A 72089-nucleotide genomic window follows, 5' to 3' on the forward strand; every position below is an offset into this window, starting at 1 on the left:
TCTAGTCATAGCGCCACCTAATGGCAACAGGAAGTGGCATGTCTAATACTGTTATGGACTCCTTACAAAATAATAAAAAGCAACAATAAGTATTTAATAGGCTGGCAACATTCTAGAAGCATACTAAAACATGCTAGCATCACTTAGCTAAGTGTTAAAGCATTCTACCAAGGCAGTGAAAAAGGAAGTTGCTGTAACTAAGGCAAGCAATGTCCGATCTTCCCCAAACTTCACACGTGTGATAGGTGTTCTGTTCTGAACAAACACCAATGACCAAATTCAGTTATAGTCATATCGCCACCTGCTGGTAACAGGAAGTGACAAGGTTAACACTGTTATGGACGCCTAGGAACAAATTAAAAAGTGTCAAATAGTGTTAAATAGTCTGGCAACATGCTAGAAACATAATAAAACATGTTAGCAACACTTAGCTAAGTGTTAAAGCATTCTACCAAGGCAGTGAAAAAGGAAGTTGCTGTAACTAAGGCAAGCAATGTCCGATCTACCCCAAACTCCACACGTGTGATAGGTGTTCTGTCCTGAACAAACACCCATGACCAAATTCAGTTATAGTCATAACGCCACCTGCTGGTAACAGGAAGTGACAAGGTTAACACTGTTATGGACTCCTAGGAACATATTAATAATCATCAACAAGTGTTAAATAGGCTGGCAACATACTAGATACATACTAATACATGCTAGCAACACTTAGCTAAGTGCTAAAGCATGCTACTAATGTAATGAAAAAGGAAGTTGCTGTAACTCAGGCAAGCAATGTCCGATCTTCCCCAAACTTAGCACGTGTGATAGGTGTTCTGTTCTGAACAAACACCCATGACCAAATTCAGTTATAGTCATAGCCCCACCTTCTGGTAACAGGAAGTGACAATGTTAACACTTTTATGGACTCTTAGGGACAAATTAAAACGTGTCAAAAAGAGTTAAATAGGCTGGCAAAATTCTAGAAACATAATAAAACATGCTATCAACATTTAGCTAAGTGTCAAAGAATGCAACTAATGCATTGAAAAAGGAAGTTGCTGTAACTCAGGCTAGCAACGTCCGATCTGCTGCAAATTTCAGACATTTGACTAGAGTCCTGTACTGAACACATCAACATGCCCGTACTCCGTTATAGTCATAGCACCATCTACTGGCAACAGGAAGTGTCATGTGTAACACTGTTACGGACTCCTAGCATGTGTAACAATGTTATGAAGTCCTAGCAACATATTAAAAAGTGCCAGCATGTGATAAATACACTGGCAGCATGCTAGAGGCATACTGAAACATGTTAGCAACACTTAGCTAAATGCTAAAGCATAATATTACTGCAGTTAATTAGGAAGTTATTGTAATTCAGGCATACAGTGTCCAATCTGCCCCAAATTGAACAAGTTTGATGAGAGTCCTGCCCTGAACACATAAATATGCCCGTATTCGATTCTAGTCATAGCGCCACCTAATGGCAACAGGAAGTGGCATGTCTAATACTGTTATGGACTCCTTACAAAATAATAAAAAGCAACAATAAGTATTTAATAGGCTGGCAACATTCTAGAAGCATACTAAAACATGCTAGCATCACTTAGCTAAGTGTTAAAGCATTCTACCAAGGCAGTGAAAAAGGAAGTTGCTGTAACTAAGGCAAGCAATGTCCGATCTTCCCCAAACTTCACACGTGTGATAGGTGTTCTGTTCTGAACAAACACCAATGACCAAATTCAGTTATAGTCATATCGCCACCTGCTGGTAACAGGAAGTGACAAGGTTAACACTGTTATGGACGCCTAGGAACAAATTAAAAAGTGTCAAATAGTGTTAAATAGTCTGGCAACATGCTAGAAACATAATAAAACATGTTAGCAACACTTAGCTAAGTGTTAAAGCATTCTACCAAGGCAGTGAAAAAGGAAGTTGCTGTAACTAAGGCAAGCAATGTCCGATCTACCCCAAACTCCACACGTGTGATAGGTGTTCTGTCCTGAACAAACACCCATGACCAAATTCAGTTATAGTCATAACGCCACCTGCTGGTAACAGGAAGTGACAAGGTTAACACTGTTATGGACTCCTAGGAACATATTAATAATCATCAACAAGTGTTAAATAGGCTGGCAACATACTAGATACATACTAATACATGCTAGCAACACTTAGCTAAGTGCTAAAGCATGCTACTAATGTAATGAAAAAGGAAGGTGCTGTAACTCAGGCAAGCAATGTCCGATCTTCCCCAAACTTAGCACCTGTGATAGGTGTTCTGTTCTGAACAAACACCCATGACCAAATTCAGTTATAGTCATAGCCCCACCTTCTGGTAACAGGAAGTGACAATGTTAACACTTTTATGGACTCTTAGGGACAAATTAAAACGTGTCAAAAAGAGTTAAATAGGCTGGCAAAATTCTAGAAACATAATAAAACATGCTATCAACATTTAACTAAGTGTCAAAGCATGCAACTAATGCATTGAATAAGGAAGTTGCTGTAACTCAGGCTAGCAATGTCCGATCTGCCCCAAACTCAGGACATTTGACAAGAGTCCTGAACTGAACACATCAACATGCCCGTACTCCGTTATAGTCATAGCACCATCTACTGGCAACAGGAAGTGTCATGTGTAACACTGTTATGGACTCCTAGCATGTGTAACAATGTTATGGAGTCCTAGCAACATATTAAAAAGTGCCAGCATTTGATAAATACACTGGCAGCATGCTAGAAACATACTGAAACATGTTAGCAACACTTAGCTAAATGCTAAAGCATCATATTACTGCAGTTAATTAGGAAGTTAGTGTAATTCATTCATACAGTGTCCAATATGCCCCCAAATTGAACAAGTTTGATAAGAGTCCTGTCCTGAACACATCAACATGCCCGTGTTCGATGATAGTGCCACCTGTTGGCAACAGGAAGTGGCATTTTTAAAACTGTTATGGACTCCTTGCAAAATAATAAAAAGCATCAAGAAGTGTTAAATAGGCTGGCAACCTTCTAGAAGCATACTAAAACATGCTAACAACACTTAGCTAAGTGCTAAAGCAAGCTACTAATGCAGTGAAAAAGGAAGATGCTGTGACTCAGGCAAGCAATGTCCGATCTGCCCCAAACTTCACACGTTTGACAAGGGTCCTGTCCTAAATGAATCAACATGCCCATATTCGGTTATAGTCATAGTGCCACCTGCTGGCAACAAGAAGTTTCAGTTTTAACACTTTTATGCACTATTTGCAACACAGTAAAATATGCCATTGTGTGCTAATCATGCTATAAATATTTTCAAACATTCTAGCAACACTTAGTATGTGCAAAATGATGCTAATAATACTATAAAACAGGAAGTGTTTGTAACTCATGCAAACAACCCAATCTGACCCAAACATCACATGTTTTATAGTGTACTTGAGTACATGGTATTGAGTACTCAGTATTGAGTACTGGCCTGAACACAACTAAAGGCCAATATTCAATTATATGTATAGCGCCGCCTGCTGGCAACAGGAAATTACTTATTTTATACTAACTTAAACATGACTTGTCTGATCTGCCAGACACTTTGCATGTTTGGTAAGAGTCCTGGCCTGAAGACATTTACATGTCGATATTCAGTTATAATCATAGCGCCACCTGTTGGCAGCAAGAAATGTGGCACAAATATTTACTATTTTATATGTATATGGCCCAACGTTAACTGCTCCTCCTATGGGCACCGGGTGGTGTTGAGCCCGAGTGCAAGGGCCCTTTCATCGCTGCTTGCAGCTTAAATTATGAATTGTAATTATGTATGCATATAATGGTTTTGTTCTGTACCCCAGGTGGGTTTGTCTTGCTGCCCTTCCCGCTCTGTCCAAGCATGGCTGCATGGACCGGCGTGTGGAGTTTTGCCCAGAACATAACCATTATGCCAACAATAACTATGCAATATATCTGTCATAAATATACTTGACGGAAGAGGTCCTGATTGAACTAAAGATATGACGAGTTAATAATATTGAGGAGCGGTTCTTCTGCTACAGGTAACAACTCTTTCAGTAATTTAGTGGGTACAGTATCTAATAAACATGTTGTTGGTTTAGATAAGTTTATTTAGCTCTTCCTGTCCTATAGTTGTAAAACACTGCAGTTTATCTTTGGGTGCGATGCTAAATAAAAACCTTGGATTGTTTTGGATATTTTCAAAGAGTTTGTGGATATGCTCACCACTGGCAGTTTTTAGAGCCCGTCTATAGCTGGACATACTGTTTTTCCATGCAATTCTAAAAACTACCAAGTTAGTTTTTCTCCATTTGCGCTCAATATGACAAGTTTCTTTTTTGAGAGAGTGGGTATAACTGTTATACCATGAAACAGTACGTTGTTTTCTAACATTTTTCTACCAACAGATTCTAATGTATTAGATAAGATAGTGCCCATGTTGCCAGTCATTTCGTCTAGTTCATGTGTATTTTTGGGTACACAGAGCAGTTGAGATAAGATTTTCTCCGTATTGTTTAAATTATTACAGGGGGTTGCGAGGACTGAAACTGAGAACCGCTGATGTAGTGCATAAATTTACCTGAATGTGTGTGTATGTGCGTGTATTAGCTTTGTGATGGATGACCCATATGTCTAATGTGGTCTAATTTAGATGCAAAGTCAGAAATGTTTAAGCTGACTTGATCATCTCACTTCTAATTAAATTATGTTGATCTGTGGCTTTTTTAAAGTTTAAAATACCTTTTTAAAATATATGTATGTGAGTTCTTATTTAACTCAGGGATATCAGCTGAAATCATCATGATTTAGGCAAAATTATGTACTTCATATGATGTAATTCATCCTCATATGGCCTAATTTGACTTTGATAATCATGGTCATTGAAGGTCGTTAATTATGTTTCCACTCTCAAATATTTCTCTACCCCTTATACCCTAAAGGCTTCTCTGTCCAGAGCTGCTCTCAGAGGGATCACTGAACAGATAATTATCTTGTAATGACAACACATTAATTAAACCCCACTGACCATACAGTTACAGATGCAATCTTTCTGATCATAGCTTTAATTGACCTCTTAAAATAAAAAAAACAGTTTAATCTATGATGAAATTTGTTTACCACTTAAGACAAAGCAAATACTCTATTCTAGACTACATTATCATAAACCTAATTCAAACGTTTCTTTGTAATGGCTCACAAAGATATGAAACATCCCAAGCACATATTATACAGTGTGTTTATTAAAAACTATATGACCTCAAAATCTTTCTATTTTAGTTTTTATTAGTGTAACCTCTTTAAGTTTAGAATTTTACAATATACTGTAATACAGTAGTAATAAAGGTAGGTTAAACTGCAGACTTGAATCAAGAGTGAAATTTCACTAATAACCTTTATTGCCTGCACAAGGTTTCATACTTCCTGTCATATACTTTCCAGCCAATACGGCTTACATAAAATTTACCCACAATTAACTTTTGTAAATGTCTTTAACCCTTTAAAATGATTTAAATGTCTTTAACCCTTTAAAACCGAATGTGTCGGCACCGACACAATTTACCATGCTGTATTAATGTTATCATAACTCAGCAACCGTTTGCACTATGAAAAAAAAATCAAATTGTGTGTGATAGCAGCTTAATACGGTAAATGCATGCTTTCCAGCAACAAATCACAAACTGTATGCAAATTGGAATTTGATAAAATAAATAATAAAAATTCATAAATACACAAGCCAACAAAAAAAAAAACCACCAGCAACTTAAGAAAAAAAAAACTTAATCCGTTTGGCAACACGTGCTGCAAATACTAACAACATAACCAAATATAAAAATGCGCTGCAATTACTCACAACACAACCAAATACAGAAATGCGCTGCAAATACACAGACTGTGCGTAGATTGTGAGTATCTTCAGTATATATATGTTGTCAGACTGATGAAGATGTTTTTGTAATTTGCTGGTGTTTTTTTTTTTCTTTTTTTTTTCTTATGTCACTCTACCAGCAGATGCCAACAAATGGCATAAGATACGTTCATCAGGTTTTTCTGATCAGTTTGTAACCCCTGTTGGCACTGGCTTTAGTCAACAGTTGTTTTCATGGACTGAACATGTTGAAACATCATTAGTTGGATTTTGGAATGTCTGAGAAGTGACATACTGTACTCGGTCAGCTGTTGGTGTTGTTTTGTGCCTGTCAGTGTGAAGTGAACTGGCCTTTCACTATAATATTCTAATTTAAAATGTTGGCTTAGTTGGCTAACAATTGGTTTGACCTTCATAACAATCCACGTTTCGTATATTTACATCATGTTTTTAAAGGAAATAGTCATAAATAATAATTTAATTTACTCCTGATTTGTATAAAAACTGCTTAATAACTATATTACTTGTATTTACTTTTTAATTTATTTAGAGTATTTGCTACAGGTGTAAACAGCATTCATTAGTATGGTAGAAAATGCTAATCTTTTTTAATTCACTACCAAATGATGTAAGTCAAAACATGTTTTGAATAGTTTTCACTCCTGATATTCTGGTTTAAATAACCATTATAACTATTAGTGGTTATAGAGATTGACTCCCAACTCTAAGGTTGTGAGATTGAATCTCGGGCCTGCAATATCACGACTGAGGTGCCCCTGAGCAAGGCACCGAACCCCCTACTGCACCCCGGGCAGTGCAGCATAAATGGCTGCCCGATGCTCCTTGTGTGTGTTCACAGTGTGTTTGCTGGTGTGTGTGCACTTTGGATCGGTTAAATGCAGACCACAAATACTGAGTATGGGCCACCGTACTTGGCTGTATGTCACGTCACTCACTTTTATAACCATGACCCTCTGGTCAAAATACCAGTCCCAGTTAGGCTTATGACTGATGATTGACATGAACAATACTGCATCATTACAAAGATGATGACACTGACACAGACATGGGAACCACTGTGTATAATGTAATGTAATGTTATTTATTTATTTATTTTGTATTTATTTATTACCAGTTGTCTATAAATTAAAATTATTGTTTAATTATAAAATTATCCTCATCTATGTGACGAGTGGGGCGGGGCCGTGGGAATGGGGCGAGGCCGGTGGAGTGATTGGAAATGAGCGACACCTGCCCACCGGTCTCGAGTCCCACGGAGGAGATGGAAGGATATAAAACAGGAGCGACAACAGTGAAGGACGAGAGAGGACCAGGCCTGGATTAATTTTTGTGTTTTGATTTTGTTTGTGCGAGGCAGTCGTCCGTGAGGGGCTGCCGCACTGTTTTGGATTTATTTTGTAATTAAAGTTTCATTTTAATTGTCTGGCGGTTCCCGCCTCCTTCTTGCAGTGATCATGGAGTTTTTATTGTTACAAGGCGTGATCATAGAATAATCGCTCAGTATGGCAAAATCACAGACAGTAACCTTTTGAAAGACAACAAGGAATCAGATCACCTTGAAAAGGTAATAGACAAACTTTAAGCAGCATTTAAATCTCTCTAGAAAATAATACTTGCATGGGGTCTCTTTGTGACTCGCAAGACGAGCGTGCGTGTGTCGTTCTTTTGGAGCTGGGTGTGTTCTCTCGTGTCTTCTGGGGCGAGCAGACTCGCGCAAGGTTTCAAAGGTTCACCGAATGAAATGATTCAGAGTTCTTCTCCATCGTGTAGGAAGAGGCGAATATGAGAATAAACTTAGTACAGAAAAGAAAAGAAAAACAGAGATGAGAGTTCCATGAGGAGCCCTCGAGAAAGGCGTTTTCTCAGATGAAGTGTTCGGACAAAAATCTACTTGAACTTCCTGGGTCAGTCCTCTTATGGATTTACTGGTACACACCTCTGTTTGCGCAAACAACCAATGAACGTCCATGATCTGAAGCGGGAAAAAGTTCCTTTGTTCCTGGGGAAACACCCACTCGCGTGAGTTATGGCGTTATCAGAATTCAGCAGTTATATTCCAGTAAACTAATAATTCCAAAATAAATACATTTTACAAAACTTTTATATAGGTGGATTGTCCAGTCACAACAAGACGATTACACAGATGCCAAGAATGACATGTTAAAGTAGAAGAAACATAGAGTTTCATTTATATGCAGCATTAAACACATTTAAAGTTGGATTAACACGCAAAAAAATTGCAGATACTCCAATTTGATATGGGAAGACATCTAAGCACAAAAAGGCAATACAGTCAATACATTTAGAATACATTGAGAAAAGGTACTTTTCTCTTTTCTTACAAGAATTCCAGCTTTCCTGTCTGTTTTTCCCAGTAGGGTCATAACGTTTTATGACCTGGTCAGGGGTAGGGTTACAAGCTCATGACTCTATTTGAGAACATTAATTCCAAAGACATTTCCAAGTTCCACTTCAGAAAATCATAACTATCACATAACTGGCTAGTCAACCTATCAAACACATCTTAGTAAGGACTTACATAAAGATTATAAAGAAAAGTTTTTTTGTGTGTGTGTCTGTTGAGAGAGAGTTCTTAATTTCTCTGAGGCTGCACACGTGACTCATGTGGAATGTGTCGTGTCATTCCAGGGTGTCGTAAGCAATTTAAATCCAGCCATGCTGGCACCAGACATTCAGCTTACAGAGTTTGGTTTATATGCCTGAATTCAAAAGCTAAAAGCTTTGGTTTTTAGTCAAGGAAGGTGTATTGTTTTAGATTCAATCGAACCATGATTCATTAGTTCAGAACCAATGAATCAATGAACTGCGCATACGTTACATTCCCCCTCTCCGTCGGATGAATTCCCTGTGTGGACATCATCGGACGGCAATCATCACGATGGGCAGTTGACAAGTGAATCATGATGGACGTGTAACAGGTGGATCATGATGGCAGGTGGTTCCTGGAGCTGCGGATTCAGCTTGATGAGGTTCGTTGTGGTCTTTGACTTGGCACCCCCTTTCCGGGGATTCCATCGGAGACCTCCAGCCACGGCTATCGTGAGTTTGGCTGTAGAAGTTCGCATCTCATTGAGTTTCCTGTATAGGATGAAGGCCACGCCAAGGGTCAGAGTGTGACCGATGACAGTGGAGATACACAGTACAATGTCGGCAGCGGTCCAGACTCGGACCACAGATGACGGGTTCAGAACGGGCCATCGAGACAATGCTTGGAGGGCTGTGTCGACGGTAGCAATGTCAATGTGTCAGGACCCCCTTTACTCAATCCAGAGTCCCAGTTCTGGATCTAAGGTGAAGTGGTAATTCTTGAGGGATGGGAGTTCCGGTGCTGTCTGGTACTCTTTGCTCGGAAGATGGTACACTGCCAGATCATCAATGTGTAGGGTGGCACCTTTCGGTATTTGAATCCACATGCTCTGGTCAAGCAGGTTGACACGGGTGGCAGTGTCATGCTGGTCGTAGGTCAGTGTAGCTGTACACACAGGAGTGTTGATGAGCCATCTGTCACCTACAATCTCTGCTTGCGTCTCTGTGACTTGTGTACGAGGCTTGGCTTCGGCAGGGCAGCGTGTGTTGATGACCAGGGGTTGCTACTCGAAGATTCCTTCAGCGTTGTCTCTGAGGAAGGGCTTGCTAAGGCAGAGATAATGAATGTCTTTGGTCAAAGTACAGATGTGCAGGTTTGGGACCAGGTACAGCTGTGTGTCGCTGTCGTGGTGGTCCACCACATCTGGAATGTGTGTCTTGGTGTGGGTGTTGCTTTTCCAAAACCTGACATTGACAATGTCTTTAAGTCTGTAGACTTGGCTTGACTCGCTGATGGGTTGGTTCAGGATCACCTCCACTTCCCTCTGTTTGGGATTGGCATGCAGTAGGATGGCGCTATCCAGAGAGAAGGCCAGGTGTATTTGTAGCGGGTCAGCTGGCGTGGTGATGGCGGAAGCCATCACAGTTAGCACAAGGCTTAAGGGTATCATATACGGTGGGGTTCTACCCATGGCTAGGCTGTCATTAGAGGAGCTAACCTCCCACAGCATGTCTGTCGTTAGGGCTGTAACCAGCCGAGTCTGGGCAAAGTCATTCTGGAAGACAGTAAACAGCTGTGTCATAGAGTTCACGGCCTGGTTCGCTGCATTGACACTGGACATACCGAGGTTAAACAGAGTTCTGGCGGCAGCGGCGGCTCTGTGCAAAGCTCCCGGGAACCGTTTGGAGCGGTGGTTGTGTCCACCTAATTCCACTTGTATAACAGTCACTTTCTCACGTTGGCTGAACATGTGTTTGACATCGGCCTCAGTGTGAGTGAGGGAGTCCTCTGTCCATCGGGCACCTGTCCAGCTGTATTGGGCTACGGTGCTGGGGTAGTGTGCTCTGTAGTCTGTGATCATGAGTCTCAGTTGTTCTCTCGGTGGCAGCTGTCCTCTGGTTGGCTGACAGCACAGCATGGCGCACCACAGCAGTATCCTGGTACAGACAACAGGGAGAGAGAGAAAGAAAGGGGAGGAAGAAAGCGAGGGTTGTCTTTGGTTGGACAGGGCAGTCTCTTTACTTTGTGGGCGGCGACTGGGTTTAGCTCGCCTTGGCCCATGTTTTGCCACATCTTGCTGCTGGCATGATGTTTGCTTCAGTGTCTCGTCAGTGGCTCTGGTGATGATGCGTCATTGACATATATTGGCATTTTCCCCCTTTTGCGCCGTGGCATTACAATCCTTGGCATTGTGACAAAACAATAGAGTTCTTAATTTCTCTGAGGCTGCTCACGTGACTCATGTGGAATGTATCGCGTCATTCCAGGGTGTCGTAAACAATTTAAATCCAGCCATGCTGGTGCCAGGCGTTCAGCTTGCAGAGTTTGGTTTATATGCCTGAATTCAAAAGCTAAAAGCTTTGGTTTTTAGCCAAGGAAGGTGTATTGTTTTAGATTCAATCGAACCATGATTCATTAGTTCAGAACCAATGAATCAATGAACTGCGCATACGTTACAGTGTTCCAAGTTAGCCTTCACATCACGCTCTTGGTGGGTCAAGCGAGAGAGTGGGGAACATCCATGTGGAATAAAGAGCAGAATTGCTGCTCCTCTTTTGAGAGTTTCTCAGAGGAATAATGCAAGGTGTTTGATCACAGGACTCAAGCTACTGAAGGGGCATGAGCCTTGTCGCTGTTATGGCAGAGAGAACAGTCAGTATCCAGTTACTCGTTCTAGTTTTGCATGGTAATGGCATCCTGTGGCTGAAACGACAATTCTCTATGTGATCACATTCTCCATGGTCTGGCCAAGCATATTAAGGCTAAAATCTAGTCCCTCAAATTACACTCCAGCCTGGGTGGACTCATCGACCTCACCATCTGGGTGGATAACTGGATTTCCCTCCGTTCTTGACATTGGAAGAGTGTGTTTACCACTGAGTCAGTCACTAGAGCTGCGTCAGGAGTGGCGAGTGGCACACCTCCCAGCATCCAGTTATTCCCAAGGGGTAGCCTATGCCAGTTGAGAGAGCATGGTTCATCGTAAGAGATAGGCATTATAACCTGAACAAACAACTATGTCTTTACTGCAGGGAAGCAGGTCACATGGCGAAGGATGAGCTTCACAAGTATGCAACTGCCTTCTGATGGTTGTTGTGAATTCCAAGCCTTGTTACTGTTCAATGGGGCTGCTTGTCAGGTTTGGCATTGATTGACTCAGGAGCGGGGGACGATTTCTTGGATTCCAGACTGGCTACATGCTTGGGAATTTCGCATGTTGCCCTGACAGAGCCTATATCGGCTAGAACACTTTATGACATCCTTCTCACAAGTATTAGCCATGCCACTAAATTTGTCAGACTCTTTCCGGCAATCATGCTGAGGATATTTGTTTCCTCCTTAACCATTCACCCACCACTCTAATGGTTTTGGGAGACACCTGACTGGATTCACTGGGCTCTTCATTCCATGTTGGCTTGGAGCCCTTACTGTTTATCTCAATGTTTGTGTGCTGCATTTTCCCCTGTAATGTCTTGTTTTGTGTTGTATGAGGAGATGGTGAATCTGGCTGATGTACCAAAGGCTTAACATAACTTGAGAGCGGTTTTCAGTAAGTCCCAAACATCATCTTTGCCTACGCACTGCCCATACAACTGTGCGATAGACCTGTTGCCTGGCATTTCTCCACCTAATGGGAACCTTTACTCTCTGTCCAGACCTAAGAAGGAGGCCATGGGCAGATTTATTCATGATTCTCAGCTAGCAGGTATCTTACTCTCCGGCTGAAGTGGGATTCTTCTTCGTGGAGAAGGGTGGTTTGCTGTGCCCCTGCATATACTATCGGGGTTGAATGATATAATGGTGAAGAATCCTTATCCTTTACCGTTCATGTCATCTGTCTTCAGGCTCTCAGGGGGCCACCATCTCTACAAAGTTGGACCTCCATGATGCTTATCACTTAGTTCAGATTAGAAAGGGGGAGTTATGTAAGACTGCATCTGTTGTTTGTAGTTTATTTTGGATTAATATAACTATTACATAAAATAACTTGACATTTACTTGTGAGTGCAGTTAAACAGATTATCAGGAACAAACAACAACACGAGTCAAGACATCATGGGTGCAATATCCAAAACAGTGACAGTAAGCTTGAGCATTCTGAAGAGACTCATTGAATTTGAAGCATTTTGAATTGACTCATCTTAGCTATGGTCCAGGTTTTTGTGCAGGAATCTCAGAGTCTGTAGAACAACTTCAGTCCCTGTTTTTCGTGACCAAGTGGGCTACTTTGCTTAGGATCTCTTTGCAACAGCTTCTTTTACATTGTTATTCTTACATCTAAAATCAAAAAGCATGCTGTTTACACAAATTACATTATTAAAATCATTGTGATGTTCAGTAATACCAGTAAACATTTTTCGAAACAAAGAATAGAATTATTAACATATTTTGCCATACAGTAAATAAATCACATCAAAGTAAAATTGTAAAATAGTGAATGCCCACTTATTTTAAGATTCTATATGGAGTTGAAAAATTAATGAGTGTGCCCTTCCTGTGTGTGATGCAGGTGAAGGCAAGAGAGGTGTATTCAGTCCTAAAATAATTAAAAAAACATTTACCCACAGTACCTATTGGCCATCAGCGTCAGCTACTGCTGACGAGCAATCAGATCAGCGACAGGTGCGTCTTGTTTCTGTGGGCCTACTTATAGTCCTGTGTTTGTCTTGTCTAGTGTGGGATTGTTTGTTACTGTTCACTGTCATTCTCGCTCCTTGCAGTGCCGTCTAGTCCAGTTTGTTGGAGTTTCCTGCCGTAGTGCTAGTGCTTGGATTTACAGTTCGAGTTGGTGTGTCGACTTCGCTGTTTCCTGTTTCGGTTCCTGTCTTCAAATTTATGCCCACTGCAGTCCCTGCGCTGCAAAGAAGTGACTGCCGACCGAGAGACTTGTTCCTACCATCTGGCCTCTTTGCTCTCTTGAACATTCAAATAAAGACTTTGTTCATTCGCAACTGGATCCAGTGATTGTTTGCCCTGACAACCTAGGTACAGTATGATTACTTAAGAAAAGAATGGCAATAACAAATAAACAAAATTTTAACACCATCAAACACGAATAATATAACCATATAGTCCAGGCATAATAAAAGTACAACTACTATACACTATACTGTGCACTTACTCCATATGATTTTCCAGTGAACTCAGAACGTCTTGGTTACGTATGTAACCCTCGTTCCCTGAAGGAGGGAATGGAGACGTTACGAATGGGATTTTGCCCGAGAGCCCAATCACCTTCGAGTGGTACAAAATGAGCCAATGGTACACAAAGTACCTTGGTCTGCGGGATTTGCATCGCGAGCTCCGCCCCGCAGATATAAGGAGTAACGCGAGCAACTCGCATTCAAGTCTTCAGTGAGGAGCCGAGCCAGTGACCCGGCCATTCAGCGGAACAGCAATGTGGCAAGGGGACATAACAAGAGACTTACCTTCAACAGGGTCATGGGGAGCCGAAATGGCAGCCACATAGACCTTGAGGGTGGAAAGAGACAGCCTTCGTTCCAACCCTTCCTGAAGAAAGGAAAGCACTGACCCAATCGGACATTTCCAGGGGTCCTCACACCGTGAAGAACACCAAGTGATGAAGAGGTTCCACTTCAAAGCATAGGCGTGTCTGGTGGACATGGCTCTAGCTGAAGTGATGGTAGCTACCACCTGTGGTGACAAGGTACCTAAACCTTCCGTGACCCGTCCAGAACCCACACATGTAGGTTCCACAGATCGGGACGTGGGTGCCAGAGGGTGCCCCGTCTCTGAGAAAGAAGGTCCTTCCTCAGAAGAATTGGCCAGGGAGGGGCTGTCGCGAGGAGTAAAAGTTCGGGGAACCAGTTCCGGCTGGGCCAGAAAGGCGCAACCATGAGGACCTCCTCCTTGTCCGCCCTGATCTTGCACAATGTCTGTGCAAGAAGGCTCACTCGGGGAAACGCATACTTGCGCAAGCCCAGCGGCCAGCTGCGTGCAAGGGCACCTGTGCCAAGAGTGCCCTCGGTCAGGGAGTAAAACAACTGGCAGTGGGAATTTTCTGGAGAGGCAAACAGGTCTACCTGACCGTCTCCGTAGCGTTCCCGAATCAGCTGAACCGACTGGGGGGTGGAGTCTCCATTCCCCGAGACTGTTGCTGTGAGAGCTCGTTGGCTGCACGATTGAGCCTGCCCGGCATGTGAATGGCATGAAGTGACCTCAGATGCTTGTGACTCCACGAGAGGAGATGGCGAGCGAGTTGCGACATGCGGCGGGAGCGTAGACCACCCTGACGGTTGATGTACGCTTCGGTCACAGTCTTGTCCGTACGGACCAGAACGTGCTTGTCCTTCAGCAGGGCCCTGAAGTGGTGCAGAGCAAGCCATACTGCTAGCAACTCGAGGCAATTGACATGCCACTGAAGTCGGGGTCCTGTCCAGGAGCCCGACGCAGCATGCCTGTTGCACATGGCACCCCAGCCCGTGGCAGAGGCATCTGTTGACACAACAACATGTCTGGACACCGGTTCTAGGGGCACGCTGGCCCGTAGAAATGAGGGGTCCAACCACAGGCTGAAGTTTTGGCGGCAGGCTGGAGTGATGATCACTCAGAGCGTGCCCTGTTGCCATGCCCATCTCGGGACTCGGTCGTGAAGCCAGTGCTGAAGGACATTCCTGTGTATCTTAATATTTAAGACTACAGTATAATGCACATATGCACATTGTACATCCCTGTGTATCTTAATATTTAAGACTACAGTTTACTTTCATGCACATTATTTTGCGTTCTATATTTAATTCTACAATATACATCTTTTTTTATATTTTATTCTTATATTTTTATTGTTTACTTTTATTTCATTCTTACATAGCTATATTTATGAAATGTTATGTTCATAACGTAGCATATAAAATAATAATAATAATAATAATAATAATAAATAACAGGAGAGTTTCAAAGTGGCTTAAGCTATTTTGTGTAAACATTTTTCCCTATATCACATGCCAAACTAATAACATTGTAAGCATTACATCTTTAATTGCTGCTTTCTGCTGTGAAAATTTTGTTTGTGAGGAAAATAACAGATACATTTAATTTAGTCATACATTTTTGTCAGTTATTTTATCTAAACAGATCGATTAACTTCTTCAAGATTTCAAAATCAGATAGCATGCTGATAATGTAGTAGCACTGTAAGATTACATTTGTTTGAATGCATTATTGCGAAAGCGATTGTGTGTGAATCTGTTTAAATCATGCTTTAACCCGAAAATAATCAGTAAAAGAAACAGCCAAACTCAGACTTAACATCCCGCTCGACTCTTGCAGTCATTGTAACCTTCTGATCAAGCTATAGCTAAATATGTTTAACATGAATTATTGCTGAATATGCAAAAAATATTAATGTGCATTAATGACAGGGAGGCGCCGTCTCATCACTTTAATTTTTTCCTTATAATGAATTTATAATTTTTTAATTAACATAATATCGTGGTGTCTCACATATACATTAAAAATATATCTACAGAAAGCTTGAAATGTTTTTTAAACAAAAACAAAATGTGTAATCTGTGAATGTTGCATTTCTCTTGTCGGAGAGAGCCAGCACTGTGAATTTTATCCTGCAGCTGACAAGAAAACATTTGTTTATTAATAAATAATTAAAATATCTAATTTTTTCACAATAATTAGGCTACTTCTGCATGTGCTTTGTTGCAAATTTAATGCATGTGCTTGAGCGTGGGATATATTAAGATTTGATTATGTAAATTTAATATAAACCTCTAATTAGTTGAATATAACAAACTAGAATTAGAAGAATCTTACGTAGAGGCGGCCATTTTTTAGTCTATAACCAAAACAACAGTCCTGTATAAACCAGTTCAGCAAGTGAAAGCCTCATAAGACACTGGCCACAAGTCATACATAACTACCCCCAAAAACCCAACCCCCTCCAACTGAACTGAATTCGGTCTGTTTTTTGGCTGTGAAGAACGGTGTGTTACTGGGCTGAAACATGCCTGCACTCAGCAGCACTACTCTTTGTATTCATTATTTTCTTACAGCCCATATTATTATTTTCACAAGACCATAATGATAATAACAATTCATCAATTAATAATTAATCATTATTTTATGAAAATCATTGTTATTTGTTATCGTGGGTGTTTGCGGAAGGCTTTAAGACCAAGCGGAGTCCTCTGTTCCTGCCTCACAGAGCGCGGGACTTGCACTCAGTGATGCAGCTTCACTGTCTGTGGTTTGACTTTACTGAATCAGATTTAGGCGAATACAACTTATTTATCACGAGCCCAACATTTAGCAAGGCAGGAAAACATTCATTCTAACGGAAGGAAGACGTATTTCATTGAGCTAATGCTGTTAAATAGAGAGAGAGAGAGAGAGAGAGAGAGAGAGAAACTAGTCTAGGACTATTCTTAAACTTGGAGCTCATTATATTGAAGTACAAATCCAAACACCAGAAACGTTATGCATTTTATGAATAATGAAATGTTATGAAAAGTATGCATTTTATTTATTCACATGCTGTATGGTTGAAATAATATTTTAGTTCACAACTTTAAGTTCCGTTGTTTAAAAAATGCTTTATTGGCTAATGTTTCATACACCTTTAGTTGTTATATGCTCTAAAATCCATGCCCTTAGTAATTTCAAAGTATTTTCACCTCCTAAATCACTAACCTTTAAAGTCACAATTCTATAATGGTCAAAATTACTATGGCCAATGGTATATTTTAATGTCAATGTCAATGTCAATGTCACCTTTATTTATATAGCGCTTTAAACAAAATACATTGCGTCAAAGCAACTGAACAACATTCATTAGGAAAACAGTGTCAATAATGCAAAGATGATAGTTAAAGGCAGTTCATCATTGGATTCAGTTATGTCATCTCTGTTCAGTTAAATAGTGTCTGTCCATTTATTTGCAATCAAGTCAACGATATCGCTGTAGATGAAGTGTCCCCAACTAAGCAAGCCAGAGGCGACAGCGGCAAGGAACCGAAACTCCATCGGTGACAGAATGGAGAAAAAAACCTTGGGAGAAACCAGGCTCAGTTGGGGGGCCAGTTCTCCTCTGACCAGACGAAACCAGTAGTTCAATTCCAGGCTGCAGCAAAGTCAGATTGTGCAGAAGAATCATCTGTTTCCTGTGGTCTTGTCCTGGTGCTCCTCTGAGACAAGGTCTTTACAGGGGATCTGTATCTGGGGCTCTAGTTGTCCTGGTCTCCGCTGTCTTTCAGGGATGTAGAGGTCCTTTCTAGGTGCTGATCCAGCATCTGGTCTGGATACGTACTGGATCCGGGTGACTGCAGTGACCCTCTGATCTGGACACAGACTGGATCTGGTGGCCACGGTGACCTCGGAACAAGAGAGAAACAGACAAATATTAGCGTAGATGCCATTCTTCTAATGATGTAGCAAGTACATGGGTTGTTATGGGAAGTGTTTCCGGTTCCGGTTTACCTAATTAATGCAGCCTAAAAATCCTTTAACGGATTTGGATAATAAAAGCATATTAGTATGTTATGTGTATGCCAGGTTAAAGAGATGGGTCTTTAATCTAGATTTAAACTGCAAGAGTGTGTCTGCCTCCCGAACAATGTTAGGTAGGTTATTCCAGAGTTTGGGCGCCAAATAGGAAAAGGATCTGCCGCCTGCAGTTGATTTTGATATTCTAGGTATTATCAAATTGCCTGAGTTTTGAGAACGTAGCGGACGTAGAGGATTATAATGTAAAAGGAGCTCATTCAAATACTGAGGTGCTAAACCATTCAGGGCTTTATAAGTAATAAGCAATATTTTAAAATCTATGCGATGCTTGATAGGGAGCCAGTGCAGTGTTGACAGGACCGGGCTAATATGGTCATACTTCCTGGTTCTAGTAAGAACTCTTGCTGCTGCATTTTGGACTAGCTGTAGTTTGTTTACTAAGCGTGCAGAACAACCACCCAATAAAGCATTACAATAATCTAACCTTGAGGTCATAAATGCATGGATTAACATTTCTGCATTTGACGTTGAGAGCATAGGCCGTAATTTAGATATATTTTTGAGATGGAAAAATGCAGTTTTACAAATGCTAGAAACGTGGCTTTCTAAGGAAAGATTGCGATCAAGTAGCACACCTAGGTTCCTAACTGATGACGAAGAATTGACAGAGCAACCATCAAGTCTTAGACAGTGTTCTAGGTTATTACAAGCAGAGTTTTTAGGTCCTATAATTAACACCTCTGTTTTTTCAGAATTTAGCAGTAAGAAATTACTCGTCATCCAGTTTTTTATATCGACTATGCAATCCATTAGTTTTTCAAATTGGTGTGTTTCACCGGGCTGCGAAGAAATATAGAGCTGAGTATCATCAGCATAACAGTGAAAGCTAACACCATGTTTCCTGATGATATCTCCCAAGGGTAACATATAAAGCGTGAAGAGTAGCGGCCCTAGTACTGAGCCTTGAGGTACTCCATACTGCACTTGTGATCGATAGGATACATCTTCATTCACTGCTACGAACTGATGGCGGTCATATAAGTACGATTTAAACCATGCTAATGCACTTCCACTGATGCCAACAAAGTATTCAAGTCTATGCAAAAGAATGTTGTGGTCAATTGTGTCAAACGCAGCACTAAGATCCAATAAAACTAATAGAGAGATACACCCACGATCAGATGATAAGAGCAGATCATTTGTAACTCTAAGAAGAGCAGTCTCAGTACTATGATACGGTCTAAATCCTGACTGGAAATCCTCACATATACCATTTTTCTCTAAGAAGGAATATAATTGTGTGGATACCACCTTTTCTAGTATCTTGGACAGAAAAGGGAGATTCGAGATTGGTCTATAATTAACTAGTTCTTTGGGGTCAAGTTGTGGTTTTTTGATGAGAGGCTTAATAACAGCCAGTTTGAAGGTTTTGGGGACATGTCCTAATGACAATGAGGAATTAATAATAGTCAGAAGAGGATCTATGACTTCTGGAAGCACCTCTTTCAGGAGCTTAGATGGTATAGGGTCTAACATACATGTTGTTGGTTTAGATGATTTAACAAGTTTATACAATTCTTCCTCTCCTATGGTAGAGAATGAGTGGAACTGTTCCTCAGGGGGTCTATAGTGCACTGTCTGATGTGATACTGTAGCTGACGGCTGAATGGTTGCAATTTTTTCTCTAATAGTATCGATTTTAGAAGTAAAGTAGTTCATAAACTCATTACTGCTGTGGTGTTGGGAAATGTCAACACTTGTTGAGGCTTTATTTTTCGTTAATTTAGCCACTGTATTGAATAAATACCTGGGGTTATGTTTGTTTTCTTCTAAAAGAGAAGAAAAGTAATCGGATCTAGCAGTTTTTAATGCTTTTCTGTAGGATATGTTACTTTCCCGCCAAGCAATACGAAATACCTCTAGTTTTGTTTTCCTCCAGCTGCGCTCCATTTTTCGGGCTGCTCTCTTTAGGGTGCGAGTATGCTCATTATACCATGGTGTCAAACTGTTTTCCTTAACCTTCCTTAAGCGTAAAGGAGCAACTTTATTTAAAGTGCTAGAAAAGAGAGAGTCCATAGTTTCTGTTACATCATCAAGTTGTTCTGAGGTTTTGGATATGCTAAGGAATTTGGATACATCAGGAAGATAACTTAAAAAGCAGTCTTTTGTGTTAGAAATGATGGTTCTTCCATACTTGTAACAAGAAGTAGAATTTACAATTTTGGCTATATGAATTTTGCAAAGAACTAAATAATGATCTGAGATATCATCACTTGGCTGAATAATTTCAACACCATCAACATCAATTCCATGTGACAGTATTAAATCTAGAGTATGATTTCGACAATGAGTAGGTCCTGAAACGTGTTGTCTAACACCAATAGAGTTCAGAATGTCTATAAATGCTGATCCCAATGCATCGTTTTCATTATCAACATGGATATTAAAATCACCAACTATTAAAACTTTATCTGCAGCCAGAACTAACTCAGATGTAAAATCACCAAACTCTTTAATAAAGTCTGTATGGTGCCCTGGTGGCCTGTATACAGTAGCCAGTACAAACATAACAGGGGATTTATCATTAACATTTGTTTCTTTGGATAATGTTATATGAAGTACCATTACTTCAAACGAGTTATACTTGTAGCCTGCCCTCTGAGAAATCCTGAAAACGTTGTTATAAATTGAAGCAACACCTCCACCTTTGCCTTTTAGACGTGGCTCATGTTTATAACAGTAATCTTGGGGGGTGGACTCATTTAAAATAATGTAATCATCAGGTTTTAGCCAGGTTTCTGTCAAACAGAGTACATCTATATTATGATCAGTGATCATATTATTTACAAAAAGTGTTTTCGTAGAAAGGGATCTGATATTCAATAAGCCAAGCTTTATCATTTGTTTATTCATATTGCTTCTGTTTTTTATTTGTTGAACCTCAATTAAATTGTTAATCTTAACCTGGTTTGGACGTTTTTTGTTTTTTCTAGTCCGGGGAACAGACACAGTCTCTATAGTGTGATATCTAGGTGAAAGAGTCTCTATGTGCTGAGAATTAACTGACCTCTGTGACCTCTTAATGACATTATTTTATTATTTTTTATTTTATTTTTTTGAATAATTGTAGCCTACATAAATAGGTATAGCAAAACAAATATTTGGATCGTCCCTCATTTTTTTCTTAAAGAATAAACACATATTTTCTACAAGAATAAACATGATAACATATTATTAATTAATACAAATAATTTAAGCAATTAAAACCTTTTTTTAACCTTGAATTTAAATACTATTAAACTAACTTTAAATTCTCAAGGAGTTTATAAGTAAAAAATGGTAAAATGTCACAGTGCATGTTAAATAGCCTAAATGAATTTGTGTTAACAATATAATTTGAACTAAAAATATAATTAGATTTTTTAAATGAACAATTCTTGTATAAAATGGGACAGCAACTTTTATATCAAACATTTTTAAATCGTCCACAGCTGAGCATCGCGGGAGGCTGATCTGCGCCAAAGAGCGTGAAGTGTATGTAACGAAGTCTTTTTCAGAATGAACGAAGTCATTTTCAGATGCAAAAAAAAAAATATATATATATATATATATAAAAACCCTGGATAGCCTAGATTAGGCCGAGGCTCTTTTCTGAAGTATAAAATAATTATAATTACTGTTAACCCAGAGTTACAAATTTTAACGGATTAATCGCATATTTTCATTTGAAGGATGTTTTCTTTATTTTTTATTTTTTAAACACGCTAAAAAATAAATTAAGTTTTTAAAAAAAATATACGAGTCGTGTATAGGTTTCATTTGAACAGATTAATCACCTATTTTCGTTTGCTGCATGTTTAGTTTTTTTAAACACACTAAAAAATAAAGTTTGTGAGAGGAAAAAATATAAGTCAGGTATAAGTTGCATTATATTACATTTAGAAATAATAAAGGCTGGCCTAATAATGTTATAATGTACCAACAGGATATTTTTAGTTCCCTTCACTTTACAACAAATCATTTAAATTTAACAAATTTATCAGAACAAAACATATGGAAGTAAATTAATGCCAAATGTTTTTGAATTAAAAAAGCTTGTTGAATTACAATAATTGAAAAAATATGCATTGCATTTACCGTACCTGCATTTAAATGCGTTGAATTTTTAAGTCTTGCATTATTACGGGCTGAAATTCAACATGGTTGTATATTTAAGACATGAATATTTCAATTAAAAACATTTCAAACAGATTTTCATAATAAAAAATTCAAGAATTCATATTCACCTTTCAGATTTCACTTCCAAAATATTTGATCTGTTTAAAAATACAACCTATAATATTCAACAGGCAAGTTTCAGTCCATTTTATTTCGCTTTACAAATTCGCTTCCACAAATTCAGTGGTTCAAATTCGACAGTAAATTCAACGTTTCACATCCGGGAACAACAGGAAAATCAGTCGATTACCGATCATAATCTCATCTGCTGTAAATCGTCTTCACCAGCAGGAGGTGCAAGCGCATCTTTTTCTTGACAAGCATCAAAGCAACAGACACGAGAGGCATTCATAAAACATCATTTGACGAAATGGACCGAGCGGTGAGTTGATTAGGCCTATATTAAGTGTTTAAAGTAATAATTTTTTAAAAGTGTGTTTTAGAGAAGTGTTTGTTCATTGTAGGATGCAATTTGTATTTCATTTATCTGGCCAGCAATACTGAGGTTTTTAACATGCTATTATTATTTCCCTTTAGCAATTGCTTTTGGATTATGTTTTGGAAAGACTTTGGAAAATGCTGTTGGACGCCTACCCCTTGACATGGACTACCTGGAGTTTATCTGCTCTCAAGAATTAGTCTTTTTAAGCGCTGTGTCCAATTTAGTTACCATCCCACCTGATATTTTCGAGGGCATCACAGAACTGCTCAGACTAGTTCGACTAAACCTGTCAGATGGGGAGACGCGCACTTCGACTATTATGCAGGAGTCAGGGTCGATGGGACGACCACGTCTTCTAATCTCACCAGACTACATCACCAATCTCCTGGACATGAACTTTTCTGTTCCAACCATTGCTTGCATGATTGGAGTAAGTACACGCACAGTTTTCAGACGAATGGCTGAATGTAACCTCTCCATTCGGGCACGATATAGCACTCTCACCGACGAAGAGTTAGATGATTGTGTGACAGATGTAAAGCAACACATGCCTCAGTGTGGATACAGAATGATGAGAGCAGCTTTAAAGGCGCGAGGACACCAAGTGCAGTTCGACCGGGTCAGGGCAGCAATGCACCGAGTAGATACAGTGGGAGATGTGTCCCGAATGGCACAGTTGGGCTGCGTGGTACGAAGGACCTATTCAGTGTCAGGTCCTAGGTCAATAATGCGAATTGACACCAACCATAAACTGATTCGGTAAGTTTGTCAGGCTTGTTTACTCCGTTATTGCATGTTGCAGTCCTTTCCAGAGCTCTGAGTGCATTTTTAAAACATTTGCATGATATTTTTGTTTCAGCTACAATATAGTCATCTTCGGGGGTGTGGATGGCTTTTCACGCAAGGTAGTGCCCACTATTAACTAATTTTTGACTTATCTATATTCTATTCACTAACCATCCGGCAAATAATTTCCTCTGTTTAATAGATAATGTACCTTGGAGCTGCATCTAATAACCTTGCTAAAACCACCTTGGATTTTTTTCAAGAAGCAGTGGAAACATTTGGCTTCCCTCTCAGGTAGGCCTGATCTAGAGTAAGATCTCGTCATAATATTCAGTTCAGTTCAATAAATGAAATGATCGACACTCTTAATCAGCCTTTTAAACAACTTTTCTACATTAAGGCACGAAAGCAACGTTTATATATATTTTATTTATTTATTATTATTTTAGCTGATACTCTTTACACGTGTACATGTAAAGAACTTTAAATTTTCTATCGCAAACAGCGAAATTTGCTGCAGTGTTTGTTTCCTTAACGTTCAGTGTCTAGTAGCCTATAACTTGTTGCCATACTGGGGTTGACCTCTCTTACGTCATACTCCGGGATTTCTCTGGTTTACTTATAGCACACGCACTCATCAAAATCTATTATAACGCATTGTAGTCTGTGTGTTTACCTGGACACAGATTCTGTATAATAATATATATATTAATACATTTCAGACAAAGTATACATATGATTTTATTTATTTGCAAAACTCTACATTTAGGCTTGATTTAACATATTAGGCCAGAATTAGGCATTAATTCAATTTAGGCAGCTATTATGAACGTGATTTAAAAAGATTAAACATTACTGTTGTGAATCTTAAGACCAAACAGTGGCGCTGACATATGTTAAGATATTCCAGTGCAAGTTGCTTTCAGTTTTAACAGCTTTTTTATTTTAGTCTAGCACTAGATTCAGCTGTAAAACCGGAGCTTATGTCTATGAATTTTGCATTGAGTAATTTAACATTTCTGAGAAATGTTTCAATCTCTGTGCTTAAACATCCATGTTCTTAGGGTACGAGGAGATCAGGGTGTCGAAAATGTGGACGTGGCCCGCCTGATGTTCACAGTTCGTGGGACAGAACGAGGAAGCTTTATTTCAGGAAAGAGCGTCCACAATCAGCGGTGAGTTAAAATAATTTTTTGTTGAAAATCAATTTTATTATTATTACCCCCTTTTATGATTTATCAACCAGTACATAACATCTGCCTAAAAATGTTAGATTTAACTGACATATTTCTTTTCAGTATAGAGAGGTTGTGGAGAGACGTCTGGTCATCAGTGACAAATGTCTACTATGATGTTCTGCATGCTTTGGAAGAAGGTGGCCACCTTGATATTTCTGACCTTACTCATCTGTTCTGTTGCCACTATGTATTTCTCCCACGGCTTCAAGATGATCTCAACCTATTCCGAAACACCTGGGACAATCACCCAATACGCACAGAGGGTAATATGTCTCCTAACCAGCTGTGGGTGATGGGAAGTGTCCGCAATGCTGTACCTGAGCCTGACATAGAGGTATGTTTGTGGATTTTGACAGTAAAAACTTTGAGTAATCACACTGTATTCAATACAAGACATTTAATTTTTATACTGTATTGATGCAACTTTATTCTCTGTTCAGAACAGTAATTGGTATCGTATTTGTAACATTAAATGCTCTGTTATTGTTTGAAGGGATTAAGCATACCACAAATAGACTGGGAGAGTAGTGGACTGAGTGTGGATGCCCATTCCAGTATTGTCGTGCCTCAAACCGAAAGTCCCCTGACTGATGAGCAAATAGAAGCACTCAGAGAAAATGTAGACCCAAAAGGACCTTCACAGACTTTTGGCTGGGACATCTATCTAGCTTCACTTCGTTTTTGCCAATCGATTATGGAATAAATGTGATTGTCATCTGCTTTAAAGAGGCAGGCTTCTAGCAGAAACAATTAAGAAATAATTAATATTTGTACTCAACAATACGTTAAAATATCTGAATAAAAAAACCTGTATGCAAGAATTGTTGTTTTTGTTTAATTTGTACTTGTTTGATTTGACACTTCCATCAGTTAGTAATAAGCACAGTGTATTATGGATTTATTCAAGAATAGACTTATTTTTAATATTTGTACTTCCATTGAACATGTTTAAATATACATTTTGCATAAATTCTAATACTTTAAAAGAATAAAGTACTTGACGATATTTAGCAAATTCTGACAAGCTATGGAACAACTAACATTCAACATTTCTATATCACTGCATGAGCCCATGCATGAAAAAAGCCATTGTGGAACGATACAAGTTTATAGTGTAAGTGACTGCATGTACATAACATTAACCCATTACTTAATGTACTATATCTTATAGCATAGTATCAAAAAATAACAACATGATCAACAAGCATCATGTACAAAGCAATCCAAAAAAATAAAAATAAAAAAACTTGTAAGCTGGATTTGAACAAAGAATTGGTCCTAAGTGCAGTAACAGCATTTAATAAAAGTGTATATCACTGTGTAACAAATGTAACATGTACATGTGTCTAAAAATTACACATGGCCAAAACCATACTTGCAAGTGCCAATGCACATCATCAAGTCCTTGGTGAAGGACTGGAAACTGTTGTAGTGCCCTGGTAGCCGGAGAACACAGAAGCAGGTAGAGGATTTTGGGAGATCACTTTTCACAATTTCCACAGCCATATTTGCCTCCATCTGCTCCCATCCGACCCAGAACTTCATAAGGTTTTTTAAATCCTTGCTGGATGCTGAAATAACAGAAGTTATAGAATTTCACACTAAAATTATAATTCTCTTATTGTTTACTCCTTCAGAAAATCAAACTGTTGTCTTTCCCTTTGATATTTGTGATTAGATTTATATAATGGAATTTCAGAGGGTTTAAAGATGGGGTAACACTTTATAATAACTTTAATAAATCCTTAATAAGCATTATATAATGATTAAATCATGACAACATACATAGCTATAAATATGAGATGTGCTTGTTAAAGGGATCGTTCACCCCTAAATTCAAACTGTTCTTATAAGCCTGTGAACTAAACTGCTTTATTCCTATGGATTAGTTTTACGATCGCTATAAACTTTTTGAAGCATCTAATTGATAGTTGCATAGATGTCGACAGAAATCTTTCAGATTTCATCAAAAAGATATTCATTTGTGTTTCGAATATGAACTGCAGTTTTATGGGTGTGGAACGACATGAGGGTGAGTAATGACAGAATTTTACACTAAAATTCTTGAAAATCTACAAATGTCATTAAACTCCAGTTCATATATTAAGTAATGCACTTTTTTACATTTACAAATGCACAAATGCAAAAAGAGTGATCTGGATATTCAAGAGAAAATTGAATATAAGAATGAACAGTCACACTTTATATTAGGTGTCTTAAACTTCTTGCGTCAAAAAATATTACGTACAATGTACTTAGTGTTTGTTGGTATGGTTTGTTGGTACTTATATAGGTTTGTTGGTATGGGTAGTTTTAAGGGTTGGTAAAGGAGTCTAATCTTAACACTAACCACCCTTTACACAAGTATTGTTACATTAGCGTTAAGTCCAACACACACAAAGGTAGTAAATGATTAATAATAAACATTTACAAATTATGAATATTTTCAACTTTGTATTGGGCACAGCAAAAACAATAATTTCATGATTGGTAAAAAAAAAACAATACACACCACAACAAAAGATGAGCAAACATATTAAATTAATGACCTTATAGGCTGTGATTATGAATTAATGTTATTTAAATTGCATAATCATATAAATTCAAAGTTTAATGACATTTGTAAGCACTTCGATTTACAGTAAATAATCGGTTAATCTTCATGTAACTAGTTCATAAGAAATCATTAACAAGCACATTATCTCACATAGCTATGTGAATATACTGTACAGCAGTGGTTCTCAACCCCGGGCTGCCCGCGGGCCACATGCCAGTCACAAATTCAAATGCGCCCAGCAACACATGCTGTATTAAAAAAAACTTTCAGTTTTACAATTATTTTTATTTTTTTTCACATCAATTAAAAAAATTATGTTACTAATGAAATATAAGCTGTATCCTAATGTTTTTATGTGAATTTGTTTTCTTAATATATTATTTTCAGACATGAGCAGACCTAACTTACTCACATAACGTTACGCATTTAACGAACACATACAAGCGCGCACTTTGACAGAATTCAATTCAAATAGTCATCAACAGCCATTAGTTAAGGTAAAATTGCGCATCAGAATGGACAAATTTGTCTTTTAAGGGAGAAAAAAAGAAATTCGAAAAATGCTAGCTTGTGAATAGTCGCAGTATCAGTAGTGAAGGAGAAGTGCTGGATTGTCGGTTTCCCCCGCAACTCACTTGAAGAAGTTCAGGCAAATAGAAAAACCATATACTACGTAGCAATCCTTAATTGAAAATATGTGGCAAAACATCTCTGGAGAGAACCTCATTATTAAATTCAAAAGAGCTTTCCATATTTGGATCAAAATAGGCTACATTTGTCAACGCACATTTTCTGAAATGTTGCGCGTCAAGTCATGCTCCTGTGCGCGTCTTACAGACGGCATCTTAAAGCCTCTCAAACTTTCTGCGTCCGTGAGTCCGCTATGGACCGTTAGGTAGGCGTGACGTAAAAAATCATCCTCGGAGAGTGTGTGCCGAGGCTCTGAACAGACGACCGTGCGGACAGGTGCGCGTAGTCAGTAGGCTTTAAAAGCACAATTGCACATGTGCAGGTAGTGTGAAGAAGCTCATTGCTACTCGAACCTGTGCAATCCGTCAATAAAACAATATAAAGACAGTCAGATGTGCAATGGGCAATTGCAGAGCGGACCATCAGCGTACGCTTTCGGAAGTATAAATTGATGAAGTCTGTGTCCACGCTGGCCGTGTCTGCGTACAGATTGCTCATGCGGAAAGTATAACACAGGCTTTACAATCGCAACTTCTATGTGCTGTTACTCTTTTCGAGCTGAATCTCACAAAATTGGTTAGCTCCCGACAGCATCAGGTGTTTTATTTATAGGGAGTAGAATTATTTATTTCAATGAATGTAATAGATTAGATATCATAATATTTAGGCTATAATATTATGAATCAGGTTGGTTTGTATTGCTGACGTAATATGTAAATTATATGCGTGTGGCCCGCGACTTGCACTTGGACCATATGCGGCCCGCTGCAAAAAAGGTTGAGAACCACAGTATATTAAAGGGGTCCTATTATGGTTTTCCACTTTTTCAACTTTAGTTAGTGTGTAATGTTGCTGTTTGAGCATAAAAAAAGCCTTGCCTCCGCTCACCTGCTAGCCATTATTAGCATTGAGAAAAAATGAGACATGGAAGAATAGCTTCTTACATTAGGCTTTTTACACTTGTACTTCAACTGCTGTTTAAAAAAAACTCTGTAAAACAATGTTGACAATGCATATACCTGTCTCAATGAACTGCTTTAAATACCCTGTGATCCGTTCCTTTATATCAGCTGAGTATTCATCATCTTCATCATCACTCTCTCTAGGCCAGGAGATATGTGAAAGCAGCATCTAAACCAGAAACAGTATGAGAGTCTATAATCAGTCATGTATTCATGTTTGCCAAAAAATGGCTATTGATATCCTGTTTGAGGGAAAAACCATTTGTTGTCCTCTTATGGAGAAGAAAGCCTTACCTCAGGAGTGCATGAGTCCTCCGATTCCTTGGGGAAGAATACCACATCCTTCCTCTCAGTTAGAAGAGGCCAAACAAAAGTGTCTTTCAGTCCTCGTTTGAGTTGCTTGATTTGGCGTACTCTTCTCCCGAGAACCTACAAAATACAAAGAAATGGAAAAAAATTAATTAGATTAAAATTTCAACGCCGACAGAACATACTGAAAGGTTTTTGATTAAAAAAATAATAATAATTCCACAACAGAGCATGTTGCTCTTGATGTCCTGCTGTTATAATAATGACATTTTTACATTCTTACACAAATAAAAATTCACACAGTGGAAGAAAAATGTAATAAACAATTACATAATGGCAAAGCTGGGCACAGCATCAATTATGAGCTGCTGCATCAAAGAAGTTTACATTCATAAATGAAAAGAGTCAGGATACTACATAACATACATTATATAGCTCTGTGGAAAAGATCATATATACACAATCTAAACAGTAAACGAGTAAAACACTATTATTATACCTGTGTAACAGTGCCATTAGAAGCATAATAAAATATGCATTACCATGTATTCAAGTAAAATTAGTTGCAAAATATAATTGAAATGTATAGAAATAAGGGCACTTTCCATCGTTACATATACTATCCACAAATGTTAATTACCGCATGTGACCGCAGACGTTCGTAAAGCCACCTTCTATTTTCCACTGTTGGACCAGGAAGATCCCAAGACAAACAAAGTTCCAGGACTTTACTAGACTGGTCCTCATTCAATGGAGACTGTCCACTGAGCTAAAAATAAAAATATTTGTAACACATACACACACACATACATACATAGCAGCAATAACATTACATTCCAAATAGGTAAAACCATTTTCCAAACCATTTTCAAATATATATATTATATATATATATATATATATATATATATATATATATATATATATATATATATATATATATATATATATATATATATATACACACACACACACACACACACACACACCAAGTTGATGGTCTCTCGTATGTCAACATCTGGGCAGTCCTCCAATTGCAAAGTGGCAGTATCTTGAGAACCTTGAAGTAGAACATGAACAAAAGCTCTGCTGAGGGCACCAAGTGGTCTGGCTGTCCCTCAAAGAGGCAAGTAACTCCTGTGTTTCCTGTTAATTCAATTGCAAATCAGCTTTAGTAAAACCCATCAAAATAATTAATACAAAACATTTTTCAATGCAACTAATAAACTGCATACCCAAGTTCAAACTGAAACCATACTTCAGTTTTTCAAGAACTGTAGAAAAAAAGTGTCTGGTGACTCCATCACCAACTGCAGCATCCCCTAAAATCAATGAACATACAGTAATTAAAGCTGACATCATGGATACACTATATGAGCTGCATATTTTATAGCATACACAGTTTCATTTTCTCTATGCTGTACCTTGAAGTTGACATTTGACAGGACAGGCCCACTCTACGTTTCTTTGCTTGTAGAAGTTGATCAGTTGCCTTTCCTGTTCTTCAGCACATGTTCTCAAGTCCATACACATTAAAAGAGGTTTCCCTGTCTCATGCAGTCTGAGAATTTCCCTTCTGTACAAAGCCATAGCTACTTTTGGATCCGGATGGGTTTTCCAATCTGTTAAATCAAAAATCATGCAAAATCAAGAGAGCTTTGTTGCACATCAACAGAAGTGTATATATTTTTTCCATCTCTACTTGTTTACCATAAATTCAAGATGGACTATAAAAATAAAGACTTATTTAGAATGTCAGCAATAGAACAATGTCAAAAACAATCATCATCATCCTCTTTTGCACTGTACAAAAAAAAAGCCAAAATGAGAAGCAATTTATTACCATTATCCACGTATAAAAACTCAGCGGTGTCGCTCACTTCATTATCCATACATGACAACTCAGTTGTGTTGTTATTTTCATCATCCATAGATCTAAAATTTAGGAAAGTTGGAAAAAAAAACAATTAAAATTCTGCTTCTAATATGAGGTAAAGAGTACTGTACTTTTATAAATCTTTTTCTGTTTATGCCAAAAGTAATACTGTTTGGCATGCACACCTTTCCCCACATTCACTGGCATGAACTTCCAAGATGTCAAGGGGCATTTCTTCTTGACAAATAGGACAGCAAGCCTATAATATAGTATAACCAATGATTTCTTAAAAACTTTTTTTGCCTCAACTACAGGATATATATATATTTATTTATTTATATATATATGGCATGCACCAATATGAAAAATCTCGGGGCGATACCGATAATTCTTTGTATCTGAAAGCTGCTAACCAATGCATTGGCCATAAAATCTAAATTTTTATATAATTTTTGAGAGCCAAACAAATGTCTCACCATTAATTAATTTAATCTAGCCTATTTGCCAGACTTGCGCTGTACATGTTGCATTAACAGTATTTTCCTTTTCTGAAGTGATTTCAAATAATATATCAAGACATTCAAAACCATCATTGTGAACAGTGCACATCTGAAGTGTCTATGCTGAGGGAAATAATCAATCACTTATCGGCTTTAATACAACCAAGCCATATGTTCTATATAATAATAATATTAGGATATATATATAGCCTACAACAACGCTTATTAGACCACCACACAATGTAAGGTTAGTGCCACAGCTGCCCAAAACTAACAGTATTGGTCATTACCAAAATAATTTATGTTTTTGTAATGTTAATACATCAGCTTGTGTAAACTGAGCTATTTAGTCACAGTTGGCCACGTCAAAGTATAGACTGCATTCTATTGAATAAATTAGGGATTTAATGGATTGAAAGATACAGTAAATTGAACAAAAGTTTGATCAAAAGCAAGTCTTTAGGAACAACTAGAAATCATTTGGAAGTCATCGGAGACTGTGGAAAAGTACTGTACATAAAACAATGAATGCCAGCTTTTATCAAGGTCAAAGGACTGCATACCAAATATTACGTTTTCAGTTTGTTATTTGCCTAATAAATGACACTATTATTGTCAAGATAGTTTTAAACAAGTTTTGATAGATTCCTAAAATATTAGTTTTCTCTATGGCAGGTGGTCTAATAAGTTTGTTAAGCACTATGTAGGGGTGTAACGGTACATTTAATTGGCCTGAACCATCACGGTATGGACGTCACGGTTCAGTTCATAGTCAGATGATGAATACAGTCTGTCACAGGTGATCCACACTCTAATTCAGAAGGCACAGCACATGATAATGCAACGCTGTTTACGAACCAGTAGCCACCACAACAGGACAAATAGCAGAAGAAAAATAACAGACAATCTATGTTTACATGTAATCTTGCAGCCAGTGCTTCAATCGTGGAAAAATATCAATAAAGGCATGATACTTGCAAAAAAATCAAGAAAATTTGAATTAAAACAAAAGGACTAAACGTGTTGAGCTATATAACAATGATTAGTATTCTGACTATAAATGTATCAAAACCTGCCTTAAGTGCAATTTACATGTTTCTTTATAGTATTTATTTGAGTGTTGATTATTAAATCTAAAAATTAAAAAGGCAACTGAATTTAATAGTTTGGGTTCTGTTAAAGGGATAGTTCACCCAAAAATGAAAGTTCATACAGGTTTGGAACAACTTGAGGGTGAGTAAATGATGAAGGAATTTTCATTTTTGGGTGAACTATCCCTTTCATATTATAGTAATGTGCAGGAAAGTGCTCTCTGTGTATACTTTACTGCACAGCTGACTGTAACTTCGTAACTTCGATACCAAGGTTAATACTGAACAGTCATGTTTGTGTACCGTTACACCCCTTATATATATATATATATATATATATATATATATATATATATATGGATAAATAGATAGATCTTACATTTCCTAATAGCACACTAAAGCAGATTTCTCTTATAAAACATCAAATGTGCATAACGCTTCAGCACAGTACTGTTCTCTCTGTGTGTATGCATGTATGTATGTGTGTGTAATTAATTAATGTAATAATTAGTAATTAATGTAACTAATTATTTAAACAGCTAGGCCAACCAATTACTGAAGGCAGTAAATATTACCTGCTGCCTTATAAAGAAGCCAACCACCAGTTACCTCACCAAGTTTTGGATACAATTCCATGAGTTTATCACATAACTGTTAAAAAAAAGAAAAACAAAAGAAACATAACTGTTAAAGATAACAGGATTAATTAATGTAGCTTCTATCGCTAATCTATATGACCATTCACATAGATAGATAAATAGATAAAGTGAACAGGTTCTTTTTGACAGGAAGTGTAATGGCACATTACCTCCTGATGAGTCAGACTCTCATCTAGAGTGGCAGTTCTGCGTCCCAGTCCTGCCTGTGTATGGAGCAGTTGATCTGGACCACTAGGGGACCGCTCACATTGGGCTGGCAACAGATGGAACATAACCTGAAATGGTTTGGGTTTAATGGGCACAGGACATGGTCCAGTGAAACGTCGTTTTCCTCTACGATTTGAGAACAATCCAGGAAAGGACCTGTTTTAAAAATTGTAACATGGAGGTCAGAACAGACCTATGATTCATAATAGGCGAGGATTGTTATATACAGTTTCTATATTGTTATATATTGTTATATACAGTTTCTGACCTGGTCATTTCTGTTTGGACAGAAGATGGCCCCGGAGTTTGTCCTCTAACATGAGATGATCTGACAAACCAAACAACAACAAAAATCTAAATTTTGATCACAATGTATGTGTTGCCATTTAATAATAAAAAAAAGCAATACCTGTTTATACCCTGACTAGTAGAAGACCCATCAGCTCTCTCTTGTGTCAAAAGTGACAAAAGGTGCCTTGCTGATCTCAGCACTTCATTGTCTCCCTTGTGAAACAAACATGGCATGGATTGAAGATGGAAAGTATCTAAAAAATATTACTTCAACATAGACATCAAATTATTAATGTAGATACAGAACTGTCTTTCTGAAAAGCATCGAGTGGTCGGGTTTCCGGCCACTTTTGATATCAAAACTGACCGCCACAAATGGATTTTCCAAAAGGCTTTGACTTCATTAAATAAACATGGCCACTGCACGTTTCAAAATCAAAAACCAGAGCCGGTGTTTTTCATCACTGCATTTCAGAGGGAAACCGACTGCACTTAGAAAATGTTTAATTTATTTCATTTTGCATGTAATGCTTGATAAGGCCGTGTTTGTGAGCTCAGAGCTGCCGTTACCGGAGAAACCTCTTTCTCTCCCGCTATTAAAGCGGACCCTTTAGGCAGAATATGAATTCGCGGGGTGCCGCCATGAATAGAGTGTAAGGCGCGGGAAACACTGTGACATTGGTTCTACCATCTACTTAAGACCTACGATGCTTTTGAGAAATGAAGCCCTTGCCTGGACATAGCAGTGACAAGTCCTATTTAATTAAAAGACGGAGATTAACCGATATACTACAAGAAATGTAACTTAATTTACAAGTGGTAGATTTATTTTATAGTTGTGATTGGGTTGTATTTAATGGTGCTATATATAAAAATGGTGCGATTTAGTATATTGTCATTAACCAAACATAGCATAACCAAACAAGACTCTCAAATTCAGCGTATTAAAGTGGTTTTACTTGAAAAAATATGTAAACACCAAAGGCAAGAGAATTCTGGATTTATATTGATCACATTATATCACCTTTGTAGTAAAAAAAAACACAGCTTGTGTACTCGGGGTAACAAGAGGAATCACTTAAGACTCTTGAGTAAACAATGATTTGGGTCTTAATCTTAATTTTCCGCATATAAATACAGCATACTGACCTATAAAATCATAACTTGTACTCACCGCTCGGTCCATTTCGTCAAATGATGTTTTATGAATGCCTCTCGTGACTGCTGCTTTGATGCTTGTCAAGAAAAAGATGCGCTTGCACCTCCTGCTGATGAAGACGATTTACAGCAGATGAGATTATGACCGATAATCGACTGATTTTCCTGTTGTTCCCGGATGTGAAACGTTGAATTTACTGTCGAATTTGAACCACTGAATTTGTGGAAGCGAATTTGTAAAGCGAAATAAAATGGACTGAAACTTGCCTGTTGAATATTATAGGTTGTATTTTTAAACAGATCAAATATTTTGGAAGTGAAATCTGAAAGGTGAATAGGAATTCTTGAATTTTTGATTATGAAAATCTGTTTGAAATGTTTTTAATTTAAATATTCATGTCTTAAATATACAACCATGTTGAATTTCAGCCCGTAATAATGCAAGACTTAAAAATTCAACGCATTTAAATGCAGGTACGGTTAATGCAATGCATATTTTTTCAGTTATTGTAATTCAACAAGCTTTTTTAATTCACAAACATTTGGCATTAATAAACTTCCATAAAAACAAGAATTAAAAATATATAATTCTAATGGATAAATATAATTGCAGTATATAATAATATAGGCTTAGTAATAAAAAAATAAATAAAAAAATACAAATAATTTAAAGCTTAAAGCTAAGGTAAGGTTGGGCTTTCTCATTCGGGAGAAATCCAAACGTTTCCATATTCGTGATGTTGCCCATTTGAAGCTTAACTATTATTCATGAGGTAAACAGGCTGTGTAGTTCACGCGTGTTTCACTATCAATGAAAAAAAAAATGATAGCAATATGTCAAAGTGCTAACGCTGAATGGCTGGTGAAAGACTGCTGTTTCCAGTGAATATGTGCGCAAGGCACCAGCGCGATCAAACAGCTGAAACAAATAATACTTAATTTTTGGTCACACATAAGGCATAATTTAAAAATGCAAAGTGTTGGTAGTTTGAAAAATCAAGAATAATAACAGAGTTAATACTAATAATTGCTAAATGCTGGAACGTTCCCATTTCGCTCTGCATATGGAGCCTGAAGATTTTTTTTTAACCAAAAATGAACCGAAATGAAAATACAAACGATATACAAACGATATGTCGCATCTAGGGTAGCCTACACCAGCGGGAATACAAAAAAAAAAAAAAAAAACACCAGCGGGAATACTTGAAACATGTCAACTCATTTACGCCGACATCACCTTAGCGTGTCAGTATCTGGGAAAAAACGGAAAAAAGGAGAAACATACATGCATGAAAATCCCCGCAGCATTTAGACAGACATTTCCAACGGATTCAAACAGGGCAAAAGACATCACCACGGCGTTTGGTAGGCTACATTTACATTATAGCCGCGGATATGAGACCTTACTATTTACCATTCATTCTATCATCACCATTATAGCTTACAGGGAATCCAAAGTGCTCCCAAACACCAGACCTGTTGGTAATTGGAGGATCTTCTATTTCTGGTCAGCGCGTACCTACTGAGTGAGCGAGCGCCTTACTCTGTAGTGGAAAACGTAGGTTTTAAGAACATACTTAATGTAATTGAGCCCCGTTACAATATTCCTTCACGAGCCCATTTCAGACAGACCGTAATTCCTGCTTTGTTCCAAAAAACATAAGCCCTATAGAGAACCAATTGAGTAAAAACACACTCAATATAAAGAGTTATAGAGTTCCATATAAAAAGTTACATCTTTGTATTTGTTCATAACTAATATAACATTTTCATTTTTTTTTTATAAGGAGCTGTTTTTGTTTTATACAGTATGCTGCTAAGAAAACACCATAGAAGATGGGTAAAGAATAGCTCCATCATTTTTCAATGTAAAAAAAAAAAAAACATACTTGGTTAGTTTTAATAAATAAAACATTTTTTAAAAATCAAGGAAATTTATCTGCCAATTTTTTCTTTTTGCTGTATCTAAAACGTACTGAACCGTACCGAACCGAACCGTGACACCAGTGTATTGTATCGAACCGAACCGTGAATTTTGTGAACCGTTACACCCCTAATATATATATATATATATATATATATATATATATATATATATATATATATATATATATATATATATATATATATACATACATACATACATATATTTATGTATGTATGTATGTATATATATATATATATATATATATATATATATATATATATATATATATATACACATAGGCCTTATATTTATTTACTGTTTAATAAAATAGCATGCATATGATCATTTGTGTAAAGGTCTTCTTTTAATTTTTGTTTAGTAGACTGTAGCCTAAGACTATCCTACATTTTGAAATTAACAAATTGTAAATTTTTTAATGTTTTTTTTTTTAAATGTTGCAATGTTATATCAATGTTATTGTTGTTTTACTTCCTTCTTTTATCTCATTTTACAATTACCGTATTTTCGGACTATAAGTCGCACCTGAGTATAAGTCGCATCAGTCCAAAAATACGTCATGATGAGGAAAAAAACATATATAAGTCGCACTGGACTATAAGTCGCATTTATTTAGAACCAAGAGAAAACATTACCATCTCCAGCCAGGAGAGGGTGCTCTATGTCTTCAGTGTAGACTACAGGAGCACTGGGCAGCATAGAGCGCCCTTTCGCAGCTGTAGACGGTAATGTTTTCTATTGGTTCATTTCTCTTGGTTCATGTCAAATTAATTTTGATAAATAAGTCGCACCTGACTATAAGTCGCAGGACCAGCCAAACTATGAAAAAAAAGTGCGACTTATAGTCCGGAAAATATGGTACATTCATTTCGCAATCCGTACCTTTGCGCCACCTGGCTGTAGTTTTGCGAATGATTTTAACATGCGAATTAATTACAGTTACCGCCGCGGCATCTTAAATATATTAAATCTTAAATAATTCCCTTAGAGCTAAATTGACCTGTTGCCCTTACACAGTGCTCTACTTTGCACTGTATTTACATCTGCATTTAACTGTACTTGAGGACGTGAAGAGAGAAAAATTGCCACTCTCCGTTTACACTGGAATGCAACCCCAGTATTTTCAAACTAAAATGGGGTCTGCAGCGTTTTCAGAAGTCTCCATTTTCGAGGGTCGAAAATGCCTGAGTAATATAAATGACATACAGAATTTTTTATGTTGATCAGTACCTTGTGAACTATACACTTGAATCATTAGTAAACCCTGCATTTATAATATATATATATTAAATAAATAACATGTGCTCAGGGTTAGAGTTACGATTAGGGTTTGGTTTCAAGAAAGTTGCATGTAATTATGCTTAATTTACCGTTACATGTAACATGTAAGAAGGACACTGTAAAATATAGTGTTACAAAATATTCCAGTTAAATCCTAGTTGGGTGTTAATTTACAGGATAGAATGTGAATGAGAGTCTAGTGATAGTTCTGTAAATCCTTCATAAAATAAATAAAGTGTGAACATGTTGTCCCAAAGTCAGGGGTAATATTTGTAGATGAAATAAAGAAAAAAAAGGGAAGAGGTCTATGGTGTAACCCTACAGACTACAAGAGAAAACAATTTGTAACTCACTATAACTTCCCTGAATTATGTTGATTCCCACTTATGCTAGTCAGGCCTGACAGGGTTGTGTGGTCATAGCCAGGACTTTGTAGGTTCCCCTTTGTATCGCTGTTTGATTTGATGGTTCCATGAAATAAAATGAACTAATACTGCATGTCCACATGTACAATGCATAAACACAGAATATTCAAATAAGATTTTTTTTTTTGGGGGGGGGGGGGGGTTTAACTGTATATTTGTTATTATAAAGTTGAAATATTAAACTTTCACATTTAAACTGCATATTGTTACAGCTGGACTTATAGCAAAAAAAGAAAGAAAGAAAGAAAGACATGTTTAAACAGTTAAGTACTAAGGCCATAAGTCTTTTATTGAATATTAGAGTTGAAATTGTTACAGAACATCAAGGAGATCATTAATTTTCTGAAGACATCAGAAGTATGGTGTTTGTACCTCATTGTTTAGGACTAAATAAATAATTTCAGAAAATGATACTTAACAACACTGTAAAACCAGTAAGTAGCTTTTTAACCAGTAAATAGATTTAAGTACTCATTCTAGAAAATTGCCAACTTTTGACCGCCAAAACAAGCATGCAATGTTTTTGCGAATTTCTGGTAAATTTAAGCCATAAATAAGGGGATTTAGAACAGGAGGGATAACCAAAAATTCCACTGAAAAAATGATAGCCACAATCTTAAATTTTTCTGAATCATACCGACTTAAAGCAATATCACAAAATGAAGCTATAGAGTAGTTGACAAAGCTTATAATATGAGGAAGACATGTTTGTAATGCTTTGCCTCTAAATTCTTTGGAGCTTTTTTGACAAATGATCAAAATTCTGACATAAGTATAGAAGATAAATAAGGCAGGGAGAAAAACTATTGTTGTTGTGGAAAAAAATCCAATTATGTTGTTACTCAAGGTGGAAGTCCCACAAGACAGTCGGACCACAGACCAGTTGGAGCAGTACAGTCGTGCTATGTCAGTCCCACACAAAGGCAACCTGGATGAGAAGAAAATAACCAGACCTACAGAAAGCACTGCATAAAGTGATGCTAGTGCCATGTACAGTGTTGTCAATTTTAAGGTCATAATTTTATGATATTTTAAAGGATTGCATATGGCAACATATCTGTCATATGCCATCAGAGTTAATATGGTATATTCAGACATTCCATAAGTATAAATCGTAAAAATCTGAACGAAACACGCTGGCCTAGAAATCGTATTTGTATCAAACAGGAGATCAACCATTAGCCTAGGGAAGAAACCGGCTGAGCCACAGAGATCATTGACAGATAAACAAGATATCAGTATGTACATTGGCTCATGAAGAGATCTCTCTTTAAAGACCACAAACAAAATTATGCCATTAAATAATATGATTGCTAAATAAACTGTAAGTGTCAATATTAGGATAAGATATCTCATGTGAACAAAGTCCTTGAACAAAGTGAAATAAAAATATGAAGGCATGGTTCCATTTTCCATTTGGTGATAAAAAATATCAAGAAGTGAAAGTGCCAATAAAAATAAATATCTGGATTCAGTTTCTGTCTGTTATTTGAAGAGTAAAGCATCCAAGTGGTTGTTGATGACCCTTGTTCAGTCTAAAATGTTTAATTTGCCTCAGTTAATTTTTAAAGTAACAATCAAGGTGATAACAACTGAATGTTGCCTCTGATCTGAGGCAACTGCTAAATTTGCTGTAGGCAGATTATATAACAAGAGCTGACGCCATCTGTGTCTTTACAAACTGTACACAAGAGAATTGGCCACATTCATTTTTGCTGTTCATTAGGTTCATCAACTAAAATTTAAACTTTTATGTTTTACAGGATGGTAGTTGGTTTTTATTTGATAGCATAAGTTTGGGGTAAGAACAAGTGTAATACATGTGTAACTTGAATGAGCAATAAATTATGCAAGTAGAGAGGAAAATGGCACAGATAACTTTAAACTACACAATATGTCAGACTGAATCTAGCTATACAGTCATAGCCATAAGTTTTGTCAGTGACATAAATTTTTCTACTTAAGCTGTCATGGTGTTCATTCACATTGCTTCTAGATTATTGTGTAGAGTGATCAAATGCATTTTAAATAATTGCTAAAAGCTTCATTGAGTAAAAAATTAATAAATTAACTTTTCACTAAATAAATAAATAAAAATCACAGTTTTTTTTAATCCTTACATAAAATGACCAACAGCACAACTGAAAGTGTAAATGAGTACTAGTCAGGTACAGTGGTGTATAAAGTACCTGAAAGCCATACACGAGTAAAATCCGACATTCAGATGGGTCCTTTGAAGTGGCCAGTTGTGAGAACTTTGGTTTGGAACAACCCTTCAATATGGTGGCCATGATTTCTTTCACTCAGAAGTGCCCTTCGTAGAGCGATATATACGTTTTGGAACGCACTGATCATTAATGAGTGAAACACTAAATAATTTTTAGCAACCAATTCGTTCAAAAACTGAATCATTAAATAAGTAAACTCTGTCCATTGCTCAGAGACACAAAACAGTTCAGTGTGATCTTTGTTTGTAATTATTTGCATTAGCAATATTACCTCTAAAGTGTAAAGGCCAATTTATACTTCTGCGTCGAGGGTACGCCATAGTGTACGTCGTAGGCTACGCACGTAGGTGACGCCGTCGTGAGCATTTATACTTCTGCGTTATGTCTGCGTTGCTCTGCAGTTGCACTGCCGAAACGCTAGTTGGCGGGGGCGGGTTTTAATGTTCCACTGTGTTTAGATTCCTCGCGGGTGTTTTGAGTTTAGGCTACTACAACAAGCAATGCCGACTGAAAGAGAGCGGATCATGTTGGAGTTGGAGCTTATTGAGGTTGAAAAACAGTTAATTTTAGTGAAATTACTCAAATTAAAAGGCAGAAACGAGAGAAGGCGTCGGAGGAGATGGTACGTGCGACCCGTGAACCTGATGAGGCAGAAGGAGGGTGAATTTTCTGTGCTTGTCCGGCCACTGAGAGACATGGACGAGGAAATGCACTTCAGATATTTCCGAATGTCTGCAGGTAGATTCGACGATTTAGTTCGTCGTGTGCAGCCATTTATCGTACATCAGTGTACGCACAGTATGCCTGTAGACATTACGCAGAGACTGGCAATCACCCTTCGAGTTTTAGCTTCAGGTGGAAGCCAACAGGCTGTAGCAGCTAGCTACAAACTGTCGTCCAGCACAGTGTCTTCCATAGTCGCCGAGGTATGTAAAGCTTTGTGGAAAGCACTGCAGCCAGAGTTTCTTCCCTGCCCTTCAGTCGCCCAATGGGAAACTAATGCTGCCGATTTTTGGCGACTGTGGAACTTTCCGAACTGTGTTGGCAGCGTAGACGGAAAGCATGTCAACATAAAAGCACCACCGCACGCAGGTAGCGACTACTACAACTTCAAGGGTGCACACTCCATTGTTCTGATGGCTACCTGTCATGCCAGATATCGCTTCACCATGGTGGATGTGGGGGGATACGGACGGGAAAGTGACGGTGGTGTCTTCAAGGAGAGCCGATTTGGTTCTAGGCTTCTTGAACACAAACTGAACCTGCCCCACCAGCCAATCTGCCTGGAACAGGAGTCAAAATCCCACATGTGATCATTGGTGATGCTGCATTTCCCCTACACAACAACCTCATGCGTCCCTTTCCAGGTATGTCACAGACAAGATTTATTTAATGTAATAGTACTTCATGTATGTGTATATATGGTGGTGAATTCAGGTTGAGTGGGACACTTTTTGCCATTGAGATAACTTGGAAAAAGTGTCCCAATCAACCTGAATTTTATATATATATATATATATATATATATATTCATTCCTGATCACAGCTACATTGACACTCAATGATTGCCTATCAATTAATACTGTTTTATTTTTCTACATAGGGATGAACCTACCAATGGATAAGCAGACCTACAATTACAGTCACTCCAGAGCCAGACGCGTGATTGAGAATGCATTTGGCATTTTGGTTGTAAGGTGGCGAATCCTTGGACGACCTCTAGAATGTCTGCCAGACAAAGCAGTTGATATTGTGAAAGCTTGTTCTGTTTTACACAACTTCCTGGCCTACACAGATGAGGTCAGCACACCTGTTAGCAGATACATCCCTGCTAATTTCACAGACACTGACACTACAGGGTCAACTCAGCTCGGGGAGTGGCGCAGAGTGGTGTCAGGGGACACAAATCTTTTGGAACCACTAGATCCACGTCACCTTTCAAGGGCCCGCTCCACCAGAGCTGCAGTTGGTGTACGGAATGACCTGACGGCCTTCTTTCAGTCACCCCACGGAATTGTGCCATGGCAGAACAACATAGTGTGTCGTGGTCAACTTGGTCAGTAAATTGTACTGGTGTAAAATATATACACCAATAAATGACATGCAACCATGTAAATAAAGACCAGTTTTAACTGTTCACGTTGTTTCTTCTTTAATTACAGTAACCTGCACAATACAATGTGCAAACTATGTATAAAATAATGTAACATGTAAAGGTGCAATGGTCTAGAATTGTTTATTTTATTCATTTTCATTTAGCTGACGCTTTTATCCAAAGCGACTTACAATTGCTATATATGTCAGAGGTCGCACGCCTCTGGAGCAAATAGGGGTTAAGTGTCTTGCTCAGGGACACATTGGTGTCTCACAGTGGATTCGAACCCGGGTCTCTCACACCAAAGCCATGTGTCTTATCCACTGCGCCAACACCACCCCCATATATTTTTTTATCGTTTATATTAAATATAGATGCAAAAGAGCAAACTATACACAAATAAATACTGTTATTGATCTTAATTTGCTGTAACCTGAACCATACAATATGCATACAGCAGGAAATGACATAATTGGTTTCAAACTATATATACAAATAGGTTAAAATATGTAAAAGTGCAATGTATAAAGGTGCAATGGTCTAGAATTGTAGATTAAAAATAGATGCTAAAGAGCAAACACACACAAATGGGTAAACTATACATTAATCTTTATTTGCAGTAACCTGCACAAAACAATGTGCAAACAGCAGGAACAGGCAATTTTTTGTATGCAAACTATTTACACAAACGGGCATACTATGTACAAGTTAGTACAAAGTATTAAGGTGCAATGATACACTATTAACAATAAAAATGCACGAGAAAACTGTACACAAAAGCTACAAACTATATAGTATAACCTGCACAAATAGGTGCAAACAGACAAAATTATTAAAAAACAAAATGCTAAAGTGCATACTATTTACAAAAATGTGCAAACAATAAAACCTGCACAAATAAGTGCAAACAAGAAAAATATGAATAAATGCAAAAGTGCAAACTATATACACAAATGTGCTAACAGACAACTTACTAAAAGATGCAAAAGTGCAAACTATATAAAGATAGTGCACAGAATTAAAAGGTGCAATGTTGTAGAAGTAGGCACAATTGTTTATTTTTTCTGCTGCCACTCAAACAGGACCTTGGACACATCAAACATTGCCTGCGCCCTGTGCTCCTCCGGCACCCTTCGCAGCATGTCGGCAACAGTGTGCCCAAACCGGTCGCTCTCGTCATTTCCATGACTCAGTCTCTGTTGCAGCTCGACCCGCCGTTCCTCCAACTGAGCCTCCAACCGAGCAACTTGCATTTGGACCCAGTCCTCTTGTTCCTTCCTCTTCCTTTTCTGTGCCATCCTTGGACTGGGGGACTGAAGAGATGTCTGGGGGTACTGAGATGTCTGGGGGGACTGAAGCGATGTCTGGGGGGACTGAAGCGATGTCTGGGGGGACTGAAGCGATGTCTGGGGGGGCTGAAGAGATGTCTGGGGGGACTGAAGAGATGTCTGGGGGGACTGAAGAGATGGCTGGGGGGACGGTGGACATGCTAGTTGGTCGTTATTGGCTGAAGGTCTCACAACAGCCGAACCATTGGAGTTTGAGCTTGAATCGCTCCCATCCTGCGATTATGAAAGAAATAGCAAATAGTGTAAGTTAGTCTTTTATATATAAAAGCTGATGCATCCAGTGTTAATTCACAGATAAACAGAGCTATGAATACTGCATATTCCTACATTGCAAATGCTACGTTGTTGCGTTTGTATTATCTGCAAGCCCAATATAATTACAATCTATTACATATAATATAAATACAATATAATTAAAACCCATTACACATGCTTTTTGTTTCCCAGGTATATTATTTTTGCACTAATCAATAACGTTACGGCGTGGTAGCATTGCTAGTTAAGTTAGCTAACCTAAAAACAACAGAGGTTCATAAAGGACGTGCATTATTTACCTTATCGTCAAAGTTTGACTCCGTAAGCCGGTGTTTCACATGAGGTGCCAGCCAAGACAGGAATAAATAAAACGCTGGGACTTTTTTCCCTCCTGGATCCCCGCTCCTTGTGGCGAGCTATTTACGGAGGCGACCGTACTTGTCTCGACAGTTCTTCCATCTCTTCATACAATCCGCTACATCCAAACCGACGTTGGAGGAAATCTCTCTCCACGAATTCGCTGCCATCTGGCAGTCTTTGTATTCTGCAGAAGACGAGTCATACAGATGGCTGTATTTCCGCACTTCTTCAACTAATCGCTCGGTCACTTGGTCCATTTCCATTTTCTTCACTGAACTTTCACCTGAACTTCTGTATTTAAAAATGGCGGGCGGTGCAGAAGAACACGCCGGAAATGCGTAGCCGGAAATGCGATGCTACCAAGCCGACCAATCACAGATCTTGCGGTCCGCGTCGCCGCGACGCGTAGTTACATTTTTGAGGAGGTGCGCGTCAGGGTACGGCGAAGGGTACGACGTATGGTACACGTCAATGCGTATGCTACGCCGTACCTTCTACGCGCACCCGACGCAGAAGTATAAATTGGCCTTAAGTCACTTACAGAAATACTGTACTCTTTGTGTGATATACAGTAGGTGGCCATCCAGGATGAGCTTTTTACCAGATTCGATGCGTCGAGTGGCATCTGCCTGCAAAACCGGAGGCTGAATTTTCAGGAGCACAATCCTAGGAACGCATTTCGAGGACCCTAGGTTTTTAGTGCCAACGCTACCTACCGAATTGAAGGACCAGCGAAGATGGATGACAATCAGAGTGTGAGTATCAAATATGAGTAAATTCTTATTTGTTTAACATTGAAAACAATTGTGATGCATTTCATTGGAAAGTTAACATAGCCGAAGTGTTTGTGATTTGCTAAGTAGTCTTGAATGCATATAGCCATCATATCTTAGACTCTTATTTGTTTTACGAATCTGTTGCATGACTGGTAAGCTTGTGTTGACTCAGTGACAGCACAATAAACTGTAGCACTTTTGTTGTGAAAGCTTGTTAATTACTCATTGTTTTACCATTTTAATTATGTTAAAATACACTTTTCACATTTTCACAGTCAGCCTGTTTAACATTACCCCACAATACATGTTATGAGTACGTCTCTTCCTTTTGACATGGTTTAATAATATTGATAGAGACATGTGACATTTTAATAGTCAAACATTACAGAGAAGCCATCATAATAATTGACTGTTAAAATAACATGTGTTAGTTTGTGTCATGTTTTGGCTAGGATCCTATAGCATGTTTTGTGATGTGATGTTACTTATGCTTATTTATTTTGTGGATTGTCACCATTGATTCATACACTGATTCTGTCTTTCTAAATAACCACTAAGCACCACTGATCCGTGAGTGCAGTACACCTGCAAAGCGTTAGCACTCATTGGGTTGTCATTAGCGTTTTCATTCGAACCTATCGCTGTTTTCTTTTCTCCTCTCCTGTCTCTCGCTCCAGTTTTTCACAAGTTCATCAAACAACAGCAGTAAGAATATTTCATCAAGCAGGGTGAGTAATGGCTTCTCCTGCTATTGTTATTTGCACCTCTTGCCACATGCAGTTTATCTATCTCTGTCGCTGATGAGGGATTCACATGTGATAAATGCAGGGAAATACTTAGGCTGACAGAGAAGATTTCAGAATTAGAGACAAGCATCCAAACTTTAATTGAGGGCAGTAAGAATTCTAGGGCTCTAGATACGGCTTTGGATGCGTCTAGCTCAGGGATTCCTGTACATTGTTCGGTTCCGGCAACAGAGCCCCTGCAGCAGGGCAACTGGTTGACAGTGAGGCAGCGTAGTCGTGGGTCAAATGACCGCTCTTCTGTTCCGATCAAAACATTAAACAGGTTCTCCCCACTCAGTGATGCACCCACTGAGAAACCTGATGAAAGTGCTCTAGTTATTGGTGATTCTATTGTACGGAACGTGAATATAGAGACACCAGCCACCATAGTCAAATGTTTACCGTGAGCCAGAGCGCTTGACATCTTGGCAGATTTAAAAGTGCTGGCTAATGCTAAACGTAAATACGGTAAGATTGTTATTAATGCCGGCGCTAATGATGTTCGACTTCGCCAGTCGGAGACCACTAAAAATAACATTAAAGAGGTGTGTGAACTTGCAAGCACGATGTCAGGCACTGTAAAATGCTCTGGTCCCCTCCCTGCTTACCGTGGGGACGAGATGCATAGCAGATTGTCATCACTCAATGGCTGGATGTCTAAGTGGTGCCCACAGAATAACATAGATTTCATAGACAATTGGATGAGCTTTTGGGGCAGACCTGACCTGTTGAAAAGAGATGGTCTTCATCCCTCCTGGGGTGGCGCCGCTCTTCTCTCAAGAAATATGGCAAAAACGTCACAAAGGTCAGTTAATTCTCAGCACATAGAGACTCTTTCACCTAGATATCACACTATAGAGACTGTGTCTGTTCCCCGAACTAGAAAATACAAAAAACGTCCAAACCAAGTTAAGATTAACAATTTACTTGAGGTTCAACAAATAAAAAACAGATGCAATACGGATAAACAAATGATAAAGCTTGGTTTATTGAATATCAGATCCCTTTCTACGAAAACACTTTTTATATATAATATGATCACTGATCATAATATAGATGTGCTGTGTTTGACAGAAACCTGGCTAAAACCTGATGATTACATTATTTTAAACGAGTCCACCCCCGAAGATTACTGTTATAAACATGAGCCGCGTCTAAAAGGCAAAGGGGGAGGTGTTGCTTCAATTTATGACAACGTTTTCAGGATTTCTCAGAGGGCAGGTTTCAAGTATAACTCGTTTGAAGTAATGGTGCTTCATATAACATTATCCAGAGACACAAATGTTAATGATAAATCCCCTTTTATGTTTGTACTGGCTACTGTATACAGGCCACCAGGGCACCATACAGACTTTATTAAAGAGTTTAATGATTTTACATCCGAGTTAGTTCTGGCTGCAGATAAAGTTTTAATAGTTGGTGATTTTAATATCCATGTTGATAATGAAAAAGATGCATTGGGATCAGCATTTATAGACATTCTAAACTCTATTGGGGTTAGACAACACGTTTCAGGACGTACTCATTGTCTAAATCATACTCTAGATTTAATACTGTCACATGGAATTGATGTTGATAGTGTTGAAATTATGCAGCCAAGTGATGATATCTCAGATCATTATTTAGTTTTGTGCAAACTACATATAGCCAAAATTGTAAATTCTACTTCTTGTTACAAATATGGAAGAACCATCACTTCTACCACAAAAGACTGCTTTTTAAGTTATCTTGCTGATGTATCCAAATTCCTTAGCATATCCAAAACCTCAGAACAACTTGATGATGTAACAGAAACTATGGACTCTCTCTTTTCTAGCACTTTAAATACAGTTGCTCCTTTACGTTTAAGGAAGGTTAAGGAAACCAGTCTGACACCATGGTATAATGAGCATACTCGCACCTTAAAGAGAGCAGCCGAAAAATGGAGCGCAGCTGGAGGAAAACAAAACTAGAGGTATTTCGTATTGCTTGGCGGGAAAGTAACCTATCCTACAGAAAAGCATTAAAAACTGCTAAATCCGATTATTTTTCTTCTCTTTTAGAAGAAAACAAACATAACCCCAGGTATTTATTCAATACAGTGGCTAAATTAACAAAAAATAAAGCCTCAACAAGTGTTGACATTTCCCAACACCACAGCAGTAATGACTTTATGAACTACTTTACTTCTAAAATCAATACTATTAGAGATAAAATTGCAACCATTCAGCCGTCAGCTACAGTATCGCATCAGACAGTGTACTATAGACCCCCTGAGGAACAGTTCCACTCATTCTCTACTATAGGAGAGGAAGAATTGTATAAACTTGTTAAATCATCTAAACCAACATGTAAGTTAGACCCTATAGCATCTACGCTCCTTAAAGAGGTGCTTCCAGAAGTCATAGATCCTCTTCTGACTATTATTAATTTCTCATTGTCATTAGGATATGTCCCCAAAACCTTCAAACTGGCTGTTATTAAGCCTCTCATCAAAAAACCACAACTTGACCCCAAAGAACTAGTTAATTATAGACCAATCTCGAATCTCCCTTTTCTGTCCAAGATACTAGAAAAGGTGGTATCCTTACAATTATATTCCTTAGAGAAAAATGGTATATGTGAGGATTTCCAGTCAGGATTTAGACTGTATCATAGTACTGAGACTGCTCTCCTTAGAGTTACAAATGATCTGCTCTTATCATCTGATCGTGGGTGTATCTCTCTATTACTTTTATTGGATCTTAGTGCTGCGTTTGACACAATTGACCACAACATTCTTTTGCATAGACTTGAACACTTTATGTTATGCTGATGATACTCAGCTCTATATTTCTTCGCTGCCCGGGGAAACACACCAATTTGAAAAACTAATGGAATGCATAGTCAATATAAAAAACCGGATGACGAGTAATTTCTTACTGCTAAATTCTGAAAAAACAGTTAATTATAGGACCTAAAAACTCAGCTTTTAATAACCTAGAACACTGTTTAAGACTTGATGGTTGCTCTGTCAATTCTTCGTCATCAGTTAGGAACCTAGGTGTGCTATTCGATCGCAATCTTTCCTTAGAAAGCCACGTTTCTAGCATTTGTGAAACTGCATTTTTCCATCTCAAAAATATATCTAAATTACGGCCTATGCTCTCAATGTCAAATGCAGAAATGTTAATCCATGCATTTATTACCTCAAGGTTAGATTATTGTAATGCTTTATTGGGTGGTTGTTCTGCACGCTTAGTAAACAAACTACAGCTAGTCCAAAATGCAGCAGCAAGAGTTCTTACTAGAACCAGGAATTATGACCATATTAGCCCGGTCCTGTCAACACTGCACTGGCTCCCTATCAAACATTGTATAGATTTTAAAATATTGCTTATCACTTGTAAAGCCTTGAATGGTTTAGCACCTCAGTATTTGAATGAGCTCCTTTTACATTATAATCCTCTACGTCTGCTACGTTCTCAAAACTCAGGCAATTTGATAATACCTAGAATATCAAAATCAACTGCGGGCGGCAGATCCTTTTTCTATTTGGCGCCTAAACTCTGGAATAACCTACCTAACATTGTTCGGGAGGCAGACACACTCTTGCAGTTTAAATCTAGATTAAAGACCCATTTCTTTAACCTGGCTTACACATAACATAGTAATATGCTTTTAATATCTAAATCCGTTTTTTAGGCTGCATTAATTAGGTAAACCGGAACCGGGAACACTTCCCATAACACCCTATGTACTTGCTACATCATTAGAAGAATGGCATCTATGCTAATATTTGTCTGTTTATCTCTTATTCCGAGGTCACTGTAGCCACCAGATCCAGTCTGTATCCAGATCAGAGTGTCACTGCAGTCACCCGGATCCAGTACGTATCCAGACCAGATGGTGGATCAGCACCTAGAAAGGACCTCTACATCCCTGAAAGACAGCGGAGACCAGGACAACTAGAGCCCCAGATACAGATCCCCTGTAAAGACCTTGTCTCAGAGGACGACCAGGACAAGACCACAGGAAACAGATGATTCTTCTACACAATCTGACTTTGCTGCAGCCTGGAATTGAACTACTGGTTTCGCCTGGTCAGAGGAGAACTGGCCCCCCAACTGAGCCTGGTTTCTCCTAAGGTTTTTTCTCCATTCTGTCACCGATGGAGTATCGGTTCCTTGCCGCTGTCACCTCTGGCTTGCTTAGTTGGGGTCACTTCATCTACAGCGATATCATTAACTTGATTGCAAATAAATGCACAGACACTATTTAACTGAACAGAAATGACATCACTGAATTTAATGATGAACTGCCTTTAACTATCATTTTGCATTATTGACACACTGTTTTCCTAATGAATGTTATTCAGTTGCTTTGACAATGTATCTTGTTTAAACTGCTATATAAATAAAGGTGACTTGACTTGACTAAGCTTCTTTTATGAGTGATATTATCTTAACAGTCTTTCATAACTTATGGCTAAGCAGCGTTCCTTCTTTTGCTCTTGTATCAATATTCAATAAGAAAAGTGACACAAGGTTGGATCAGAAATAAGAAAAAGTTTGTTATAATCAATCTATTAACAACAATATCAGATTTATTTTTTATTTTTTTTATTTTTTTGCTATAACAAGTTCCAAAATCACATTGTTACAGCAGGCCAGGGGCGATTCTAGGATTTAGATTTTAGGGGGGCTCAGCCCCCAATAAGGGTATGATTAAAAAAATATTATTTGACTATTAGGGTAGGGTGGTATGCTTCTAACCTTACTGCAATCCACTATTCCATTGTATTCCCTGTATTTAATATATGGGAGTAGGAGTACTGACTGAGCCATATACAACACTGTAATAAAAAAAATAATTATTGGATGTGACTACTAGAAAATAGGGAATGTCGATTTTTTTTTTTTACAATGAAGACCTCCTGATTAATTCACTGTACAAACACACGCAGACATGTTTCCAGTACAAACACAATATTTTACTGTTTGCATTTCTATGCTCACATACAAACCTCAGATAGGAATTTTTTCCTTTGATGATACCACTGCTTTTTCTTATAAAATGTACAGAGAAATTGGCAGACAATTAAAACAATGTCAGGGTTCAATGACTGAAATGAATCTTGGGAACACAGTGGTATTGTGTGTGTGAGAGGCTGTCTACGTTCTATTCTCACCTGACTGTTGCTCATTTGCAGACCTACTCACGCACGACAAGAAAAAATGTTGTATATCCATCTACAATGAAATATAAATTATTTTAGTTTTTTTAGCCTTTATAATCAACAATACGGTTGGATATTCATAAAGTCACCCCATGAAAATTGATGTCATTTTAAGTATTTTAACTAACCAGCTAATATTCATTAAGAATATAGACAAACCATGTATTAATGTAATTGTCTATTGGCAATATGATTATTCTGTTCTATATTTATTTCTGTTTATTAAAAATAACAACATGAATTATCAATTTGCCACTTCTATAAATCAAGTACAAATCTAGTATAAATAGTATAAATCAAGAAAATCAAAAATCCCTTTACTCTACGCTTACTCTAATTTATGTATCATGACACTCCTCCTGATTCATTATTACTTAATACAAAACTATATTTAATAATACAAAACAAAATAACTCCACATTCTCTCTCTGGGCCATCTAGTGCTTTCAGACAATGATGTGTGTCTTTAATCATTTCTGTGCATGGCTGCATAATGTAATGTCAAAATACATGATAATATGTCTGTAATTTTAAAAAGTAAATGAAAATAAATCATGATCGTTTTGTGAATCTAAAGTATGTTTTCATCGGTGTTAATCACTTCATTTTTGTAGGAATAAAAAACAACTATCACACAAGGGCTGAAGGTGAACGCAGCGAAACATATTGGTATTGGATGAGAAACCGAGCCGTCCTGTGTGCTCCCAATGCTCCAGTAACATTACATTATGTAAACTGCAATGCATTTATGACAAAGAACTGCACCGACGCAGATGTAATATCATAGCATTAGCAATCTATCAATAAATGCACGCACACACGACACACACCTTGTGCTCTCTGATGTTAGCTCTGCTCGGCGCCCCTGCAGATTGAAAAATGCGCTAAATCCAAGCAGACTCAGATAAGGGGAGGAGCCGAAACTTGACGCAGCTTGCCGCCGTTTCAAATGAGTTTTTTTAAAGGGGACTGAAGCGATCAAAAATGTATTAATCAAATATTCTTTTAGGGGGGCTGGGCAGAAGTTTAGGCGGGCTGAAGCCCCCCTAAAAAGGGCCTAGTGACGCCCCTGCAGCAGGCAAAAAAAATAAAAAAACTCTGTTCAAGAGCTCAACTAAAGTAAACATTGATCTCCATCATGGTAGTGAAAAAAAACAGCTATGTATTGTATCAGACCTGAACTAGACAAATTAGAGATTCGAGCATGGTTGAAACATGAGACGAACTCCACAGAAAGGCTGTTGTAAATCAACTCCTAGCACCACAGTCTGAAGCAAGATAACCAACCCTTTCACAGAACAGCTTACAAAAAATAACATCATTAGATCAATTATTGAGAATTTCAATTCTGGAAAGAAATTTGGGGCAAGTAATCAAGTCAAAATTGGGGCAAGTAATCAAGATTGATGTCCAAGAGATGCATAGCCTGAGCATCAAATGTAAACCCATGATTGTAATCATGATCAAAAGATCGTTGCATTGACTTCCCCCCACCTAGAAGACAAGGACCAGACTGAAAATCCTAAGCGTACCTTTTAACCTCTGGTCTACACCGAATGTCCTTATGCCAGAGAATGGCACAGAAACTGTCTTTTATAGATGTAGATGTACCACAATGAACTCAAAAATACTTATAAATGAATATCAGTCCATTGCTTAACCCTCTGGACTCATTTTCTCCTGATAGCCCAGAAAAGAACTTAAATTACACTTTCAGTTTTGATCGTACAGATAAGAGCAATACATCAATCGAATATGTAAAGGGTTTACTTTTATTTCTATACAGACATAATAACAACGGAACTTTGTGTATTTATAAAATATAACAAACAAGGTGTGCTGTCTGCAGCCTTGGTCTGTGGTGATCTTCATTTAGAAACGCGTCATTTAAATGAACGGTAACTCAGTGACTACTCAATGAAGAGACATGAGATATATATATATATAGAAAGCTTGACATGTCTACTTTTAAAGTAAACAAGTGCTACCGAAAACAAATATTCTACGATAAAGTAATCCATATGAAAACAATGCAATGTCCAGTCTTTCACGTCGCCCTTCATTATCTTTAATGCGATCAAGCCCACGCGCTGAGCGCGATATTGAGATTATAATGTTTCACGTGAAGCTCGCGGCTTGTATACACCCATACAACAGAAAACAAAGCATCGAGACAGTTCTTCAATTTTTTTTATTTTACTGTTTGCTTCGCGATTAGAATAATAAGACATAATTCAGGATTACCTCAGGGTTTGAGTTTTGGATTTCCTCAGAAAAAATAATGAAGCACTATATTCAGCAGAGATCATAAACCTGAGTAAGCCTCTTTTATTTATTTATATACTTGTATTACGTTTCACATAATGTGTTAACATTTTACAAGTTAGACTTTTTCCAAAGTATAATTCCTGACTAAATGTATAATCAAGTGAAACATTATGGAGTTTCAATAACAATATACACTATACCATTCAAAAGCTTGATGTAAATAATGTAAATGTAACAAATAAATGTAAATGTAACAAACAATGCTGTTCTTTCAGTTTATCAAAAAGAAAAACCTTGAAAAAATATTCTCAGCTCTTTTGCACATAAATAATAATAATAATAATAATAACAATAAGTGGTTTTTTTTTGTAGAAAATCAGTGTGTGATGATGTGATGCTAAAAATTCAGCTTTGACAGTCAGCTTTGATTGTTCCTAATAAACTGTTTAATTGCACTCACAAGTGAATATTAAATTAGGTTGTGGGATAATTAAATATATTCTAAATAAACTGCAGACATAAAAATATATACATTAATTTGGTCCGAACATTCTTTCTTGTAACTCTTCCCTCTCAGTCACACACCTGATTGAAAGGCTCATTATGCAGCTCATTATGTGGGCCTTTGTCTTCTCAGGTGTAAATCACAACATAATGCGCGATAGTTCATGCCCTCTCGCATAGACCCTTTCTACACAAAAAGTGTCTTAGAAAAAAGCCTTTACCCTTTAAACCCCACAACAAAATCCTCAGTTTTAAATGAACACGTATAATGTGTGCACACTACAGGGTGTTAGAGGAACACTGAATCAGTGAAGTTAATGAGATAATTCTGTGATTAATTTATAATTGAGCATTTGTGATTAACAAGCAGAATCACTGAAGGAAAGAGAAACACAAGAACTACAACTGACTTCAGCCACAGCCATAGATGAAATTAATTTGAAAGGGAATTTGGACAGAATCACTGTTGTATGGTTGATCACTGAGACAGCCCGCAATTCATTGAAAGAGCCGTATAACATTAACTCTGCAATGGACATTAATGTCCAACATATAGTGAAAACAATATAAATTAGTACAGTAACAATATCTGCAGTTTAAGACATTAACTTGTAAGCACAAAACACAAGATTAGATAATTCACACTTCATTAGATAAATCTAAGACATATAAACTAATCTAACACATAAGCACACACACTCACACATTCACACAAGTTGCAGGAATGTAGAAAGTTAGGAAAGAATGAGTTTAAGAGAATGAAAATGTGAAATCCCAAGTTTACAGTAATACTTTAAATTGCATAGACATGAAAAACCATCAGTCACTTAATTAACCACCGCATTGAGTTCCTCAATGAGGTTAAAATTATATTAGATATACCAGTACAGATCAGAGTCTGGAGGTAAGTTGCTTATGTTGCCTGTGTAAAAGGGGGTTCCCTTTGTTGTCATTGAAAAGGGGGTTTCCCGAGGTAGCTGATTGGCTGGAAGTTCAGTAATCATTAAAGTGACGTCTTGGGAAGCCCGTGGTTGGGCGTTGGCTGACGATGTTGAGTTGTGGTCTGGTTGTAGTTTTAGACGGGCACTCAAGATTGGACTTGGAGACAAAACGTAACTCTGAACACGAGACTCTCAATGGAAAAGAAAATAAACTAAAGTAAAAGAATAGATGTAAAGATTGACAAGACTAGGTGGTGTTTCTTCTCATCGTGCCTAAGTAGCAGCAGACGTGTATGCCGAAGCATACTGGAATAGCGTTCAAAGAACGCTAATAGTGATGACTAAAAGCAGCAGCTGAAAAGTAAAAGCTAAAAGCAGACATGACTAAAAGCAAAAGCTAAAAGCCAAATTTGATGGTGTCCTGAGTATTTAAACTGGCCTTTTGTCCACATCTCATATTGTTGTCTTGTCCAATTAGGTATTGTCTTTGCTCGGGGTGTTAAATCATATGTTATCTTATCAATCACGTGGTCCAAATTTTCCCGCTCTTGCAGCATATAATTTTGGACATGATTCCTTTTAACAAGAATATGATACATTTGACAAATAACTGATGGTCAGAAACGTTTCAAGCAAGCAGATTCAAACACATACTTTCTAAACATGAATCCTTAAGCTATTCAATGGTTAATAAAAAGACATACACAATAAGTGATTTGAAACATGATAGTCAAATATTTGGGTTACATATAAATTAATATGGAGTTAACCCTCTGATGTCTAAGGGTATTTTTAATGATTTAAGATGAAGGAAAAAACAGCATGAAATGTCATTTAACAGTAATAAACTGTAATTAATTTACGGCAACAAACTGTAGAAAAACTATTATTTACTGTTGCTGTTAAGTCAAGGAAAAAACATCAATATACTGTAAAATGTAAAAGTCAGATTTACCAAATTAAAAATTTGGTATGACTAAAAATGACTAAAATATTTGTGAACATCCATAGAAAAAAAGTTATGCAAAGTCATACACTAATAAGTAGAGTAAATACTGAACACAACTGTATTAATGTGTTTTTGCACAAGAGAGATGTTAGTTTAATGTAGTTTTGTGGTTCACCATTGTGCTAGAGAGTAGAACCTGTGCGTCAGTAAATGATGAGCCAAAAACACTGATGTTTTGTTGCTTTATATAAAGTTGCTGATTCAATGATGATCTCTGTGTTAAGTATTTTAGTTGCTGATTCAATGATGATCTCTGTGTTAAGTATTTTAGCACATGCATGTTTGGTATAGCTAACAATAAACTACAGTGATTTGAGTAAAAGTCATGCTTTTAGTTATTTTACTATTACACATTAAGTGTTTGCAGTTTTATTTTATTTTTTATATTCCTTCTCAGTGGACTCACAGTACTAAAATCGTATGCATGCTAGTTTTTAAACTCAGACTGTTTGAAGTTAATTTCCATGGTAGAATTATGGTAAAACTGTCAGGGATCGTGCATACCGGGTTCCAACTAATCACCAGCCCTCACTCTCTCACAAATTCTAATCACCAGCACCTGATCTCCATTACCCCTGCACTATAAAACACCTCCGGAAACCCCAATGCATTGTCAAGCCTCCAACAGGGATCGACCTCGTGAACTTGTCTCCAACTCACCTCGTCTTCACGAAGACTCCTGCTGTAAAGTATACTCACATTTGAGAAAGTAACCTGTGTGTCTTTGTTCTCCTGTCTCCAGAACGCTCTAGGCATATTCCGTGATCTGAACTCCCCTACGTGCCTTGATATCTCCTGAGTGCCTAAGTGATCCTTCGACTATCGAACTCCCACTGTAAGAGAAGAGACAAGGATTGGAATCTCGTATTGTGTGGCTTTGATGTCTCGATCTAGAAGCATACTCACCTGGCTTTCATAGAAGCATACTCACCTGGCTTTCACAGAAGCAAACTCACCCGGCTGCCACGGACACGAACTCCAGAGACCCCGCACCAAGTTTGCACTCCCTTCCCTTCCCTAAAGACTGTGTTGAATCCACTTACCTCTGCCTCCGAGTTACTAACCTGACAAAAACACTGTACTTTTTTTTTTTTTGTAAATTAACAGTACCTTTCTGGAACCCCTGCTGCCAGTAAATTACTGTTATTTAACAGCAATTTTTACAGTGTGCGGTGACAGGAGAAACAAAGCTTTTCAAAGCATCAAATCAGCTGAACTTTTGAAAAATTTTGCAAAAGTTATGATGTTGTGTCAGTTAGGAACCTGTGATTTGAAACAACATATTTTTAAAGGTGTCAAATCTTCAGTGCTTTGAAAGTAGCCATAACTGCAATATATAGTAAAATAAGCTTTCAGTCAAGCAACTCATACCCCTTTTTCACTTGCTTGAACTGGGTGGGAGCTAGTACAGAGTTTGTTCGACTGTCGAGACTTCTAAGAACCAATTTGCCTTTCCGCTGGCTAGAGAGCCACCATAGAGCCAGGCCCTTATGTCACTGAATACATCCGTGTTCCTTCACAACCCATTCTCACTCAAAAGGCGTCAAAAACCGAAGCATGTTCAAGCACCCCTAGCGTCACTTTTATGACGCCAAATGTGCCTCTCGGCGTCGAAATATCGATGCACTAGTATGACATTCATTGCTTTCAATGGGAAACTTTTGGCATCATAATTTCGCAAGTACTCCTCATTGCAGACTGTAGCACGGCGACGTCACGTATGTACGTGACGTGTGTTTACCGCGCATGCGCAGTAACGTATATGTATTTACCGTAAATACGATTGTGCGCGGTACTGACTGTCATTAATGCGCATATCCAGGTTCATTCACTTCCGGATGTTTGTAAGGTATGGTGGATATGAGATATTACTTTTTGTTTTCTTAAAAATTTGCGTTTAAATTGCTTTTAATTGTAAGAATGCTTTGGTCATAATCATAGAGAGTGTCATTGCAAATGTGTGCGATTTCAAACACTTATGACATGTTTTATGATATAGTATTCGAATGCTGGTCTTTCAAAGTCTTATTTCGCCCAAAATGAACCATTAAAGATGTCTTAAAATAGAGCAGAAAGACTTTATTAATTGTAAGTAATGCCATTGATGGTTGCATATATTGCAAAAAAATATCATATTTGTAATCTTTTTCATTAACATTATCAAAGACTAATAGATACTGTAACCCATGTATTGTTCATTGTTAGTTCATGTTAATTATTACATTAACTAGTGTTTACCAATGACACCTTATTGTAAAGTGTTTCCTCTTAAATTGACCTTCATATGTCTTAATATGACTTTTTGGGGACATTGTCAGTGAGAAGAAATTAAGAGAAGAGCCAACTTCATGTGGCTAGAGTTCTGTAGTTATCTTTTTTCTTTCTCTGACAGACTGTATAGCCATCAACTGTAAAATTTTCAAAACTGAAGCCCATGCTGTGTCGATCCATCCAAGGACTTGCTGGAAAGTTGCATGGCGCATTCTCCTGGTTGCCGTGTAGCTGTGCTCTCTATCCTCCATCCACTCCTCCCACAGGTGACACAAGACTGCCTTAAACCTCCGGTTCACCGTGATGTCGAGTGGCTGGAGTATTTTGTTGAGCCACCAGGGATGAAGACAGGTATGGAGTTGCACACTTTTATTTTATCTTTGAATTGTGGCGTTATGTGCTTTCACATACTGTCCATCACAAGCAGGGCTTTGCGTGTTTTAAAGAAGCCATCAGGACGCTTAGTGTAGCACTTTGTAAGCCAAATGTTAATCATTTCTTGATTCATCCACCCTTTCTAATTCACGGCCACGACAACTGTGTGGGGGAGATTCGTCTTTGGGCATGGTTTTCTGTTTGAAAATGACCATCGGTGGCAATTTTTAATCTGCAGAATAGGATTTTCTTTTTGGGGGCATTTTGTTTGCGTACAGTCTTTCTCAGTTGTCTTTAAGTTAATATTTCAGTTAACGGTTTTCAGTTGATTTCAGTGGTAGGCTACAGGAGCACTGAGCAGCATAGAGCGCCCTCTCGCGGCTATAGGTGGTAATTTTTTCTATTGGTTCATTTCTCTTACTTCATTACTCTTGGTTCATGTCAAATAAATTGATAAATAAGTCGCACCTGACTATAAGTCGCAGGACCAGCCAAACTTTAAAAAAAAAGTGACTTATAGTCCGGAAAATACGGTAATTTAGTTGATGTTAATGCTGGTTATAAATTAAATCTCTTAGGTAGTTTACAGACAAAGCAAATAGCTCTTCTGCCTTTCTACAAAATGATTTAATATTGCTTTAGTATTGTTTGTTCTTTTATGTAAATTAGGAGTCATGAACTGGAGTGCATTGTCTGAACAATACAACCTGAGTTCCGGGCGTCATGTCCTCTGACCCAGTGCATACGGTGCAGTGAGATATTTAAAGACTGTCCAACTGGCTGTGTGAGGAATCGCAGGAGGAGAGTCCTGTGTGGGTTTTATCCATTCAAAGAATTTGAGGGCTACTGCTTGACTTATTGTTTTATCAGTGATGGAGGTGAATTTCAGATTTTTTTTTCTTGTGTCATGTCTAGAGTCTTAATCTATAATTGTGTATATAATTATATTTTCTGTTTTGTTCTTTGAAATAAATAAAAAAAGATCACTGTCATCAGTTTGGTTTTTTTGGAGGCACCTTGCATAAAATGGGATGCAGGCACTGAAAATATACTGTATGTAGTCAACTGAACTTAAAACTACTTTATTGGCTTAAATGTTTCACATTCAGAATTGCCAAAGCAAAAGAAAAATGTACAAATTTATAGTTAAAAAAAGATAAACAAGAACCATAGCAAAAGTCAGATTAAAATAAGAGAGGCAGTGGCTATTTACACTTAGAGCAAATGGCTATAGATTCTATTTATACTATGTTAAAATAGCAGGATTTTCTGCTATTTACATTATTTATTGCAAATAGTGGCAATTATTTGCCACTCAGTATTGTAGTACATTATAAAACCGTATGCAATAATGAATGAGTGTAAATGATAATTAGGGCCCGAGCACCGATGGTGTGGGGACCTTATTGTATCTGCTCTGTTTATTAGGGCCCGAGCACCGATGGTGCGATGACCCTCTTGCAATTGCTCCGTTTATTAGTATTATTATTATTCCGCTTTTCCAAAATGAATTGCATTTTTGAGGGCCTAAACATGCTCTAAAAGTCATGAAACTTTGCACACACCTCAGAACTGGCGAAAATTTACGTCTGATATGGGTTTCATAATCTAAAGGCCTTTGCGATCTTGAGTTTTCGTTGAAGGGCGTGTCCGTGGTGGCCTGGCGAATTTCGATGATTGGCCATGAAATAAGAAGTTGCTATAACTCAGACATACAATGTCCAATCTGCACCCAACTTAACATGTTTGATAAGACTCCTGACCTGAACAGATTGACATGCCCATATTCAGTTATAGTCATAGCGCCTCCTATTTGCAACAGGAAGTGACATATTTTACGCTGCGACAAACTACTCCTAGAAATTTTTGACATCAATGTATTTTTTGTGTTCAGTCTAATCTAAAGGCCTGCGAGATGTTAAATTGTGAAGATCTTGAGTTTTTGTTAAAGGGCATGTCCATGGCGCTGTGACACAATTTTATGTCTTGCCATAGGAAGAGAAGTTGTTGTAACTCAGGCACAAAATGTTCGATCTTCCCCAAACTTCACATGTTCGAAAAGAGTCCTGGCTTGAACAAAGCTGAAGGCCAATATTCCATTATAATGATAGCGCCACCTGCTGGCAACAGGAAAATTGGCACATATAAATGACTTCGACATATTCCACTTATATTTACGACTTTAAATGCACATTTCTCACTGTTCACCTTTTTACTAAAGCCACACGATGGCAGTGAGTCCGGGTGCGAGGGCCCGTTCATCGCTGCTTGCAGCTTTAATTAGGGCCCGAGCACCGAGGTGCGAGGACCCTTTTGTATCTGCTTTATTATTATTATTAGGGCCCGAGAACCGAGGTGCGAGGACCCTCTTGTATCTGCTTTGTTTATTATTATTATTATAATTATTAGGGCCCGAGCACCGAGGTGCGAGGACCCTCTTGTATCTGCTTTGTTTATTATTATTATTATTATTATTATTATTATTCCGCTTCTTCTTCTGCCAAATGAATCACATTTTTGAGAGCTTAAACATGCTCAAAAAGTCATGAAACTTTGCACATGCGTCAAACCTGGTGAAAATTTTCGTCTGATATAGGATTCAGAAGAGGGTGTGGCAAAATGTCTTGACAGCGCCACCTATACTAAGAAAATCAACAGCCTTCCAGCTATGTTTCATGTACATCCACGAAAATTGGCACACATATGTAACACACCAATACCTACAAAAAAGACTCTTGGAGCAAAATTCTAAGCCCAACAGGAAGTCGGTTATTTTTAATATTATGAGTAAATTTTGTGTAATTTTGGTCATTTCCATGTGTTATATTTTAACGAACTCCTCCTAGAGATTTATTCAAATCAACACCAAATTTGGTATGCCTAATCTAAAGGCCTTTGCAATGTTAAATTGCAAAGATCTGGCCGTGGCGGCCTTTCGAATTTCACATGTTTGATGAGACTCCGAACCTGAACAGATTGACATGCCCATATTCAGTTATAGTCATAGCGCCACCTATTGGCAACAGGAAGTGGCATATTTTACACTGCAATGAACTACTCCTAGAAATTTTATGACATCAATGTCTTTTTTGTGGGCAGTCTAATCTAAAGGCCTGTGCAATGTTAAGTTGTGAAGATCTTGAGTTTTCGTTAAAAGGTGTGTCCATGGTGCCGTGACGAAGTTCGATGTCTCGCCATGGGAATAAAAGATGTTATAACTCAGGCATAAAATGTCCGATCTTCCCCAAACTTCACATGTGTGATAAGAGTCCTGGCCTGAACAGATCTGAAGGCCAATATTCCATCGGTTGTGGCAAAATGGCTCGATAGCGCCACCTATACATATTCAACGGAGTGTGCCGCGAGCTATGTTTCACGTACATGTACAAAAATCGGTACACACATGTAACACACCCATACCTACAAAAAAGTCTCTAGGAGCAAAATTCTAAACCCAACAGGAAGTTGGTTATTTTTAATATTATGAGCAAAATTTGTGTCATATTTAGTGCTTATTTAGTGCTATTTAGACCGCATCCCTTCTAAGTGTCCATACACTAAAATCTTGGTCAAACAGCACCTGATTATATAGTTATATTAGTTATTTTCTGATTGTACTAATACTTTCTTACAATTTTGTGTCACTTTATTACTCTTGACCAATAGGTGGCGCTGTTACCAATTTATGTGGCATGGTCAGTGTGAGGTGTGGATGACACATACAAAGTTTGGTGCAAATATGTCAAAGCATTGCAGAGATACAGCCTCAAATGCATTTTGGCACTCTTCCAGCAAATTTGTTGATGCGTTAAATGAGAACCATTTTGTATATCAACACGAAATCCATAACTTTTGGCCAGCTTGGTCTGAAGATGATCCGAGTCAAATTTGGTGAAAATCGGACTAACGGTCTAGGAGGAGTTTTAACCTACAAAAGTAGGTTTTCAACATTAATCAAAATGGCGGACAGGAAGTATGGCCAATTTTGGCATAATTGGTATCTTTGTTCTTGGCATGACCCAAAGAATACGGGGAGACTATTTTTTCTTTTCAATTGTCTAATTTACTCAAAAGTTATTAGCATTTTTTAGATATTTCATTAAAACTTTTGACCACAAGGTGGCGCCGCCACCAAACTTTTTGAGTACCTTCAGGGCATGGAGCCAAACATTTTTGTAATTATTTTCGTAACAATACGGTAATGCGTTCAAAAAATACAGCATTTTAAAGTGTAATTCAAAATGGCCGATGCCTAAAATGGCTGACACGGGAAAATTTGATATCATTCGACTGGACATGACCCACCAAATCTAAAGAGACCAGTTTTGTGAATTTTGGCTGAACCATTCGGAAGTTATAAGCAAAAATATGCATTTTTCATTTCTCCTGACCACTAGGTGGCACTGCGTCGAAACACTGCAGGTAGGCTCAGGTCATGCTTGTTATAACACACACCAAGTTTGGTCTTAATATACCAAACCGTTTCCGAGATATAGCCTCACATGTATTTTTGCGTGCTTTTCGTCAAATTTGTTCACTTGTCATTCGACAACGGTTGGACGAATCAACTTGAATTACATAACTTTTTGCCAGCATGGTCTGAAGATGATATGAGCCAATTTTCGTGAAGATCGAACTAACCGTCTAGGATGAGTTCGAAAAAGTAGGTTTTTCAAAAAATTTAAAATAGCAAAAAAACTAAACCTTGCGATTTTTAAATTTTGGGGTTCATTCGACTTGGCATGAGCCAAGGATTCAGAGGTAAAAATAATTTCCATTTTCTGGCTTACGGTTCAAAAGTTATTAGCATACAAACATTGAAAGTTTGGACAAGTGGTGGCGCTAGAGAGCAGGAGTTAGAGACTTCAAATTTGCTATAGTTAATGTTGGGACTGTCCTCTATCAGTGTGCCAAATTATACAACTTTCCCGCAATCGGTTCTATGGGCTGCCATAGACTTGCGGCGGAAGAAGAAGAAGAAGCAGAAGCAGAAATATAGCTGCAAGCAGCAATTACGGGGCCAAGCACTCCAACGGCAAATGTAGGAGCTAAGCATGGCATGGAGCATCACACCAAATGCATTAATGAGCAATAACAGCAATTTTAGGATTATTGTAATTGAAATGGCTAAAAAAATCGTAAATACCACCTCTAGTAGCATGATTACTTGGCTTATCAAGTTTGACCAATAGGTGGCACTGTTATAAAATCAATTTGGTGTACTCTGTGTGACTTTTCAATGACACACACAAAGTTTGGTGTTAATTTGCCAAAGCATTCCAGAGATACAGCCTCAAGTGTCATTTTGTCATTGTGCCTCAAATTCGTCGCTGTGGTATGTGAAAACGGTTTTGTCTATCAACACAAAATCCATAACTTTGTATCAGCATAGTCTGAAGATCATCTGATTCGAATTTGGTGAAAATCGGACCTACGGTTGATGAGGAGTTCGAAAAAGTAGGTTATCAACATGAATAAAAATGGTGGACCGGAAGTTCAGCATACACTGGCATATTTGGTATCTATGTTATCGGCATAAGCCAGGGAATATTTTGAGCCCAGTTTCATTCAAATAGGCTAATGCAATAAAAAGTTATTAGCATTTTTAAAAGTGTAATTATTCATGGTTAATGAATGGTTTATTACTCTTGACCAATAGGTGGCGCTGTTACCAAATTTATGTGGCATGGTCAGTGTGAGGTGGCGATGACACATACAAAGTTTCGTACAAATATGTCAAAGCATTGCAGAGATACAGCCTCAATTGCATTTTGGCACCCTTCCAGCAAATTCTTATTTAGACCGCATCACTTCTTTCCATACATGTCCATACACTAAAATCTTGGTCAAACAGCACCTGATTATATAGTTATATTAGTTATTTTCTGATTGTACTAATACTTTCTTACAAGTTTAACATATAAACAAAGTTAATTATGTATAAAGTGAAACTAAATAGGCAAGAGAGAAACGGGTGTGTGCATTTTTTAAAGGGACAGTACTAAACATACTGCAGCTTGTCATTAAAGGGATAGTTTATCCAAACATTTAATTCTGTCATTATTTACTCTGTCATGTTGTACCAAACATGTATTAATTTGTATTTATTCTTGTACTGAACACAAAATAATATATTTTGAAGAATGTGGGTAAGCAAAAAGTTGCTGGTCCCCACTGAATTTTATAGTAGGAAAAAAAAAATATGAGTCACTGGGGTCTAGCAACAGTTTAGTTTCCCACATTCTTCAAAATAACTTATGTTCAAGTGAGTGAGTAAATAATGACACAATTTTCATTTTTGGGTGAACTATTCCTTTAATGCTAATAAAATAAATGGCGGAGCTGCCTCCGAGTCTGCGGCTCCAACCCCCACCTCAGCCTCTATGGCTGGATCTCTACTGCCACCAACCCCAACAACCCCCCACCCCCAAAAAGCTTTGGGCTCAACGGGACATAGGGAACTTCTTCTGGGCATAACAGGCGATTGGGAGTTTTTTTCTGGGCATAACAGGGGATCAGGAGCCTCTATTGGGCATAACAGAAGATCTGGAGCCCCTCCTGGGCTTAACTGGGGATCGGGAGGCCCTCCTGTAGCTGTGGCCTAATGGTTAGAGACTTGGACTAGTTACCCAAAGGTTGCCGGTTCGAGTCTCTGTGCTGGCAGGAGTTGTAGATGGGGGGTGAATGATCAGCATTCTCTTCCAACCTCAATACCCATGACTGAACCCCCAGTTGCTCCCCCGCTGCTGGATATATAGCTACCCACTGCTTTGTGTGTGTGTTCACTTCTCACTGCTGTGTGTGTGCACTTGGATGGGTTAAATGCATAGCACCAATTCAGTATGGGTCACAAATTTCACTTTTCATTAATATATTACATAAATTGCCAAGAATATCAGAATATTTTTTAACAGATAAAATCACTGATTATTTTATTTTTTATCTTTACTTTATTGTATTTATTTGAGCTGTTGCTTCTAGTTAGATAGAATATTCTTATTTTTTATTTGAAAGTTTAGTTTTTCCTGATAAATTGATATATAGCGTTGACCCAGGCCCAGAGCAAAGCCCAGGAATGGCTCCCGATCCCCAGCCAAGCCCAGAAATGGCTCCCAATCCCCAGTCAAACCCAAGATTATGGGAATTATGGGGAAGTCGTGGCCTAGTGGTTATAGAGTTTTACTCCTAACCCTAGGGTTGTTGGTTCGAGTCTGGGGCTGGCAATAACACAACTTAGGTGCCCCTTGAGCAAGGTACCGAACCCCAAAACTGCTCCCCGGGCGCCGCAGCATAAATGACTGCCCACTGCTCTGTGTGTGTGCTCACAGTGTGTGTGTGCACTTTGGATGGGTTAAATGCAGAGCACAAATTCTGTGTATGGGTCACCATAGTTGGCTGAATGTCACGTCGTCACAGAAGGGCTCCCGACCCTGAGTTCAGCCCAGGAAGGGCTCCTTTTCCAGAGGATAGTCCACAGAGGGCTCATGATCCCCAGTTCATCCCAGGATGGCCTCCTATTCCCTAGTTAAGCCCAGGATGGGCTCCAGTTCCTGAGTTAAGCCCATGGAGGGGTCCTGATCTCGAGTTAAGGGCATGGAGGTCTCCTGTTCCCGAGTTAAACTCACGGAGGGCTCCTGGTGCTCTGTTTAGCCAAGGGAGGGCTCCTGATGCCCCGTTTAGCCCTGGGAGGGCTCCTGATTCCCTTTTTAGCCCAAAGAGGACTCCAGATCCTCAAGTATGCCAGGGAGAGCTTGTGTCCAAGAGTTTAACCCAGTGTCAGCTCCAGCCCCAGAGCTCGCTCCAGTGTCGGCCCCAGCCCCAGAACTCGTTTCAGAGTCTGCTCCTCCAGAGCACCCGCCAGAAACTGATCCTCCAGAGTGCCCATCAAGATTCCTAGATGTCCTCGAGAAGATTTGTTTTGGGTGGAGGGGGGAGCATATAACTGTGGCCGAGACACCCATGGCCACCTGGGCCTCCTGATCCACCATGGTCTTCCTGAATCTCCTGATACAACTTGGCCTCCTGGGTCCACTGATCCGCCATGGCCATCTGAGTCTCCCTGTGTTACGTCTAGCATCCAGTATTGTTCTATGTTCTATGTGAGTTTTCCTCATTATCATTAAACTTCTCTGGATTGATGTACTCCTCATCACCTTTCGTTCCTTCTTCCATGCTCCAATCAATAGTCCACCCGTGACAATATGATAAGAGAAATACACATAAACTAATCTGATCTAGTAATTAGGGCTGTATTAGCAAGTATACATTTGATTTACTGTTATCAGAAAATACACTTACATGTGTCACATTTAATGTCCAACAACAATATTTTTAGCAGAATCCATATTTTATTCAGAGTCATTGCACTATTATTCTACTGAGTTCCTGTTCAGCACGCATGCAAGCAGCAGCGCTCGTTCACTCACGTAAGCCTCGCCCACTCTTGACAGCACAATTAATATATTTGCATTACTTTCTAACATTAACAGATGCACTGAGGATAACACAATGTCTCGAATGCATTAAAACAGCAAAAATATTCGCTGTTTGCCATGGTGGATAGATTTGATCCATGATCGTCATCAAGGGCTGCTTAAGACTAAGTGTGCACATTAAATTATCCTGACTCACTGAACCTGTATCGAATTAGTTTGTGAAATTTTGTTGTTTTTAAATTGATTGATTTGTTAGGTAATTTCAAGTATGGTTGTGAACTCTAATCCCCACTTTTCTTAGCGTATTTTATGAAACACCCCCCAGGTTTGGAACAACTTGAGGCTGAGTATATGATGTCATTTTTGGAGCAATTAAGTTAATGTTAATTAATTTTAGAATGTTAGAATTCCAAATGTTTAAAACTATGTCAAAAAATGGTAGATTGTGAAAAGGATTGCACGCATTAGCATTTAAATATATTTACAAGATTCCAGTTAAACTTTTGACAAACACTGTGTGTAAAAACAATCAGTTTGTACATTCTTTAACTATGAAGAAACTACATTTTCCACCACTGTTCCATCTCTGTGTCATGTGTTTGACCGCCCATTGAAATGATGCAATATTCTTTACATACAGCATCATTAATAAGCCTCACCGGGACTTACTCTTTGACCTTATGACCAACGAGACTCAATTAAAGTGATGTAATGTTTAATTAAACCTAAAGGTCCATTTATCTTGACCCAGTGGGAGAAGTCTTGGACAAGATGATTTCCTGTGATGGCCAAGGGACAATATTAGAAGTGAAAAATGCAGTAATGACCCGCAAATAACATTTATCTTTTTTGAGTATCATTTGGTGATAAACATTTGGTCCCTCTTTAACCTTTAAACTTACTAACTTCAATGTTCCTTATTCTAACCATTTAACTGGTTGTTTATAATAAAGTTCTATTTCTTATTGTGTATTCTTCTCTTTTTACTTTTACAATGCATTATGTTTAACTATAAAGCCATTCAGTACATAAACACAAGACATGCATGTTCCAAATAGAGCATTGATACTGATATATTGATATTGGTACTGAAGAAGGATGCTAAAGCACATACAATATTGTATATCCACTAATTCTTGTGTCCTTGGTAAATATTAGCAAAACAGGCTGTGAAAAAAATGCTGTTCATTGATGCTTACAGTGTTTGATTAAATAAATTAAATAAATTCATATTCATAATGAATGTTTTTGAGTTCACCTAATAAGTTTTAAACACTTAAGCAGTAAGTCATGAGATCCTGTTTCAATGGCCTAGTAATATGAGGTGATACACCCACTTTTTAAAGTCACCCATTACTATTGTAAAATTCCAATCAAATTGAGATATTAACAACTGACCTTGAAGAAGATGTCTATAATAATTTTGCATTTACATTAAACTTGAATATTGAAACAGAACAAAGTAATTGATTGAGATAGGAATGTTACAGATATATGATAGGTAATGAGTTAATTATTATGCCATTTTGATTTCAAGATTTGATTATTTCATTATTTGCATATTCATGAATGATATAAAATAATTAAAAATGTGATAATATAATTTCAAAGCTCCAATCAACAGTAAAGCTAAACAAACATATTACAGTATGTAAAAGTGGTTCTTAACTAGTTTTGTTTCAGGACCAATATTTTATATCGGAGATCAGACACATAATTATTGTGCTAGTCAATTTTCTGATCATATTGTTTTTTGTTGTTGTTGTTGTTTTTTCTTCAAGCACATTCTACCAATTCTAGACCACACCAATCTTACAGTAATAAAATACTATTAATTCAATATATGTTGATTTATAAGTTATATATGATTGGTAACAGGGGATGGAAGTGAAAAATTGCTTGTTTTCAGGTGTGCATAGTTATTAAGCAAGGTTAATTTTACAGGTAAAACAGGCAATAAAGGAGATTTTACTCATACTGAAAAGCATTATTTTTGAATAAATGTTTGACGTACAGGGTCCTACATTTCTGTAAATAAGAAACTTGGCATCAGTATATTGACTTGAAAGGCACTGATAATTTTATCCTCATGACCAAATTATATATTGGGTAATAATAATATATTTATTGCATATATGATAGGGTGTGATTTTTCAATGTTAACAGTCACAACAGTTTTATTTGCATTACACTATTTAAACATTTATGAGCATGTGAAACCATCGTTCCACTAATACACGGGCCACTGTTTTAGCTGTCTGATCTTTAGTAGGGATTGCTTGGGTGAATTTTGAAAACACATCTGTCATGATTAATACATTTTCCATTCCACTAGTTGATGGTTCCAATAATGTAAAATCGATTGCTACAATATCAAGGGGTCGTTCAGCCATCAAATGCCCTATGAATGTATGCACCTTCGGTCTAACCACTTTCGAGAGGGTACAGTGCTGACATTGGAACTTTGTCTAGACAAGGAATCAGCATTGCCATTATTGCGTCCAACCTTGTATTTGATATCTAAATCAAACTCTGCAAGCTGATTTACCCACCTTTGTTCCAGTGCCCCCAGCTTTGCTGTCTGCAAATGACTAAGAGGGTTGTTATCCGTATATACTGTACACTTATTGCCCAGCAGATACTCTCTGAATTTTTCAGCTACGGCCCATTTTAAAGCCACAAATTCCAACTTCATTGAGCTATAGTTTCGCATATTGCGTTCTGCTGGCCTCAACCCTCGACTTGCATAAGCAACTGGTCTACACTTGCCCTTGTACTCCTGTGACAAAACGGCACCCAAGCCTTGAAAACTTGCATCTATCTCCAAGATGAATGACTTGCTAAAGTCAGCATAAGCAAGCACAGGGGCACTGGTCAAAGCTACCTTAAGGGTCTGAAACGCATCTTCACAGGCGTCAACCCACCTATCCCCCAAATTAACCTTTGGCCGCTTGGTTTTCTGGCCCAGAATGACTTCTGCTACTAAAGCATTCAAAGGCTCTGCAATATGCCAGAACCCTTTCACAAATCGTCGATAATAACTAGCAAAACCTAAAAAGGACCTAAGTTCTTGAAGAGTCTGTGACCATTTCCAATTTACCACTGCAGCTATCTTTTCTGGATCAGTGCTCTGGCTCACTCCTGCAGCTGAAACGACATGTCCCAAATAACGTACTTTTGGGCAAAAAAAACAACACTTACTGAGCTTAACTTTAAGATTTTGTTGCCTTAAACGACTCAGTACCAGTTCTAATCGCTGCAGATGCTGTTCTACTGTTGTTGAAAAAAATTATCACATCATCAAGATAGAGCAGTAGGGACTGAAAACTTTGGTCACCAAAAATTTGTTCCATGAGCCGTTGAAAAGTGCTTGGCCCATTGCAAAGCCCAAAAGGCATCCGAAGAAATTCAAAGAGCCCAAAAGGAGTACAAAAGGCAGTCTTGGAACGATCAGCTTCAGCCACTTGGACTTGATTGTATCCACTTGCTAAATCCAATGTAGAAAACCATCTTGCCCCAGTCAAAGCATCTAGGGACTCCTCAATCCTGGGAAGTGGATAAGCATCCTTCCTAGTTCTTGCATTTAACTGACGATAATCTACACACATTCTCAAGGAACCATCCTTTTTCTTTACCAGCACAATGGGAGATGAGTATGGGCTACAACTCTCTCGAATGACCTGACTCTCCAACAGCTGCTTAATGTGGGCTTTCACAGCCTCCCACTGACTAGGTGGAATTCGACGATGACGCTGACGCACTGGGACATTATCCAACAATGGGATATGGTGCTCTATCAAAGTAGTGCAGCCCAAGTCACCATCATCCTTAGCAAAAACATCCTGATATTTATGCAAAAGATGTTTGACCACTTCCCTTTCTGCCTCTGAAAGCCCCGGTAATTCTACCCTTTCTAGCTCACTGTGGTTTGAAACAGAAGCTGACATCTGGCACTGAATAACAATTTCACTGACACTGCCTTGCAAATTTTCCTTAAATGAAATTTCTTGGTCAGATTGATTAACCATCTCAACATTAATCAAACTACCCAACTTTGCTCTTGCAGGTAAATATACAGTTTCTGTGCTGACATTAACCACAGGTACACAAATTGTAGTTTGGGAGGATTGTAACAATGCAGGAGAGATCAAAATTCCTGCAGGTAATCCACCACTCCCATCACCACCAAGGGGTTCAAATAAAGTGGCTACATTTGGAACAGTTTTAGGGCAGTAAGCTGTAACTAACCTCATTGTTCCGGCAGGAATCTGCACTGGATGCTTAGCTTACACTCGTACCTGGCCAATATAACCAGGACCAGTGGGATCACTGGTTCCCTGGCACTGCAACAATGCATCCTTCCAACCCGTTTCTGCTTGTCTAACCTGTAGGACTGAAAATAAGGCTGAACCATGTTCTTCAAAGAAATCGTTATAACACTGCCCTATTATGTTCATCCCCAACAGACCAGGGACCAGTTCTTTCTTTTTAGACATATCAATGTTTTCAGGGTCTTTCACAACCAATACACCCTGTTTCAGTAGAATTCGTCCCAACACATTAACATCAATTTCAAAATATCCCACATAAGGGAAGTTCAAACCATTTGCAGCTCTCAGCTGAAGCCAGCCACATTTTTTAGAGCATCTGGTGCTAATTGTCGAAAACATTGGTCAAAAAAGTCTCTGTTATAGTGGTCACCATTGAGC

The 72089-nt window shown here is 38.1% G+C and overlaps 3 protein-coding genes across 5 annotated transcripts; 1 reads left to right on the forward strand and 2 right to left on the reverse strand.

Moving 5' to 3' along the window:
* Positions 1-22692: 22692 nt before the first annotated feature.
* On the forward strand, positions 22693-25372 carry LOC132108244 (uncharacterized). 3 transcript variants are annotated; one of them, XM_059514914.1, is made up of 6 exons: positions 22693-23316; positions 23417-23462; positions 23546-23637; positions 24408-24518; positions 24642-24936; positions 25075-25372. In XM_059514914.1, exons 1-6 carry the CDS (start codon positions 22718-22720, stop codon positions 25282-25284), a joined length of 1353 nt encoding a protein of 450 aa, XP_059370897.1. In that variant the 5' UTR covers positions 22693-22717; the 3' UTR covers positions 25285-25372. The 3 variants fall into 3 exon arrangements, with proteins under 3 accessions (XP_059370897.1, XP_059370898.1, XP_059370899.1); XM_059514915.1 differs by having other exon boundaries at positions 24642-24915; XM_059514916.1 differs by having other exon boundaries at positions 24642-24844; positions 25075-25267.
* Positions 25373-25381: 9 nt separating this feature from the next.
* Positions 25382-30507, reverse strand: LOC132108317 (uncharacterized). Its single transcript, XM_059515022.1, has 6 exons — positions 30498-30507; positions 30089-30216; positions 29740-29868; positions 29085-29219; positions 28848-28959; positions 25382-26152 (listed from the first exon to the last, which is right to left on the reverse strand). The coding sequence occupies exons 1-6, from the start codon at positions 30505-30507 to the stop codon at positions 25935-25937; spliced, it is 732 nt and encodes a 243-aa protein (XP_059371005.1). The 3' UTR covers positions 25382-25934.
* Positions 30508-39003: 8496 nt separating this feature from the next.
* LOC132108505 (olfactory receptor 52K1-like) lies at positions 39004-39948 on the reverse strand. Its single transcript, XM_059515205.1, has one exon. The coding sequence runs from the start codon at positions 39946-39948 to the stop codon at positions 39004-39006; it is 945 nt and encodes a 314-aa protein (XP_059371188.1).
* Positions 39949-72089: the final 32141 nt, after the last annotated feature.

The sequence above is a fragment of the Carassius carassius genome, chromosome 28, assembly GCF_963082965.1.
Source record: "Carassius carassius chromosome 28, fCarCar2.1, whole genome shotgun sequence".
Taxonomy (NCBI): domain Eukaryota; kingdom Metazoa; phylum Chordata; class Actinopteri; order Cypriniformes; family Cyprinidae; genus Carassius; species Carassius carassius.

What these genes read in the sequence shown, in the direction of transcription:
- LOC132108505 (XM_059515205.1), bottom strand. Translation starts at nt 39,948, where the DNA reads ATGGAAAATGGAACCATGCCTTCATATTTTTATTTCACTTTGTTCAAG.
- LOC132108317 (XM_059515022.1), bottom strand. An exon ending in AGGACTCATGCACTCCTGAG is followed by an intron (nt 28,960 to 29,084) that starts GTAAGGCTTTCT and finishes TTTCTGGTTTAG; the next exon opens with ATGCTGCTTTCACATATCTC. An exon ending in AAAGCAGTTCATTGAGACAG is followed by an intron (nt 26,153 to 28,847) that starts GTATATGCATTG and finishes CTGTTATTTCAG; the next exon opens with CATCCAGCAAGGATTTAAAA.
- LOC132108244 (XM_059514914.1), top strand. Translation starts at nt 22,718, where the DNA reads ATGGACTACCTGGAGTTTATCTGCTCTCAAGAATTAGTCTTTTTAAGC. An exon ending in ACCAACCATAAACTGATTCG is followed by an intron (nt 23,317 to 23,416) that starts GTAAGTTTGTCA and finishes TTTTTGTTTCAG; the next exon opens with CTACAATATAGTCATCTTCG. An exon ending in TGGATGGCTTTTCACGCAAG is followed by an intron (nt 23,463 to 23,545) that starts GTAGTGCCCACT and finishes TCTGTTTAATAG; the next exon opens with ATAATGTACCTTGGAGCTGC.